The following is a 72,089-nucleotide window of genomic DNA, read 5'->3' as shown; positions in this document are numbered from 1 at the left end:
AACATGAAATTAAAATGGGTTTAATTATTAAACTAACTTGTAAGTAAATAAGATGGTACTGGTGTTCCAACAACTACAGTTGCATGACACATTGCACTAACAACCTAGTCTTATAAAACAACCACTCCTTATGCCCATGAACTTGTACGCCAGGAAATGAGAGATTACAATTGAAACAACTTGTCTTAGATCCATGACGTCGGGGCCTTCAGCTGGAAGTCCTGCAGCTGATGGCTAGAATGGCCTAAAGACTGTTATGTACATGTCTGGGGGTTAATAAGGGCCATGGACTGGGGGCCTTTGTTCCTTACCAGGTGGACATCTCCATGGGGTCTGTCCTTGCAGACCTCTTCACAGATAGGGACTAGGTTCTAAGAGAAAATAACCTGAGAGAGAAAGCCAGGAAATAGTCTTGCCTTTTATGACCCAGGGTTGGCAGTCAGAAAGTGTTTTTCCATAGCAATTTATTAATCAGAATCACATCACTAAAACCATCCCAAATTCAAAGAGAAAGAAAATTGTACCCCACCTCTTATCAGGAGGAATGTCAAAGTCCTGAGACCACTTATGGAAAATATACCACCAGTGGGACTATTTGCCATAGCTAAAAGAGCGAATCATTGATACACATACTATTGGACAGAATGGTAGCATTCATGTGCCTATGAACATTCTTATTTACTCTGTAAAGCAAACTTAGGTATACTACATCAATTATTAAAGCATTTTTACTTTTTGTTTTTTGATTTTTTAAAATCCCTCAAAATATGCTAGCTAAAAAATATTGGCTAAGTAACCATATCCTGGGTTCCAAGGTAATAAAATTATATTTCTCTTTAAATATAATGTCACAATGCCTTTTAGACATTTAAGTCAGCTTTCTTCTTCGAGTTCACAAGAATTTTTTGAATGTGCATAAAGACCTTGGACTACAAAAGCCACCTGGGGGACAACTGTTCCTGGGTAGGCAAGACTTAATGTAAATCATCGTGATATTTTTAAGTTTTATCTATTAAAATACCAAGCAGAAGAAAAGTGTGATTTAATACCTCTGCTAGGCCTAAAGACAGGCAGGGTGCACTATTTGGCTTCAAAATGTTTGGGATTTTCCAGGGATCTTTCCGCTATTGATTTCTAATTTAATTCCATTGTGTACAGAGAGCACACTTTGAATGCTCTGAATACATTTAAAATATTTTGAAACTTGTCTCACGGTGTAGAATATGATAAATGTTCTGCATGCACCTGAGGAGACTTTGCAGTCTGATATTTGGGGAGTAGAGTACTCTGTGTCAATTAAGGCACATTGGTCGATTGCTTTGTTCAGGATTTTTATATTCTCACTTAATTTCAGTTTACTTATTCTATTCTTGAGACAGCAGTATTGAAATCTGACAATAACTGAGAGCTTATCTGTTTATCCTTTAAATGTTGTCAGTTTTTACTTCATGTACTTAAAAGCACTGCTATTTACGATTGTGATAGTCTGATGAACTGACTCTCTCTTTATGAAATGATCTCCTTTATATCTGATTACATTCTTTGCTACAGCAACTTGGTGTGATGATACTGTAGGTGCTCCAACTACGTTTTGACTAAAGTTAGCATTTATACCTATTTTCATGAACTTAAAACCTGTTTGCATCTTTATTTAGAGTAAATCTTTTGTAGGTAGTATATGAATAGGTCCTTTTTAAACTCCAATCTGATAATGTCTAAATTTTAATCAGGTGTTAGAATCTTTCACATTTTATGTGAATATCATGATTTATTGTGATGACCTATATGGTTAGTTTTGAGTCTTCCTCTTTGTTTTCTGTTTTGTTTTCTTTGCCTTCTTTTGCATTAACTGATTTTTTTGTGTGTGTTTATGTTTATCTCCTCCTCTCTTGGCTTACTAGCTATACCTTTCCTTTTTATGATTTTAGTGGTAACATTACAGTTTGTGTTATATCTGTTTAACCCATTTAAGTTGGCCTTCGAGTAATATTATTTCCCGTACAGTGTAACAATCATACAATACAGAGATCCAAAATGGCTGCATAGCCATGCTTAAGCTGCTCTGGGATATGAAAAGAACAAAGCAAGGACTACAGTTCCAGGGGTCTGACTGATGGAAATGTTCAGGGAACAAGTGAAAAAAAAAAAATGAAGATCCCATGGGACAAGAGGAGAGAAGACAGAGACACAACTGCAACTGTAAGCTGCCATCATAATATGCCAAGGTAGAAAGAAATCGTCACGTGTCCCACCACTCACAGTTTTAGCTGAGAGGGAATTCCACAGTTACCCACGGACTTTTACTTCAGCCTAGAAAGCCGTCTGGGGTCTGAGTAACTGCCAGGCTTGGTGCAGGGAAGCCAAGGGCTTCCTTCGCCTTCCCCAGTCCCACAGAGCACCATACTCAGCAGCAAAAGTAAAGCACCACCTAAGAGTAATTGTGTGTTAATTAAAGAGTTCAACCAATAGTATTGAGTAGAACAAAACAAACAAACAAAAAATATTAAACGGGATAAAGTATTAAGTTGTTCCTTAACAGTCAACACAAGGGCTGATCAAGGGCTGTCATTGTTTCTCATAGTGTCCATTTCACTTCAACAGGTTTCCTTTTTGGTGCTCGGTTAGTCATCACTGATCAGAAAGAACATATGATATTTGTCCCTTTGGGACTGGCTTATTTCACTCAGCATGATGTTTTCCAGATTCCTCCACTTTGTTGCAAATGACTGGATTTCATTGTTTTTTTTTACTGCTGTATAGTGTTCTATAGAGTACATATCCCATAATTTCTTTATCCAATCTACTGTTGATGGGCATTTAAGGTTGATTCCAGGTCTTAGCTATTGTGAATTGAGCTGCAATGAACATTGAGGTGCAGACAAGTCTTTTATTTGCCAATTTAATTTCCTTTGGGTAAATTCCAAGGAGTGGAATGGCTGGGTTGTATGGTAGGGTTATATTCAGGTTTCTGAGGAATCTCCAAACTGACTTCCATAGTGGCTTGACCAGTTTGCATTCCCACCAACAGTGGGTTAGTGTTCCTTTTTCCCCACATCCTCACCAGCATCTGTTGGTAGATTTCTGTATGTGAGCCATTCTAACCGGGATGAGGTGAAACCTCACTGTGGTTTTGATTTGCATTTCCCTGATTGCTAGTGACCCTGAACATTTTTTTCATGTGTCTGTTGGCCATTTGGACTTCCTCTTTTGAAAAATGTCTATTGAGGTCCTTGGCCCACCTCTTAAGTGGGTTGTTTGTTAGGTGTTTAAATTTAACTAAAAAGTGATCCCTGTTAAATGTAAGAGTGGGAATAAGAGAGGGAGGAGATGTACAGTTTGGCACATGCTCAATCGGACTTGCCCCAAACAGTAAAGTTAGATACATGCCTGGGGACTCCAATTCAATCCCATCAAGGTGGCATGTACCAATGCCATCTTACTAGTCAAAGTGATCAGTTTCAGTTCATAATTGATCATAATGATTAACAATCAAAGGGATCACATAAGCAAAACTAGTGTCTACTAATATTAACTGATAGAATTAAAAAGGAGAGAACAATCTTTACTTAATATATACTAAATTGGGCCGGCGCCGCAGCTCACTAGGCTAATCCTCCGCCTTGCGGCGCTGGCACACCGGGTTCTAGTCCCGGTCAGGGCGCTGGATTCTGTCCCGGTTGCCCCTCTTCCAGGCCAGCTCTCTGCTGTGGCCAGGGAGTGCAGTGGAGGATGGCCCAAGTACTTGGGCCCTGCACCCCATGGGAGACCAGGATAAGTACCTGGCTCCTGCCATTGGATCAGCACACCGCGCTGGCCGCAGCGCGCCAACCACGGCGGCCATTGGAGGGTGAACCAACGGCAAAGGAAGACCTTTCTCTCTGTCTCTCTCTCTCTCACTGTCCACTCTGCCTGTCAAAAAAAAATTAAAAAAAATAAAATTAAAAATATATACTAAATTGATCTTCTGTATATAAAGAGAATTAAAAATGAATCTTGATGTGAATGGAATGGAAGAGGGAGCGTGTGGGGAGCAACTCGGACTATACTGTTACTGGAATTAAGACTTATTCTATGCATCTGCTCTCCCACAATGTGGCGCTGGGAGAGGAGCGTACAGCTTCTACCCAGCTGCCTCTCACCAACTTGACAAGCTGCAAGAGCCGCTCCTGATTGGAGGAGAGCGGCGCGCTCGGCGTGTGGGTAGCAGAGCACGGATTGGTGGAGAGGACTATATAGGAGGAGAGAGATGGCATGGTGGCGTGGGTTGGTTGGAGAGTGCGTTGGAGAGTTCGTGGGGAAGTTCGTTACTTCGTTCTTTCTCATTTCTCTCTACTCATTCTTGCTTTGGGAGTTTGCTGTTTACTTATTCTTTCTTTACTATAGAAAGGACTTGTAAAAAAAAGGGAACAACAAGCATCCAGTCCGGTGCGGCTCCTCTGCGTGCGGAGGAGCAGCAGAGCGGGAGATGGGAGGGTTGTGGGTGGGAGGGAAATTATGGGGAGGGGGATGCCACTGTAATCCAGAAACTGTACTTTGGAAATTTATATTTATTAAATAAAAGTTAAAAAGAAGAAGTCAAGCACCAGACATCTGTTCTCCAACCAGCATCATAGTCAGAGTCAGGGCAACACGTGGGATAAAGGACAGATGCCCTACATCCTGTAACTGTGATAATTTTGGGAAATTGGCCACAGAGCTATGTTCAGGCACTCTACATGATTGATGGGAATTCCCCTTATCTTCTGAGGGTTAATACCCAAAGAAGCCTGTTAAAAAAAATCTGCTCCCACCCTGGGAGATCTAGGTAATTACCCAATTATACCCTGCAACACCAGGACTGTAACAATTCATTCTAAGTTTTTCAGTGCCACTGGAATCCACCTGGTGCATATATAGAAGAAGCTACCTGCATTCCTCTTCTCTGGACTCATATTCTCTAGAGTAAAACATCTTGTATGCCTTGTCGTCACCTTGTGGGACCATACAGGGTCCAGTTCATATCTCCATGTACTAGGTCTAGGACTGTTGCTGTTCTAAGTCACAGCACCAGCTGCACTCTCCTAGTAGGACCCCAGGAAGGGTCCATCTTTAACCCACATAGTCCTAGAGCCACAGCAACTGGTGTCACTTGCTCTGGCATCACTCTGGGTTGCCAGTAGGACAGGGGGGGAGCCTCTACTGACCCCCTCAGCACCAAGAACAAGGCCCTGGGTAACAGATTCACCAGGAAGACTGACACTGAACTCTCTGTGGACCAAAGATACACACCCAAGGAAACTCTTATTCATCTCAAAACCAAACTTCTATCCCTACAAACTGTAGCAGACTAGTCCACTGTGTTAATTATAGACACAGCTGACATTGATTAAGACAAAAGAAATCACTCAGAGATATTCCTGGATTTACCTAGAACCAAAGCCAAAGCAACAAGGCAAGTGATACCCTGCATTTCAGCTAAACCACAAATTCTTTTACAATAAAATCTACCCAATAAAGAAGAAGGGACAGATGCACTAGATGGGCAGATGTAGAGACATAGGAGACATGAAGAAGCAAGGTAGCAAGATGACTCTGAAAGAACAAAATACTCCTCCAGAATTGAACCCTGAACTCAAGAAAATCTATACAATTAAAGATATAGAATTCAAACTAATGATTATAAGGAAACTCAATGAGATGCAAGAGAATATGGGTAGATTAAAGAAATGAGGAAATCAATGAGTGACATGAATGAAAATATTACTAGGGAGATAAAACTCCAAGAAGAACCAAATAAAAATTTTGGAGGTGAAATATTTAATCAGTAAAATAAACAATAGGACTGAAAGTGTTGATAGCAGAATAGTCCAAGTGCAGGAGAGATTTTCTGACCTTGAGGACAAGAATATTTAAATAGCCCAATTAGACAAAAATAAAGAAAAAAGAACTACAAATAATGAAGAAAGTCTATGCAAAATATGAGATACATACAACCAAATATTCATATTATAGGCATTCCAAAAGGAGAAGAAAAGGAAAAAGGTATTGATAACCTGCTAAATGAAATAATAATTGAAAATTTCCCAGGTCTTCAATGAGACATGGACATCCAGATACAAGAAGTTCAAAGAACCCCAAGCAGACTCAATCAAAAAAGATCTTCTCCAGGGCATATTGTCATCAAATTTTGAGACGTTAAAGACAACAAGAGAATCAGAAAGACAGTAAGTGTCAAGTTACATTTAAAGGAAAACCAATCAGATTAACATCAGGCTTCTCAGTGGAAACCCTATAGGCCAAGAGAGAGTGGGATAATACATTCAAAGTCTTAAAAGAAGCAAACATCCTATCAAGAATTTTAAATCCAGCAAGTCTATCCTTTAAAAGTGAAGGGGAAATAAAGTGTTTTTCAGATTAGCAAATCCTGAGAGAATCCACAACCACCAGATCATCCTTACAAGAAATTCTGAAGGGCATCCTGCATTGGAAGTAAACATTATGAAAATACAACACACCACCAAATTCACTAACAAAGCAGGTAGAATCATTATTCAGTCAACAAAATGACAGGTCTTAGTTCTTATCTATCAATGCTAACCTTGAGTATAAATGGATTAAATTCACCAACCAAAAGACTTAGGTTGCTGAATGGATTAAAAAAACACAATCCCACTATATGCTGCCTATAAGAAACTCACTTTACAAAGATTACACACAGTCTGAAAGTGAAGGACTGGAAAAAGATATACCAGGCAAATGGAAAGCAATCAGGTGTAGCTATCCTGGTATCAAATAAAACAGACTTTAAATCAAAAACTGCAAAAAAAGAGATAAAGAAAGAAGTTATATTTTTGATAAAAGGTTCAATTCAGCAAGAAGACATAATAATCATAAATATGTATGCACCCAATATAAGACCACCCACATATATACAGAAAATACTGTTAGATCAATACAATAGTGGGTGACTTCAACACCCTACTCTCATCAACATACAGACGACACATACAAAAATCAATACACATACATCAAAGTTGAAACACACTATCAAGCAAATAGACATAACAGATCTTTACAGGACATTTCACCCAATAGCTACAGAATACACGTTCTTCTCATCAGCACACAGAACATTTTCTAGGTTAGACCAATATTAGGCCACAAATCAAGTCTCAATAAATTGGAAGATTGAAATCATACCATGTATCTTCTCAGACCATAAAGGAATAAAACTAGAAATCTACATTAAGAACAATAGAAGACTCCTAAATACTCTTAAATACTTGAAAATTAAATAACATGCTACCAGATGATCAATGGGTCACTGAAGAAATTTAAAAGGAAATCAAAAACTTTCTTGAAACAAATGAAAATGAAAACACAACATACCAAAAGCTGCAGGATGTAGCAAAAGTGGTATTGAATGGGAAGTTTATGGCATTACATGCTTACATTAAAAAAAGAAAAATGCCTCAAAGATCTAATGATGCATCTTGATGACTTACCAAAACAACAAACTAAACCCAAAATCAGGAGTCAAGAAATAAAGCAGAAATAAATAAAATTGGAATTTAAAAAACAATACAAAGATCAACAACAAAAAGTTGTTTTCTGAGAAAATAAGCAAAATAGATAAGCCTCTAGGCAAAGAAAAAAGAGAAAACTCAAATAAAATTAGAGATGAAAAAGGAGACATTACAATTAATACGACTAAAATACAAAGATCATAAAAAACTACCACAAAGAACTATATGCTAATAAACTGGAAAATCTCAGAAAAATGGATAAATTCCTGGATTCAAATAATCTACCACAATTAACTCAAGAAGATACAGACAATCTAAACAGACCGATAATAGGCAATGAGATTGAAGCAGTAATCAAGTCTTCCATCAAGGGAAAGTTGGAAAGCTTCATGTCTTTACTACTGAATTTTACAAAAGTTTTCAAGGAGGAAGTAACTTCAATTCTCTTCAAACTATTCCAAAATATTGAACAGGATGGAATATTCTGCCACACTCTTTTTATGAGGCCAGCATTACTTTGATACCAAAACCAAAGACACAACAAAAGAAAAACCACAGACCTAGATCCTTAATGATCATAGATGAACAGTTTCTCAACAAGATACTGGCAAATCGAATCTGAAACCACATCAAAAAGATCATACATCAAAATCAAGTGTGATTTATCCCAGAAAAGCAAGGATAGTCCAACATTCACAAATCAATAAATGCCATAAATCACATTAATAGAAAGAAGAACAAAAATCAAACAGCCATCTCAATAGAGATGCAAAGAAAGCATTTGATAAGATTCAACAACCCTTCATGATAAAAAAAAAAAATCCTCTACAAATTAAGTATAGAAGGAACATCCCTCAAATTTATAAAGGAAGAAAAGAAAGAGGGAGAAGGAAAGAAGGTGAGAGGGAGAGAAGGGGAGGGGCAAGGGAGGGAACACAGGAGGAAGAGAATATCATTATGTTCTTAGAAGTATATCTACACCAGTCATGAGTTTCCCTGGTGCATAGGGAGATTACTGATGCCATAAACAGGAGTGTCAATTTGTAAAGTCAACAACAGGAGTCACTGTGCACTTACTCCTCATGTAGGATCTCTGTCCTTAATGTGCTGTACATTGAGACTTAATGCTATAACTAGTACTCAAACAGTATATTTCACTTTGTGTTTCTATGGGGGTGCAAACTGTTGAAATCTTTACTTAATGTATACTAAACTGATCTTCTGTAAAAAAAAGAAGAAGAAGAAGAAGAAGAAGAAGAAGGAGGAGGAGGAGGAGGAGGAGGAGGAGGAGGAGGAGGAGGAGGAGGAGGAGGAGGAGGAGGAGGAGGAGGAGGAAGAAGAAGAAGAAGGAGGAAGAAGAAGAAGGAGGAGGAAGAAGAAGAAGGAGGAGGAGGAGGAGGAGGAAGAGGAAGAGGAAGAAGAAGAAGAAGAAGAAGAAGAAGAAGAAGAAGAAGAAGAAGAAGAAGAAGAAGAAGAAGAAGGAAGAAGGAAGAAGGAAGAAGGAAGAAGGAAGAAGGAAGAAGGAAGAAGGAAGAAGGAAGAAGGAAGAAGAAGAAGAAGAAGAAGAAGAAATTATCAATTCCCAACTTGACTCTCACTGGGATTAAACATGACAATAGGTCTGATCTGATTTCATCATCATTTAAAAAATCATCTATTATTTTTCACTTTATGTTTCTGTGTGGGAGCAAACTGTTGAGATCTTTACTTAATGTATGCTGAGCTGATCTTCTGTATATAAAGAGAATCGAAAATGGGTCCTCATGTGAATGGAAGGGGAGAGGGAGTAGGAGGGGGGAGGGTTGTGGGTGGGAGGGACGTTATTGGGGGGGAAGCCATTGTAGTCCATAAGCCGTACTTTGGAAATTTATATTCATTAAATAAAAGTTAAAAAAAAAGAAAAAAAGAAGTATATCTACAAATCACATGGACTCTGCAAAAAATTAATTAAAATTTAAAATTATTTTAAAAGAATCACACAACAGCAATAACATATCTCCATCAGTCTCTGTTACTGCCATATTCTTATTTTTATATGTTGCAAACACCACACTATATTATTATTTTAAATTATCAATAATCTTTTAAATAGATTTAAATAGTAAAAAAAAATTGTATTTACCCATGCATTTCCTTTGCTTAGACCAAGAGCTTTTCAATGTCATGGCTATTGATACTTTTGCATTGAGTCAGGGAAGGAGAGCAATACGCATTAAAGGATGCTTGGTAGCATTCATAGTCTCTTCTCACTAGTGGTCATTCCATACCCTCCCCAAGCTGTGAAAGCTCAAAATACCTCTAGAGATTTCCAGAAGCTGGAGGTAAAGTGACCTGATTGAAAACCAATGGTGTGTATCTGTATTGTCAACTCATTTCTTTTCCTTCTTCTTGATAGATTCCCATTAATATTTCATGTAGTAAGGGTTTTCAAGCGATGGGCTAGCATTGTGATATAGCAGGTTAAGCTATCACCTGTGCCACCAGCATCACATATGGGCACTGCCTCAAGTCCCAGCTGTTCCACTTCCAATCCAGCTTTCTGCTAATGTGCCTGGGAAAGCAGAGGAAGGTGGTTCACATATTTGGGCTCCTATACCTAAGTGGGAGACCTGGATGAAACTCCTGACTTCTGGCTTTGGCCTTAGCCCAGCCTCGGCTATTGTGGCTTTTTGTGGAGTGAAACAGCAAATGGAAAATCTGTTTCTCTTTCTCTAACTCTGCCTTTCAAAGAAATCAATCTTTTAAAAAAATTTGCAAATGACATAGTCTTTCAGCTTTTGTATTTCTGAAAGAAAAACTCATTACTTCACTTTTGTTTTTGAGAGATACTTTCACTGGGTGAAGAACTATAGATTACACTTTTGTCCTTTAAGGACTCTAAAAATGTGATTCCTTTGCCTCCTTGCTTGCATTGCTTTGGGCAAAAAAATCTACCGTCATCTTTGTCTTTGTTCCATTGCATATAATATGTGTTTTTTCTGTGGCTTCTTGAAAGATTTTTATCATTGGTTTTGAAAAAAAAATGATTATTATGTGTCATAATGTAATTTTTCTTTTTTAAAAAAGATTGGTTTCTTTATTTGAAATCAGAGTTACAGCAAGACAGGGAGAATCACTCAGAGAGGAAGGTCGTCCATCATCCACTGGTTCACTCTCCAGAGGGCCTCAAGGGCCAGGGCTGGGCCAGGCAGAGATCATGGTGCCCAAGGGCTTGAGCCATCTTGCCCTGCTTTTCCCAGGCCATTAGCAGGGAGCTGGATTGAGAGTGGAGCAGCCAGAACACAAACCAGTGCCCATATGGGATGTCAGTATCATAGGTGGCACTTTTACCCACTATGCCACAGTGCTGGCTCCTGTAATTTTCTTTATGTTTCTGTGCTTAGTGTGCATCCATGCTGGGTTGAGTCTCAATCTACAGTCAAGTGTTCAGCAAATATCAAGTTCCTTTTGTTATTTCTAACTCAAGCTAAGTCTAAATTGATGCCCACCATCTCCAATACACTGTGAAGAATTCAGTAAGTCATTGTTTTCTCCTCCCTCACTGGACTGGGGAAGTTTCCTGGACCTCACACAGGTAGGGAGGCTCTTCCAATCATAGGTTAGTGAGTTGCCCAGGTTGCAACAATGATATTCAATGTTCTTATTCATATTCTATGTTTTCTCAGCTGTGCTTGGCACATGGGCATCCTTAGGCAGCCAGAGCATGGTATGTGAGGTTTAGGAGAGAACATCTCTAACTCTTGAACGTTCTCCTATGTCCCTAGGTCTCTTATTGTCTCCTGGAGCACTGTCATGGAATCATCTTTATTTCTATCCTAAGAAATACCTCTCCTTCACTACTCTCCTCCCTTCTTCTCTCTTCCAGATATCTAGAATAGTCTATTCAGTAGAAAATCTCCCGATTTCCATCCTGAAAAAAAACCACAAAGCCAAGAAATAGCAATAGTGTTGCCACCAACTTAAAAAGAAGACAAAGTGAAAAGTTTAGGTAACAAAATGCAGAGCACATCAAACGGCAAATTGCCATATTTATAACATGAGGTGATAAATGGTAATAATATATATGAAAAAGTGCTGTAGGCAGTTAGGAGTAACCTACAAAGGAATAATAATGAACTGGATCTTAAAAGATAAAGAAGAGTGTGCAAGGCCCAAAAGAAGGCAGCCTAGGAAGAGAGACACTTGTGCAAAGACCCAAATTTGTGGAGTGTCCCAAGAGCAATGAAAAAAAAAAAGGAGAGAGTTATGTGAAGGTATGTGCAGAGGTACTTGGGGAAGGATAAGGGAGTAAAAAGAGGAAGCTGGAAAACTTAGTTAATAACTAATCATGAAGGTCTTTATATGCTAAAAAAAAAAAAAAGCTCAGATGTGATATTGTAGGAAGCAGTCAGCAGTGGCCTCTCAAGTATGTGAATGACATAATTAGCTCTATTTTTACTATGTGGTTATCAAAAATCTGGGATGAAGTTATTATAGCAAAAAGAAAAGTATTCACTTCCTATTGCTGCAGAAAATGTTACTGCTTAAATCAACACACACCTACCATCCCCCAGTTTCTCTGGCTCAGGGTATCTCACAAGCCCAGAGTCAAGATGTCAGCTAAGGCTATGGTCTTACCTGAGGTGTGGCTGGAGGAGGACCCACTCCAAGGTCAGAAGTCTGTTGACAAAGTTCAGTTCCTAGAAGGCTGTTGGACTATGGGCCTCATATCCTTGATGACTGCCAGCCACAAGTTACCCTTAGTTCTTTGCCATATGCCCCTGTCCACTGAACAGCTCATAATATGGCAGCTCATTTCCTTAAAACCAGTGAAGAAAGAGTCAGCTAGGAACATGGAGGTTACAATATCATGCAACATGATCATGGAAATGAAATCTCAACACCATTACTATATTGAATGAGTCAAAAATAAGTCACAGGTCTCCCACACCCACCACCCCAAAGTCAAGTGGAGGAATTACAAAAAGGGATAAATATTAGGAGGAAGAGATTATTGGCCACCATCTTAAGAGTCCGTCTAACTACCAAAGGAGAAGCAACTCTTCACTGGCAGCTGCATTCTAGGCTTGGAGTGAGAGATCATAACTGCTGATCTAGCTAGGTCAATAAGTAGACATTCTAATTTTCATAACACTGCACCTGTGTCTCCAAACAGGCTGTCACCTATTGAGTATGGGCTCACTTCCAAGGAGGAAAATTAGCAATTCCCCAAATTAAGGAAGGGTTCACTTACATGATTAAGGATAAATATTTCTGAGCTTACATAAAAATCCATGCATTTATTAGAAAAGAAGGAAGTATTTGCCAAGCTTGACTATTTTAAATCCAAAATACAAATGCAAAGGGATCACATTCTTATAGAACTCATATACATTACAGCTGACAACACAGCATTGTCTTTAAGCTGACAAGTAATTATCACTGAAAATAGACATGAAATAGATCTGGTTTGGGACTTTCTCTGAAGTTTGCTTTTTGTCGTAGGACCTAATTCTAAACTTCAACCACATTTCCTAATCTGAAGCTTTTCCTCTGAGGCCTTGTGGAAACTGGCATGAAGGTTAGAAACACTGGAAGAAAAACCAGTGGGCTGTGTTTCCAGACTTACCTGTTACAGAATCTCCCTTTGTGAGATCTTGGACTTACTTATCCATTCTAGGCCTCAGTTTCCTCATCAAAAATTGATGACATTAGACTAAACACTCTCTTTCAGCTCCAACAGTCTATGAATACGCACTTTCCTTACCATTCAATCATCTTGAATTATGCTCAATTGTTTTAGACTAAATTTGAAAGGCCTTTGGGGGCTTGTAATTTGCAATCAGTTACTTTAGGATGAGTGTCAAGAGAACAGCCCTGAGTATGAGATATAAACTGACTGCAAAGTGGATCTGTGGAGCCCATGAGGGATGATATACTGACTGCAGAACAGGAGGCCAAACTCCAGCTGCAGCTGAGTGACTGGGCTTTCAGTGTCCTGTTTTACACACATGTTCAACTTGTGCATTTTCTGAGAGACTTCCTAACCAGGGGTCCTGGCACATTTCCAGACTGTGTAATTCACGTTCACAGTTGCTTTTTCTATGCAACTTCCAAATTTCAGCTAAGAGGAGGACACAACTCACTCCTGTCCTAGGCTAGCAAGGTCAAGCTATATGCTCCCTCTTCACCCATGGGCAGAAAGAATACTTCCTGTCCATATACATGCTTTGGTAAATGTTTCTCAGTATGATTCATTCAATAAAGGTTAATTGAGCAGGTTCTCAGGATAGAGGCATTTATCAATAAGTGTGCATACACATACATCAGTACATACTCCAACAGTTCCTTTAAAGGAAAAGCAGCAAATGCTCCAGAAGTAGGTAATTGGGAGATGGAATCTAGCCTAGGAAAGACATCACTGTGGAAGGGATGTGTAAGTAGGAAACTAAAGGATGCTCAGTAACTAAGCAGAAAAAAGATGGAAGAAAGCAACATCCCTGATAGATAAATCAAAGGAAGGATGGTCCAAGAGGAGCCTTGGGAAATGTCACAGCCAGATTATGCATGTGCTTCGAACCATGGGAGTTACGGAAGAGTTTCCTGCTAAAAAGTAGTATCTGCTTTGCATTGTTAAAAGTTCACTCTGGCTAGAATTGGAAGAGGGCAGTAGGAGATCAGTTAGGTGGACATTCAATCGGCTAGGCAAGAGATAGAGTAGCTTAAATAAGGGTGAGGGGAAAAAAGGAGTAAGAGAGAAATCAACAGATCTAAGAGATATTTAGAAGTTTAGATAATGGTAGATTCAGCAAGGGATGCTAAGAAGAAGCAGAGCTCCTAAAAGTCTACCTTCCAACAAGTGGGTAGATGGCAGGGAGTTTCACTAAACCAGAGAACTCTAGAAGAGAGTTAGGCTTCAAAGATAAGATTATGAGTGTAGGTTAAGCCACACTGAATATTCAGCTGCCTTTGCAAAATCACATAGAAGTGACAAGGTATCAGGTGCGTACATGTGTAAGTATGTATGTGTGTGTATGTATGCATGTACGTATGTGTGTATACACACACACACACTCTGGAGCTCAGGAGGTACTTCTATATCAAGGTTAAGCACATGGAAACCCTTGACCCATTGATGAAGACTAAAAGACTAAGACGTGACAGACACCACTCAAGGAAAGAATACAGCATGAGAAGAGAAAAAGAGTAGAACCAAGCCTCAAGGTTCAGATAAAGAAAGATGATCCTTTAAGGGAGTGTGGGAGGACTACACAGAGATTTCAAAATCAAGAGGGAAGAGATGCAGTTTTTCAGAGGTAATGGTCAACATTTATGAGAAATTCACTCTGTAGAGATTTGAAGAGTGTTCATTGTATTGAGTGGCATGAAGCCATGAGTGACTTTAGTTATTTGAGTAGTGATGGGGATTGAATGTATACAGGAATAGGCTAAGGAGTAAGTAAATTATTAGAAGAAGGCAGGCCTGGTTAAGCTTTAAGTGGATGGGAGTGATTGGACAGGAAGTAGTAGGTACAGTTGAGTGAGGGTGGTTTTATGATGGATGAGACTTTCTGCATCATTAAATGCTGAGGAAGAAAATGAGTCAAAGATCAAATATAAATACAGAGAAGAAAGATTTTGTTAGGAAAAATGCTGAAAAGCAGTCATGGAGGGATTCAAATAGCAAAGGAGGCTACTACAAACAGGAGGAAGCAAAACTCAATTCCAACAGGAGTTTAAGAGGAAAGCACAGATGTCAATGGGTTTGAAAATGCTATAGAAAAATGGAAGGGAGGAGTGTAAGAGAGCTCCTTTCAAATGCCCTTTTTTTTTTCTTTTGGAATAGCAGTGAATTCATGTACTTATATATCATCATGTACAGGACTGAATTCATACACAGATCCAGAGAGTAGAAGTGTTAACGGAAGTGAATTCTTACATGAGATTTCTTCTTGTGAGTACAGGAATTACATGTTTGCATTCTCACCATCTAGAAACAAAGTGAAAAAAAATGTAGTCAATCTGTTTATGAAATATCAGATAAGTTTTTAATGACTTGCTTCACTGACTTCAATCATTTTGGCTTGGGCCTAGGTGGTGTTTGTTTTATGTTTACTAAAATAATCTAGTTGATCCACATGGAGACGAATTCATATCACATTTTCTAAGGCACTAAATTTCAATATGTTATCAAGATTTCTTTCTTTGCTGACTACCCCATTGAAGATATGGCTTCCTGGATCTCATTAAGAGTTTCAGCAATGTCATGCTACATTTCACCTATGACTAGAACATTTTACTACTATTTCCACTATTTCAGCAATAATTCATATTCTAGTCATTTCAAGGAAGCTGTCTCTCAAAATTTAACCATACTTTTCCAAGAGTTTCAGAAATCTAAGCATAACCAAAACATCGCAGGTGGTCTAGAGGTTAGTCTTCAAGTCTACACAAATCCTCTGAATCCCACACTCACTACTACATCATCTAATAGCTCTGGGGCTTACTGATCCCCTCATATTTCCCTGGTCTGTGTTCCTGTTTCTGTCTATGGCATATCAAACACCCTTTAGCATAGGGCTCTTTCTTGGCTCTGGTCTCTGAAATTACATTTATTTTTAAGTTTTTCTTTGATTCCAAAGACTTATTAAGGCACTAATGAAGAGAGAGACTTGATAGATGTCAACGGAGTTTCCAGTGAAGGGTTGCCAAGGATCAGCTTGATTACAGGGGCTTGTCTATGAAAATAACAGTGAAGGTTTGAGCTCTATAATTAAATCTCTAGGTGCCTGAGCTCATATGAGAAAGATAAGATGAACCCAGTATAGGTTTAGGGCTAATAGCAAGCCAAGACCAAAAGCATAATAACTCATAATTTAAGAGAATATTTAATTAAGAAGCAAATGTTGAAAGGCTATCGCTGCTAAGGTGAAGGGTAGCCTTGTATTACCTGAAATATTGCAATGCTTTGCCCATACCTTCCAGAAAACTTTCCTTTTCCACTTTGAATCGAAATGGCACTTAAGATTTTTTTTCCTATTGTTCCCAATGATTCAAACGTATCTGTTCCAAGATCCCTAGACTAACTTTTTCAAGAGATTCACCAGTTTCTTTACCAATAATCCCATGCATGATCATTATCCTGCTATTCTTACTATCTCCCTTCAGAGACAGTTATCACCTTCCCAAGTAAGATAGGGGGTATGCAGGGCAACAGAGCAAGTAGAAGATTTCCCTCAGAGTGAAAACTGTAGTGCAGCATACTTAGCTGCTGTTTTAACACCAGCATCCAATCCAACTTGCTAGTTCAAGTCTCAACTATTCTCCTTCTAATCCAGCTTCCTGCTAGTACACCTAGAAAAACAATTGATGATGGCCCAAGTACTTGGATCCCTGCCACCCACATAAGAGATCTGGATAGATTTCCAGGCTCCTGACTTATCCTGGCACTACAATGATGCTGCAAGCATTTGGGAAGTAGACTAGCAGACGAAAGATCTTTCTCTCCTTCTCTTTCCTTATCCTCTGCTATCCCCTCATTCTACCTTTCCAATAAGTAATTTACATTAATTTTCTTTTTTAAAAAGCAGCCAGTCCCCAGATATACCATGTGGGAAAGGAAATTCTCAAGAACAAGTCAACACAGGAAGGCTATTGAGTCAGGGGAAATTAGAGACCAAAAGATGCAAAGCTAGGAATCCAAATTAGCAATGATTAAGGGATCAATTCAACAGGAAAATATAACAATTATCAATGTATATGCACCTAATTACAGGGCACTGGTTTATTTAAAAGATTTGTTGGCCAGCGCCGCGGCTCACTAGGCTAATCCTCCGCCTTGTGGCGCGGCACACCGGGTTCTAGTCCAGGTCAGGGTGCTGGATTCTGTTCCGGTTGCCCCCTTCCAGGCCAGCTCTCTGCTATGGCCAGGGAGTGCAGTGGAGGATGGCCCAAGTGCTTGGGCCCTGCACCCCATGGGAGACCAGGATAAGTACCTGGCTCCTGCCATCGGATCAGCGCGGTGCGCCGGCCAGAGCGCACTGGCCACAGCGGCCATTGGAGGGTGAACCAACGGCAAAGGAAGACCTTTCTTTCTGTCTCTCTCCCTCACTGTCCACTCTGCCTGTCAAAAAAAAAATTAAAAATAAAAAAAATAAATAAAAGATTTGTTAAGGGACTTAAAGGGAGATTTAGACCCCAATACAATAGTACTGGGGGACTTCAATATTCCACTCTCAGAAATAGACAGATCAACAGGACAGAAGATCAACAAGGAGACAGTAAATTTTATTCATTTTTAAGCAAAGACTCTCTCTAGAGAAAAGGGCCACAAGACCCCCAGTGATTTAGCTTAAAAAGGCTGAGCCTTTGTGTGGGTGTGGGGTGCAGAGGAACCTCACCCAGACTGGGCCCACAGAGGCTACTTGGCCAATGCCTAAGCAAAAAGACAAACACACAGGGTTCTAAAGGCAAGTAGGCAAGAGAACAAGCAAGAACACTTGCTAGACTTTCCTGCTTAGAAAGGAAAAGACATGCTGTATTTGCTATCGACATCTTTCCTCTTCCAACTTCTGAAAATCCCCTGCTTCTTCTATCCAGTCCCTTACTTTTTATTCTGCTCCAGAACAATGTTTTAAAAAATTTATTTGAAAGGCAGAGATACAGCGAGAGGGAGGGAGATTCACACAGAGAAATCTTCCATTCACTAGTTTACTCCCCAGATGGCTGCAATGACTAGGGCTGGGCCAGGCCAAAGTCAAGAGCTTCTTCTGGGTCTCCAACGTGGGTGCAGGGAACCAAGTACTTGGGCCTTCTTTCTCTGCTTTTCCAGGTGCATTAGCAGGGAGCTGGATAGGAAGTGGAACAGCAGGGGCTCACACCCATATGGAATGCGAGCACTGCAGGTAGAGGCTTTATCTGCTACACCACAATGCAAACCCCTCCAGAATAATTCTGAATGAGTGGTTGTTAGTAGCACCAAGGTAGACTAATAAACAAAAATAAATTTCTAACAAGCCTTTGGCCAATGAATAAAGAAAAATGATATTTCAAAAACAAGATGGGGAGCAAAAGAAGACTGGGTTAACTTATATTACTAATGCTAACTTCAGAATGTTGTGGAAAGAGAGTTAAGGCATTTTAAGAATCAAGAGACATCATTAAGGTCTATACTGTAATTTTGCCTAATTAGACCCCATTAATTAATGCTGTGAACATTCTAGAGAAATAATAAGACAAAATGCTGGCATGCAAAGCCCATGGATGTAGTATATCTTCTGCTCATAACGATTATGTTTGTTTTTATTATTGAAGATGCGATAAAAGGAATTTGTGTTTTCCCCTTTGTATAAGGAAATAATAAATACTTGGTACTCTGAGTTTCCATATGTAGAGACACTGGAAATGTGATTATCTGTATTGTTTTAACTGTCTTAAGTGACTAGAAGGGCAACTTAAAGATTTTACAACACAATACAGACTCATTACTGAGTGGAAATACAGTACTTGTGTTCTGTTAACCTGTTGTTCAAGACATAATGTCTACCATTTTGAAAGCACTACTGTGGGTCAGACATATAACAATCGCTTTAAAGAAATGTTGCTTCTACAAAATTACCACCAGCAAAACCACTGGGGGGATAGGGTGATTCTCTACTGATTTAAAGGAGAAAGAGAATGGTAAGAAAGGACAGGAAGAGTAGAATGACTCCTTTCTAGATGAGTCCTTACGTTCATATTTGTGCATTAAGGCCTGCTACCCACAATAATGAATATTCAGCAACTGGTTGAGGCTGATTATGGTTTTGATGATGATGACAATGATGATGACAAATAGAACCTTCTTCCTAATCCTCAAGTGTTTTATCAACAGGAAATATTATCTCCAATTCATAGGCAAGGGAAAAAAGAGAGGATTTAAAATTTAAAGTTTTCATAGCAATCTCTTTGTGTACATTATTGATAATCTGAAGGAAGAAGTGAGTAACGGTAATATAACCTGGAAATTTTCCAATATCCGTGTGAGAATTTTGTGGATCAGATCTGGGGTGGTGTCAGAGTTAAAGAAGATGAAATGGTAAGAAGAGAAGTGGAGATTCATTTGAGTAGGCAATAGAGAAGCTCCCAGCAAAGGGAGGGGCTGATAGAAGGAAGGAAGGTGCTGAAACTCACAGTATAATGGTATTTATAAGAGCTAAATGGTCTGGTTTCTACAGGTGGATGGAGCTGAAGTGGACTGGTCCCTATCGTTGCTGGGCAAACAGGCTATCTATACTTTTCTTAAATTTTTTTTATCTTGGTGGAATGATTTGTGGTTATGTGAAACTGAGTCTCCTGGGCCCCTCCAGGTTGAGCATAACATCCTGTTTTACACAACTAGTACAAGGAGGCAGAGGACTGTGAGATGGAGTCTGAACTAAGATGGAGCTGGTCTTGTTCCTCTTTGCTTCCTAGTTCTGGGATCCTTCTCAGAATCAGGTTAACATCCGGGAATTTCCTTTGTAAAATCAATACTCCCTCCTGTACCCCTTCCTGTCATGGGGCTCACTGCATGTCATGGTTGGCAGGTACACATTCCAACTGTAGTTCAGCATCAGTTTTCAGCTGAACACAGGTATTGCTGGATTTTCCACATGCTAATTGCACTATCTCATCAGACTGTCATATAAAGTTATTGGAACTGAGTATTAACCTGTCATATGTAAAGAAATTGAGCTTCCCATTGAAGTCTATAGTACAATCCATATTCTTTGCCAGCACCTGCTGGTGATGTGTAGGCAGCCCAGCTCAATGAATGGGCTTCTCATCCAGAAGAGGGGCTGCTACCTATGCAGTTTGTGGGGAGGGCACTGGAGGAGGACAATGGTAGCAGACAGAGTCCAGGGAAAGGACAGTGCGAACACTGCGCTCCTGCTAATGCTAGTTCACCCCAAAGGCCCACTCTCCTGAAAGTACTGCCCTGTACACATCAAGATCTCAAAAACTCTAAACCATTAGTTTATTCATAGCAATTATTTTCATTCTCATCAATTGGAAAGCATTTATTTTTTTTTTAATGTTTCCTTTTTTTTTAACTTTTATTTAATGAATATAAATTTCCAAAGTACGACTCATGGATTACAATGGCTTCCCCCCCCCCCCGATACCGTCCCTCCCACCCACAACCCTCCCCTTTCCCACTCCCTCTCCCCTTCCATTCACATCAAGATTCATTTTCGATTATCTTAATATACAGAAGATCAGCTTAGTATACCTTAAGTAAGGATTTCAACAGTTTGCTCCCACACAGAAACATAAAGTGAAAAATAATAGATGATTTTTTTTTAAATGATGATGAAATCAGATCAGACCTATTGTCATGTTTAATCCCAGTGAGAGTCAAGTTGGGAATTGATAATTTCTTTCTTTCTTTTTTTTTTTTTTACAGAAGATCAGTTTAGTGTACATTAAGTAAAGATTTCAATCGTTTGCACCCCCATAGAAACACAAAGTGAAATATACTGTTTGAGTACTCGTTATAGCATTAAGCCTCAATGTACAGCACATTAAGGACAGAGATCCTACATGAGGAATAAGTGCACAGTGACTCCTGTTGTTGACTTTACAAATTGACACTCCTGTTTATGGCATCAGTAATCTCCCTATGCTCCAGTCATGAGTTTCCAAGGCTATGGAAGCCCCTTGAGTTCTCTGACTCTTATCTTGTTTAGACACGGTCATAGTCAAAGTGGAGGTTCTCTCCTCCCTTCAGAGAAAGGCACCTCCCTCTTTGAAGACCTGTTCTTTCCACTGGGATCTCACTCGCAGAGATCTTTTTGCCAGAGTGTCTTGGCTTTCCATGCCTGAAATACTCTCATGGGCTTTTCAGCCAGATCCGAGTGCCTTTAGGGCTGATTCTGAGGCCAGAGTGCTATTTAGGACATCCGCCATTCTATGAGTCTGCTGAGTATCTCACTTCCCATGTTGGATCACTCTCCCCTTTATTTATTCTATCGGTTAGTGTTAGCAGGTACTAGACTTGTTTATGTGCTCCCTTTGACTCTTAGTCCTTTCATTATGATCAATTGTGAACTGAAATTGATCACTTGGAATAGTGAGATGGCATTGGCACATGCCACCTTGATGGGATTGAACTGGAGGAAAGCATTTCTATAACCATGTATTTCTACCTTTGTAACAAAGAAGAACCAGAAAACTTGCTCTGCCTGCCAGGATAGGCTTCAGAATGACTGTCTTGGTCCCAAGAATGCTTACGTGACAAAGTTCTTCTGCTCTGGATATCTTCAGAACATCCCTAGGAAGTGCATGACTGGGCATTGTTAATCCCAGGTGACAGATATGAAACACCAGCACACACCTAACATCACATAGGGAGTCATAAGTTATCCAAGGAATATTGCTTGACTTTCTGTCAGCCAAATTTCTGATCCATAAACAGAATACTAGACTAAGTCTAGTAATATCATTTAAATTGAATTTTAATGGGAAATGTTAAATTTAAATACTCAACACAGTGAAATTATATTTCTCAAGTTCATTAAAATTAGTAAATTAAATCAACAAAATATGGAGTGACTACCATGTGGAAGGCACAGTGGTATGTGCTGAGAATGTACAGTTATCAGTGAGAATTCCTCTTCACTAAGAAAGCAAAAAGAAAAAGCACATGTAAAAAGGTAACTTTTTCCAAAAGTACAACAAGATCTCTTCAAACTACATGGATGGTATTGTATAATATTTAGGCTATAAGTAAGCAAACTCCTTGTGAATTTTGATAGTAAATATTTTTTACTCTGCAAGCCAACTCTGTAGCTACTATTCAACTCTGCAGTTGTAACTTTGTTGTTAATTCAAAAAACTGCCATACACAACTTGTAATGGGTGTGGCTGGATTTAACCTAAGGGCCAGAGTTACCTGACCCTTGATCTAGACAATAACTTAGAACTATCTCTTCAATATTCCCGATTATTAAGATATTCCTTTTTTAATTGTTTTAATTTATGAGTAGACAGTGAGCACATCTAGTTATAAAATACAAGAAGGTCAAAGGTTGTTCAGTGAAAAGTAAAACGTCTCTCCTCTCCTCTCTTACCACTAAGCCTCAGCTTCCTGAACCCTGCCCTCTCACTTCTCAAATGCATTACTCTTAGTTTCTTGCAGATCCTCCCAGGGATATTCTCAAACTACATAATTCATGGCAGCTCTCACAAACCTAACCCTGATTTAACCTCATGGTAGTTATGTGAGCAGGAAGATTATCTCTTACTATTCCCAATTTGAAACTGAGGAAACAGAGAAACTCAGAAAAAAGCCAACTTAGGAACCCAACAGCTGGTGCTGAAATCCAGCGTTTGGCCTGCGAAAATCACGTGTCTCACAGAATGTGGATGAATTCTGGATTTTTTTAAAAAGGAGAATAATTGAACAATGCCTAAGGGTAAATACAGCCTTCATCACAAAAGCTGCTATCGCACTTCACTTGGCTAGGATGAGCTCTTTCCTGTTCTAGTCACAAATGAAATATTAGAGGTAAGATTCCCAGGCTATGGTGGGGGGGCAGGGCAGTTGACCGATATTTTGCATTCCAGGTGCTGTATCATGCGCTACAGAATGTTAGTAAACCTCAGAGTCTTACACAAAGATTATAAACTCTCTCCCCTTCCTTCATTTCCCCCCAATCAAAAACTAGTGCACTCATTGCTTCTTGGCCTTTTGGCTAAGATCAAGGTAAAAACTCATGCACTCAATATGTCTCCTTAATACCTTTTATTGCATTTCCACCTCAGTGAGCTGTGTATTTGGCACACAAACATACAAGTATGCTTTCCCCATGTTCCTCTCCATATCTAAACCCTGTATATTCTCTGAAGGTGTTTTTCAGACTGACCTCATTTCAATAAGATCCTGTGATAATGCCAGAAAAATTCATTCTTTTCCTCAAAACTTCTGTTGTCTGAATTTGGTGTTTTTAATCTCATTGTCTGTATTATTGTATGTTTCTCAAGAACAAAAAAAATAGTTATTTTATATTTAATAGTTTACTATCTGCCTCCCACCTTCAGACCATAAGCAATTCACCTGGTAGGGGTGTGATAAATACGTGATGAATAAATGAATGGACGGATGAGATAACCAAAGCTTCAGCTGGAAACATGCACTTTCTCCCATGGCTCTCTCTCAGGTCACTGCTAAGGACACTGCCCTTCACCTTCAGCACCAAGAGCAGATATGCCTTCCCTGCATGTGGGTCAGCTTTACTTTGAGCACCACTGTGAACCGTGTAGTTTCTAAACATGTGTTTTAATGGACAATGCTCTTTCAGCCTTAAGTCTCACTGAACTCCACTCTACATAAAGCACACTCAAAGTGCCTCTGGCCGAGCAGGAGGGTGGAGAGAGACAGAAGCATCACCTTTGGCCTGGTCTCAACTGCGTACCAGTCCCTGACTACCTAACAAGGAAGCCAAGGGCTTCATGGGACAAGATTTGATGACTGACACTCTGCACTGGCCATGGGAATTTTGGGCTCACTTCTAGAAAACACTGGTTAAACTCATTATTGGCTTTATTTAAACTTCCTTACTATTTTATCTTTGCCCCATTTTCCTTAATTATTACTTCTTATTTTAGAAAGACACAGAAAAGGTAGGTGGATGGGTGTATGGATGGAATGGGTTCTAGAGCTATGATATTGACAAGATACATAAGCAATTGTGAAAAATTGTCAATAACCAACATTTACACATAAACCCAGTAGACAGCTTTCATAAAGCATACTGCCATATCTTCATTTTGGAGTCACGCTGAAATTCTTTGCACAATTCTGAGCATGGCAAAATATAGTACAAACCACCCCTGCATAAGTGCATATGGGAATTAGAAAAGTGTCAAAAATTTTCCTCTTAATAACTATTACTAGAAAGCTAAAATAGTCACACTGCTATATGACAGATTTTGGTCAAAAATGTTTATACTGGGAAATTAGTCTACTTGATGCTAAAAATCAAATATGTGTTCTAGTGAAATGATAACCAAACCGGTAGTGGATCTTCCTACTCATTTCTTCTCATACAGTATTATTTCTGAGCAAATATATCCTTAATAAGCTTCCTTAATTTTCATATTAGAATTAGTTGCATTGGTTTTATATGCCTGGGGCTACTATAGTTGCTTATACTGTTAGTTTGCTGAGATCTTGGCACCTAAGACTTACTTTCTCAAACTCACTTGCTGATGACTATATAAAGTTCAGGATCAATGGTTTTCAATGGCTCTTACAAAAGCAAATAGAACTACCGATTCAAGACTGGTAATGGAATGGCACACTTGCCTGTGGATCTCATAGCAATTTACCAAGCATCATTATATGATCTTATAATGTGGAGGGCAACTGATTGTGTCTGCAGTTTCTCCTGGAGATGCAAAATCCAGGGCCCATTTCTCCGACTGTGTTATGCCCCACGAAGCTGATGATAACCCTGGGAACTCTTCGGAAACCAGCGGGGAGGCTGGTGGAAGCTCTGCTCTGCAGGGGGTTAGAGGTTAAGGCTTCCTTTCAGTTGCCCCACCAGGAATCACACAGCAGATTGGTTTCCTTTGAGACATTAGCATCTTGCAGTTGAACTAACAGGTACTTTTTAAAGTCCAACCAGTGTTTCACACTTTAGAGCTTTCACCCGGATTCTGTCCATTCGGAAACTCCACTCTGCCAAAGCCAGGTGGAGATTTGGGGGAAGCAGGGTGGGTGTTTCTTCCCAATTTAGGAAAACAAAGACTTGAGATTCTGTCTCCTCCCAATCACTGAGGCAAAAACTTACATTTTCCACATTCCCCTTTTGGATTGCCTTTCTGTTTAATAAAGATATTTCCTTTCTGAATATAAAAGCAAGTACCAGCACAGAAATGTTGAGAAATGCATGAAAGTCTAAAATTTGGAATATTTAAATCATGAATTATTCTGCCATGCAGAATCAGCTAATATTCTTTAAATATTTCCTACTAGTCTTTTTTTCCAGACAGCTTGCATAAAAACCACGTTAACACATATGTAACACAATAGAATCCAAGTTGGATGCATTGTATGTACTGTTTTGGCTTTCTGCATGTAATAATGCATCCTAAACTGATTTACAGGTAAATGAATAGTCTTTACTGTGTGATCTCTCAAAGTTTCACAGTGGTTCATGTTGAATTATGATGCAATTTATTAACTCATTTTGCCTCTGACATGTGGGTCAACTCCAAGTTTTGACTACACTCAACAATGCTGTAAAATAGCAGTGAATCAAGGTTGTTATATGCATATGTCTCTGTTCTCTTAGGATCTAATGGAGTTAGTAGATAAAAGATTGTTCATACATCTCTTCTAACCACATCTTTCTAAGACTGCAACAAGATCTACTCTGACTGTAGAGCATTGGCTCTAAAGGGTTGTTTTGTGATTTTTCCCCCCAACTCAAGTTTGTTTTTAAGGCTAATTTTAGCATGGTTTTCTTAAATAGAAATATTGCCTAGGGGTAGTATGAGATATTTAGAACACAGTATGAGATGAATTCCACCAAGCCCATAACCCAACTAAGTCCTTCAATGGGGTTTTGGGGGTGGGAGAATGGTGACCCATGCTTTCTTGCCCCTCCCAAGCAAAAGAGCTCCAAGCCCTGAACTTGCCCATGATCCCCTACATTCAAGAAACAACTAAACGCAAATTCATATTTCTGCATATTAAGAACCAAGTCAGATGAATAATCTCTATACATCTAATGAGCTGTTTTTCCCTTCCTAACAAAGAGGAGAATTTTCTTATTTCTCAACCTGTGTAAATGGTTCAAATTTTCTATTTTTCTCAAACTGTCAAGAAATGGATTCATTATTCTTTGCACATATACTTCTACAATTTTCTGTGAAAGTCAATATTTATTGCACTTTTTTCTGCATTTCTTAATGGAACATGTGTGTGATTATTGAATAAACATGAATGTATTGAGTTTTGCAACACTTCTACTCCCGTAATTTGTTAGGATTTTTTTCGCTCTTCTAACTCAAAACAGATTTATTTTTCTAATAAGATTTTGCAAGTTCTTCGTCCACAGTATCCTCTAGATTTATTTCATTTTCAAAATATAAACTGCTGCACCTGGGCAGCAATTTTTTTGATCACCTCAAATGGTTTATAATGGTTTCTAGCATAGAGCAATGGCACGCATACTCACCAGATGTACTTCAGTTCATGCATTACATTTTAGTTCAATATTTTTTGGTCTGCTTATTCCATCTCAGTCTCCCTGACCACATTCTTGGGCTTTATTTCATCCTCATTTGCACATCACGCAAGAGAGAATTTCAGCTGAATAAAGAATCCTTTCTTTCACATGGAGATGGAAGATCCAATAAATTTTTGTTGAGAAAGTTTATTATTGTTAATGTAATTATTATTTAGCATGGATGAAGCATTCCTTTGATACTCTCACTTTTAAAGAACCTGTAGGTAGCCCTATCTTCTTTCCTAAAGCATTCTGTCAGTATTCCTCACTAATTCTCTTTACATGAATTCAGTAGCCCAATAATTACGAATTCACAGACCACTAAGAAAAATTTCAATGTTAAATTTTAAAAATGTTATGATGGTGAGCCTAGCATACTTATACTCTATTCTAATAAGCTCAAGATATTTCATAACAAAATTTCCCTCAATACTTGACATAGCATAACTACGTGAATCTGAGTGAATATTTAAAAATACTCAATGTGAATTCTTTTTATTATAATTCAAACCACTGTGACTGTTGTTTTAGTAGTCTCTATTGTGATCCAATCTTGAAATTTACTCAATTTTAATATTTCAAAGACTCATTAAGATGACTACGATATCTGTGGAATATTTGATATCAATAGTAATACCTTCCTCCAATAAAAACAGATTTTTACAAAAAAAGCTTTTATATTCTTTATTCCTCTAAACTAAGCACATGTCTGAATTCATTGTTTCCAACCATAGCCTTTCCCTTGAGACCAGAATAACAATTCACATGATTACGACCCTCTTGACACTAGTACTTGAGTGATCAATAATTCAAAAATAACTATCTAAGAAAGTCTCTGATGTACTTTTCAAATCAATCTCCCATTTTTTCCCATCTCAGCAAATTACATAGCCAGCTGCTCAAAGTCCAACTCAACTGTCCCCCTTTACACTGACTTCTGCAGTTTTCTCCTATGGATCCTTAGCCCCTTTGGCTCTGCATTGGAGGGTCCTTAACACAGCTCTCCCTTCATAATTAAATGTGAAGCTTTTACTTCCCCAGGATACACTATGTTCCTTGAAAGCAGAAACTTAGTCATTCCCACATCCTTCAAATTCCACAGACAAGTCCACAGTAGGAGCTCAATAAATATTTTATGAATTAAACTGACTAGAACTGAACCAGACTCTGAGAAAGATGACTTAGGAACTAAACTCTATGTCTTCAATCAGGGGCTTTTAACTCTCAATTGATTGTGAAACACATAGCTATCTAACTTGATGGTGATGAGGAGTGAAATTCTGTGAGTTGAGAAATTTTCTCTGCTTTTGCTCTATTGCAAAGAGAGATGTGGTCAGGATTCAATGACCTTGTGTTTTCTGTGTTTCTGTCTTAAATCACCAGCTGTTTGTTTAGCCTTTATCCCTATGTTTGGCAGAAGTTAGGTTGCTTCTCTCACACATGTTTTTCCTTCAGAGTGTTGATATTGGGCTCTACCCTATATGCTAACAAAATACCAGATTCCTTGGGTCATCAGTTTAATGCAGCTGTGGTTGGTTGAGGTTCATGAAAGTCACCACTTGTCATCTGTTTATATTCCTGTCCTAGTGAGTTTCAGGCTTTTTTTTTTTTAAGAGAGTCAGAAACTGTATCCCTAGACCCATAATATTTCCCTCCCACACTTACACACATAGTTTTTGACCTTCTTGTAAACTGTCATGAGAATGGAAAATTATGTGGGGCACAGCATACTGTGGGTGTTCAGCCAAGACTCTGTAGCAAGTTAATGGAGAGCTCAGGAGGAAATAGGCTTACATATTTTCTTCCTGAATTAAATCTGCTCTTTTTCCCAATACAGTCAAGGGAAAAACCTCTAATATAGCAGAGTGGGGCATTGTCTTCTTAGACAAGGTTGAATGGAGAGAATATGTATCAAGAGGCCACAGTAGAGCCTTAAGTATACTAGAAGGTAAAGCAGTTATATCTGGGCTTTTCTGGAACGAGAAAAAATAGGGGCAAGCCTAGCTGAATCAAGGTAACAATACAACACAGGTGTACAAAATGCAATGGCTTGGGGCTAGGCTATCTAAGCTAGATTACTGCCTACAGACATCTCAGCTTTGGCCTAAGTCTCCAGCTACCTAACAGACACCTACTTTATGGGGTGAAGGGAGTATATCATGATCACTTTGTACCTGCTGTGGAATAAGAAATGTCTAAAGCTGGTCAGAAAAAGGTCTTCATCTCTATTTCCTCCTTCTCCTTTCCAACTTCCCTACTCCTTGGGTATTGGCTTTTTGCAGAGAAGAGCACAAATTAGCACAAAGGAAATCTGAGATGCATGCAATGGGCTAATAAACCAAATAAAGTTTTAGATCCACATGGTCACTAAGCTTGCAGCAGGAGAAGGAAAAGGAAAGAAATTGGCTCAAGACTACCTGACAGCAACTACTAATCAGTTTGACTTGGTTCAGTTTAATTCAATTGTCCCAGTGAGAGGAGATGGGAAGGGTAAGAGCAGTCAGGGCTGAATGGGTAGCTCATTACACTTTAGAGTATGATATGGCTATTAAAGCCTTCATGAGATGCTGGTAAGAAATAGACAGAAACCATATGCAGATTTGTATTAACTGTGCTACGAAGCAAAAGCACAATGTGACAGGAAAAGGCAGTACCACCAGAGTCCACGTGTTGCCTCCACTAATGGAGTATCCCCTAGGGGACTCTGACTTGGGGGTCAGTAAGGGTATACCCCCGAATCCTTGTTATATCCCAACAGGCCAGGACGTGGGATCGTGCTTGTTGGTTTTAAACGCTGTGTGTAAATTAAGCGTTAGAAGGGACTGCACAGCTTACTGCCCGTGATCACACCGCCAGTCAGCTACTCTGGCTTCCCTGCAGTGGATGCTGAAATGTGTTTCCAGGACTTCATGTCAACAAAGATCTGTCTGATGTTTGGGAATTTGCCTCACTTCAAACAAAACAATGAAACCCCATTGAGAAGGTTTCACCCCAAAGCCTCCCTCCCCGGGTCTGCTAGAGGGGACAGGAGGGAACTTCCTCTCTTAAGACACATCAGCCTACATTGTGGGTAGAGGGGACCTTCTCAGTGTGTGTGTACTGTGTATGTGTGCACATGTGTGCTTGAATGTGTGAGAAAGTGTTTGTGTTTATTTAAAGAACTATCTGCTGGGTTGCAAGATTCCCTGAAAAATAAGTCAACAAGAAATAATGAGTAATAATGAAATGTGTTGATATAGGACCTTGCCATCTACCCTGCTGAGCTCTGAGAATTTAAAAGCTTGTTTTTCTAAGAATAGTTCGTAGGGTGGTTGATCAGTCCTTAAGACACGAAATATCAAGGCAAATTCTAGGTGCTGAAATATTATGATAATTTTATAACCAAAGGATTTAATATCATTCTCCTTTATATAGAATAAAACAGCTATGCTCCACTAAGTTCCTCCAGGTTTCTCCAGGAAGTATTAGAAAGAACAGCAGGATTGTCCCACATGTTCCCCTAGGACTACCTTCTCATTCAAGTGTCTCCTGGAAATCGAAACTGAAGTAAAATGTCTGCTCACCCTGGGGAAGACAAAGGAATGTCTTAGATATGAGCAAAGCAATATAACCTTAGATGCAGGCTACATTGCCTCATACAAGATATTGGAAGACAAGCAAGACTACTCCTGGGGGTTCAAAGTCAGATGCGATGAAAGTGACATAAAGTTTGCTGCCAGGTTTAGTTCCCTTAAAACATCAAAATGTTATTAGGAGGAGACAGGTGTGGCTAAGTGGGTGACATTCATGTGGCTTCCGTAATTACAACGTTCAGACCAAGAGAGCGACATGTGCCCCCACTCTGGCTGGCTACTGCACCTGGAGCTGGATTCGGTTCTGGGGGCTTTAATGGGAGAGAGATGAGCCAATAAGTCTCCAGCATCAGAAACCAGAGTGGGAAGTGATTCAGGAATTATTTCATGGGAAGGACAGTTGAGGGAGCTGTAACTGTAAACCTGGAGAAAAGGCAAATAGGGAAGGGGGAAAGCATGAAAGCCAAACTAAACAATTTTTGAAAGTTTTTTGCATCATATTCCTTACATTTCCCAACTATGCTATGAGTCCTCAGCCTATGAACCTGCTTCTACTTAGCATGCTCTTCCCTCCCTCCTGCCTATTGATCCCCCAATACAACTCAGGGCCACCTTCTCCAGAAAGCCCGCCAAGGGTGCTTGCTCACTTCCTCTCTCCTTGGCAAAAGCACACAATCCTTCCTTTCTGCTCTCTGTCATTATCCCTAAAACCACCTTCACGGCTGGCACCACAGCTCACTAGGCTAATCCTCCGCCTTGCGGTGCTGGCACACCGGGTTCTAGTCCTGGTTGGGGCGCCTAATTCTGTCCCAGTTGCCCCTCTTCCAGGCCAGCTCTGTGCTGTGGCCAGGGAGTGCAGTGGAGGATGGTCCAAGTGCTTGGGCCCTGCACCCCATGGGAGACCAGGATAAGTACCTGGCTCCTGCCATTGGATCAGTGCGGTGTGTCAGCTGCAGTGCGCTGGCCGCGGCGGCCATTGGAGGGTGAACCAACGGCAAAGGAAGACCTTTCTCTCTCTCTCTCTCTCTCTCACTGTCCACTCTGCCTGTCAAAAAATAAAAAAGATAAAAATAAAAATAAAAAACCACCTTCACGTTGTAATGGGACTTTATGTTCTGAAGTCTCTCTTCCCTCTTCCACTGACCTGTGGACCATGGGTTCTACATTTCTTTCATCAATATCTTGACACCTTTTCTTTGCTATCTGCTATATCATAAATGCTGCTAAGGATTAGAAATACAAAGATAAAAGACAGCTTTTGTCCCTGCAGAACATAAATTGCAAAGGCAATTCACTGGGAAAAGGACAGCCTTCTCAACAAATGCTGTGGAATCACTGAATGTCTATATGCAAAAAAGAAAAAAAAACCTTTAGGTAACACATTAAACTACATATACAAATTTTCTCAAAATACGTCCTTGAGCTAGAAGTAAAAGTTAAAACCTTAAAACTTATAGATGAAAAAGTTGGAAAAAACCTTTGTGACTTTTGGGTTGGTAAAGGTTTCTTAGACACAACATTAAAAATCATGATCCATAAAATAAATTAATATATTAGGCTTCATCCAAATTAGAAATGTTTGCTCTTTAAATGATAAGGCTAAGAAAATGAAAAAAAATGAACACCACACCAGGGGAAAATATTTGTGGTACATATATTTGATAAAAAATCTATATCCAGAATATATCAAGAACTCTTAGAATTCAATAGTAAAAAAAACAATTTTTTAAATGGGGAAAATATTTGAACAGATGCCTTATCAAACAAGATATCTAATGGCAAATAAGCACTTGAAAAAAATATTCAACAGGAGTCACTGTGCACTTAACTCCCCATGTAGGATCTCTGTCCTTATTGTGTTATACTATGTGAATTAACGGTATAACTAGTACTCAAACAGTACTTTATACTTCATGTTTCTGTGTGGGTGCAAACTGTTGAAATCTTTACTTAGTATATACTAAATTGATTTTCTGTATATAAAGATAATTGAAAATGAATCTTGATGTGAATGGATGGGAGAGGGAGCAGGAGATAGGATGGTTGCAGGTAGGAGGGAGGTTATAGGGGAAAATGCCGCTATAATCCGAAAGTTGTACTTTGGAAATTTATATTTATTAAATAAAATTTAAAAAAAAAAGAAAAAATGTTCAATGTAACTTGTCTCAGAAAAATGTAAACTCACAATGAGATGCAACTACATACTTATTAGAAACTAAAAAACTAACTCCACCAAATATCAGCAAGAATGGCACACAACCAGAACAATCGTACCCCTCTAGTAAGAATGCAAAATAGTAGCACTGCTTTGGAAAACAAATTGGAATTATCCTGATTGTGGTGATGATTTCACAGATGGACACAAAATTTATCAAAATATATATTTTATATATATATGTGCATATATATTCAGGTTATTATCCATTACCCCTAAAAAAGCAAGCTCTATTATTTATCAGTTATACTTAGAAAGCATAGTGAGTGGTAATAACTTTTTCTAAGTACTTGATTCTCATTGTGGTTGGGTCATGGCAGAAGCCCAAGATGTGCTGATGCAACAAAGCATGTCAGTAGCCTACTAGGTTAATTCTGTTACTTTAAAATGAGTAGGCCAAGAAAGTAGGTATCAGTTTAGTGCATTCATTAGAGCTGTCCAATAACGGAATAAGCTTTTAAATTAAGAAAGTGATTAGCAGTGTGATTAAACTGTGATTATGGGGGCTTCTTGGTATTCATGTGTCCCATACCAGAGAGCCTGGGTTCAAGTCCTGGCCCCACTCTCCATTCCAGCTTCCTGCTAATGTGTACTCTGGGAGGCAGTCAGTGGTAGCTTAAATACTTGGATCCCTATCACCCCTGTGGGAAACCCATATTGAGTTTCTGGCTCCTGGCTTCCTAGCAAGCATTTGAGGAGTGAACCAGTGGACAGATCTCTGACTCTCTGCCTTCCAATTTTTTTAAAAAAAATTTAATAAAAGTGTGATTACAGAGTAAAGAAAGTTTCAAATACTTGTTTTGTTACTGTATGACTTTGAACTTACCACTTAATTTCCCTAATTCTGTTTCCTAATTTCTAAAACAGAGATAAATGTGACATCTATGCTATAGAGATGTTATGAATAACAAAGAGACAAAGCATGCAAAATATATTATTGAACTTGCTCAGGGTGTAAGGCTGTCAGGTACCTGTGTAAATACGGCAATTCTGAACATTTCATTCAAGGTAGACACTTACTGACAAACACTTGCCAGAGTCACCCTGATGGGGAGGTCACGACGCCCAGGGGAGACCCAGGTACACTCAAGGGCAAGCCTTCTCATTACTGTTCAGCCCTCCCTCCATCTCTCTACACACCCTGGTTTGTTTTGTTGCACATTACTAGTATCTGCTCCCTGCCAGTATTCCAACATGAAGGTATCCTATACTCCAAACTCAGATCCTTACAAAGCCTGTAAGCTCCTCCTCATATTCAGAGTGATAAAGTCAAAAAGCTTAATCCCTTTGCCTGTACGGATTTTGAATTGTAGAATGTTCCTAACAGATGAGTACATCCCAGAGTCATTTGTGTAGAAATTCTTTCCCCATAAAACTATTTTATAATATTTCTCATTACAAAGTAAGGGCAGCAAACATACTTAAAGAGGATTTTAAGGAGCCTGTTTGGATGACATCCTTATCTCTATAATGAGTTCTCAGTTATCAATGTTTTCCTAAAGTCTTGATTCATGAGAATCAATTCAGGAACTACAGAACTGCCTCTGTGAAGTCTCTGATTGGCCAGACAAGCTGTGAAAAATGTGTAATAGACACGGTTCCCTTGTGTTCCCTCTGTTTCATAGGCCAGGAAAAGGAGCAGTTTCTGTGTTCAAGGCCACACAGGAGGAGAACACAAGATGAGTCAAAGGAACACAGGAGTTCCTGATTGCCAATCCTGTGGACGATGTCCTAGGGCCCAGCAGTTCTAACATCTTGGCCAGTTAGCTCTTTGTTCACTTGATCCTGTATAAAATCAAGCACTGCCTTATTCCAGGCCCAGGTCTTTTGTTTCTTTTGACTGAGGATCTTAAAAACACAGACGCACTGTGTTTACTCATTGGGTGGACATGGGTTTATTTTTCTATTTTTGAATCAGCAGGTCCCCTCTCTAATGATGTGCAATCACAAATCTGGCCGACTGTTTCATTCCACATGCTAAAGAAGACTACAGGAAGTATTTCCATTCTCAACAGCATAGAATTCATGATTTGCATGCACCTTTTGAGTCAAAAATCAAACATGTGCCCTGGATTGGCCCGAGTTTAATTAAAATGATGAGAATGTGTGATAGGCATTTGGTCTAAGGCAAAAAGGATGCACAGTATTGAAATTTGGAACAAACATTTTTTAAAAAAAAATGAGAAATGCATGGTTAGCAGTGATAAGAAATGCCAAGACTATGTATTACATGGGATCACGGGTTGAAAATAGAAAATATTCTAAAAATTCTGGCTCTATGTGAAACTGTTGTAGGAACGTTTGGATAGGATTACATGCTTTATGGATAATGTCCCTGTAACTAACACTGTAGATGTTTATAATCTTTTCTATAGTCTTTTTGTGACTCACCATGTATAGCTGATAGACTGCTCATCAGTGCTGGCAGATTTTCTCATTTAATCATGCAGGGAAGAAGGAAGAGGGTTTTTTTATTTCTGAAGGTTAAGCTCTGAAAAATTGGTGATCACCCAAGAACACCAATGAAACAAAGTCAAAATGCCCAAGCACAGAAAGTGGGTAACTAATCATCTGAATTGAGGAATATTAAAATTGACTATTTTTACCTCCCAAAAGTTTGAATGTGGCTGATATTAAAGAATATTTCCTGTTACATTAAAAGATCAATTTAAATAAATACACATATGCCATTAGCTAAATAGATTTGCAGGTACACATTGCTTGGGGTCTTGAAGACAGTTAAATTAAGTAAAAAAAAAATTAAACTAGGCATATCTCATTTTATAGGATGCTTTAAAACTTCATGCTTTACTAACTAAATATCAAAATTCCTAAGGAATATGGAATTATTTACATGGAGAATTACCAATTATGAAGACATATCATCTTAGTTTTTGAGGTAGATTATACTAATATCATATAACTTAAAACATTGTATAAAATAATGAATAGAGTTGCTCCCATAGATGAGTAGTCTAATAGTTGGCCTAGCTGGGTTAAAATAATTTAAATTTTGCCAATATCCCTGAAGACATTCCCAAATTTCACTTAAAAAGAAGTTGGTGGTTAATTGGTCTCTTTTATCATCCCTTTGGAGCCTGCTGTGGGCTGTCTAGGATTTGTTGTTCCCAAACTCATGCAGTTGTTTAAATTCTGATGTCTTAATGCTAATGGTTGATTGATTAAGGGTGGAGATTTTTGCCTTAATGATGGAATCTGAGAAATGGGACCAATGGTCTTTGAGTTATTTGGGGGCATGCCCATGGAGGGAGGGTCTTGGGAGAGGTTTATTATCTCAGTTCCAGTTTAGCTTAGATGCTCCCTCTTCTTCCTAACTCATGATGTGATCATTGCCACTGTACCTGCCATGACAAGCCACCTTTTCTTTCCCAAGAAACTTCTCTCATGTATGTTAGTTAAAGTAACAAAAGGACACTAAAACAGGACCCAAATTCCCAACTTGAATGTCATTGTGGAAGTCCAAAGTGTAATTTTGAATCTATGTACTTCAACTCAAAGAGGAAGAGTGGAAAATAGATTGGAAAAATGGCAAGTGGGTTGAATCCTCCTTCCTTGGGGAAAAATAGAGAGCTTTTACAGATGGAACTAGTGTGACTTTTCCACGCAGATTGTGAAAGCAATCCGTGTTCTCCCTATATCTTCAATAACGATCTTTGGTTTCCAAAAGAGCTCCTACCTAAGTTTCGATACTTGGTTTTAAACAATGCCAGACATTGTTTCTGCATCCTCAGGGATACAGAAAGACTTTTCAATTAAACTGGATCTTTTCCTTCTATTTACTCTAACTGCTTAAAAAATATAATCTTGAATTACAGAAATTGCAAAGTTTCCAGTTCTACGTTGCTGGCATGGCTCCATCTTTGGTGACAGTACTGAGGAAGAAATAAATCACAATGATCATCAAGCATCCTCAATGTTAATATGAGGTATAATTGGCTCAAAACTCCACCTCAACGCAAAGGTACACAAAGGAGTTCTAGTTCAACAGGGGCATGAACATCTGCTCCAAACATCTCTCTTGGGTAGAGTCAGCCTCATCTAGGCAACTTTCTGTTCATCAGACAAATATGTCTTATGGAAAGAACGTGTGGCCAAAGATCTCACAGAATAAAAACTCACACTTGTCAAGACAGAGTTTTCATAAGAATAAATGTAAGTAGAAAAATGTAAGATAATCTATAAGCCTTGTGACTTAAGGATATCTTTGCTTTGAGATTCTTTTTTTTTTTTTTTTTTTTTTTTTTTTGACAAGCAGAGTGAACAGTGAGAGAGAGAGAGAGAGAGACAGAAAGAAAGGTCTTCCTTTGCCATTGGTTCACCCTCCAATGGCCGCTGAGGCTGGCACACTTAGGCCGGTGCACCACGCTGATCCGATGGTAGGAGACAGGTACTTATCCTGGTGTCCCATGGGGTGCAGGGCCCAAGTACTCGGGCCATCCTCCACTGCACTCCCTGGCCACAGCAGAGAGCTGGCCTGGAAAGGGGGCAACCGGGACAGAAACCGGCGCCCCGACCAGGACTAGAACCCGGTGTGCCGGCGCCGCAAGGCGGAGGATTAGCCTAGTGAGCCGCGGCGCCGGCCTGAGACTCATTTTTAAATGTTTCTCTTCCTCTCTTTCTCTCCCCGCCCCCATATACATACACACTCAAAATAATAGAATAATAACTATGACATCTAATTTCAATACCAATATTATGTATCTTTTGGTACATTTCAAGACTATCACTAATGGGGCTGGTGAGGTGGCATAGTGGGCTGAGCTTCTGCCCGTGGTACCAGCATCCCATATGGGCACTGGTTCTAGTTCCGGCTGCTCCTTTTCTGATCCAGCTCTCTGCTATGGCCTGGGAGAGCAACAGAAAATGATCCAAGTACTTGGGCCCCTGCACCTACATAGGAGACTCAGAAGAGGCTCTTGGCTCCTGGTTTCAGACTGGTACAGTTTCAGCCATTGCAACCATTTGGGGAGTGAACCAACAGATGGAAGACCTTTCTTTCTGTCTCTCCCTCTCTAAGTCTACCTCTCAAATAAATAAAATCTCTTAAAAAATTAAAGACTATCACTGAAATCCCCAATTAATGAATGGTATTATTAGGATAATAATTTTATAGGAAGAAAAAAGTTCAGTTTATTCATTCATTTGTAAGTATTTGTCGAACACCAACTATGAACCAGGCACTGTCCTAGGCAAGATATTTCAAATTACAAAAATGGTGACTGTTAAAGTAACAGCACAGTAGCCATCCAGATCACTCCTGGGGGCTCCCAAGCAGGGTACAGGGTGACAGAGAAGGCTGAAGAGCTCGACAGGCAAGCTCAAGTAGCACTGGCAGGGGGCAATGGCACCACACAGCTTATAATTTACTTGGCTACCCAGTTTTGAAATTAAGAAGTAACTCATTAAAGTTTTTTACTTTTTTGAATTCCCATTTTCATTTTTATATATTAAAATTAATATTTACATGGTACTATTTCAAGTGTTCATGATTAAAATTTGCATACTATGCAATCATGCTGGTTTGTTAGTTGGTTGTCTTCCAAATGTAACTGGATAACCATACAACTTCTTTAATTAGAGAACATACTCTGATACTTGTATGTATGTTTTGATAGAAGAATCAAAGAACTAAGTGCTGGAGCACTCTGCAGCCAAAATTCCTAAAGGTTAGTGACCTATTAGAGTATGGAAACTCACACTACCCTCTTGAATGATGCTTTCTTCTATGAAACAAAAGGTTTAAAAAGTTTCAGTCTTCTGTAAAACCATTCAACAAAAATTACCCTGTTTCCCAGCATTTTATTTATTACGGACCCAGATGACATCGGTAAGAACTTTGATCATGTGGAAAGAACCAGGTTACCACAAAGAATTAGTTTAACTTTAATATAATCTTAATACTGATAAGCACACACTATGCATTAGGCATTTTTGACTTCTTAACAAGAGCTCTCAACCTCCTTCCCTCCTGCTCTCTCTCCATCTGGGGTCTCCCAGTATCCCCCAAACTAGCTCAGGCAGGGGTGTGATTGCTATATCTCTGTTTTTCTTCTTACAGAGAATTCTGCCTTAAAGAAAATTTAGGAGCTTCTAATTCTGGTATTCCATATCAGTGCCAGTTCAAGTCCTCGGATGCTCTCCTTCCAATCCAGGTTCTTGCTAAAGGCAATAAATGATGATTTATGTATCTGGGCCCCTGATATCCAAGTGGGAGACCTGAGTGGAGTTCCAGGCTTCTGCCTTAAGCCTGGCCCAGCGCTGACTGTTGTGGTCATTTGTATCTCTTTGTCATTTTGTCTTTAAAATAAATCTTTTTAAAAAATGAAATTTAAAGACATTTGTACTATCTTCCATTCTAAGAACTGAAACAGGTGATTTCATGCATGATCCTGTTTTATGTCCTCACCTGTTTTTGTGTTACACAGTTGTTGTGGTTTTCCCTCAAGGAATATCACCTTACGGCATGGAAGGGTTTTTTATAATGTAGAGGGGAAGGAGAAAAGGGCATGGGACAGGAAGAAAAAAAATCTCACCATACCAGGTTTAGGGATCCTACTAATTAATAATCTGTAAGAAAACGGAGTTCATCAAGGTGAAATCAAAATGGAAATATTAAGGCTTGTAACTCTCAGCTATAAACTGTCTTACTGTAAAGCAAGACAAGTTTTGGATTTTTTCTTCTTGAAATTCTTAGGAAGGTAAGTTAAAGCTTCACTTGTACTAGGTTAGGGTGAAGAAGCAAGCTCGGAAGTCTTCACCAATGACTGACAAATGCTCCACCTTGTTCCCTGCAATCCCATTCATGAGCCTATACTGTCCCTTTAAGAAAAGCATATTGAAAGAGTAAGGTACAGATAATATAGATCTCTGGAGGTTGAATGCAGATGTCTTAATACAAATTAAATGGAAAGAGATATAAAAGCAAAAATATTTCATTGAAAAGTATGCACTCACAAGTTTTTGGACTAAATATTATTTTTGGAATGGATGTAAATTCTTTCAGAGAAGAATCCTAGAACTTATAAGGACTACCTTTCACCTACAGAACAAGTTTGGTAGAAAATCTGGAGCACTTGTTCACACCTACTCCTTTGATTTCAGAAACTTCCTTTTCTTGGGTAGAACTTGCAGCCAAGAAGCAAACTCCAGCGGGAGGCATAATTCTCTCCCTTGATCTTCCCAACTCCTCCTCCCCTTCCTTCCTTTTCTCCTGAGCATCATTTCTCGTAATTGCTGAAACCATCAGGGTCAGAGAGGGCAGAGGACACTCAGAACCACGCAGTGCTCCCTTCTGCCTTAGGACATTATGAGTCTGGTACTGAAACTCTGAGCCTTTTAGAGGAGACGTTATTTACATCAGGATGCTTATGGACCTCAGTTCCTGTTCCAACTTGCTACCTTCCCCATATAGAACTCTTCTCTCCCTCCCAGTTTTGGAAGCTCAGGAACTGGCCTCCTTTTTGCCCTATCCTCTTCCCTTTTTTAAATTTTTTTTATTTATTCAAAAGACAGAGAGAGGGAGAAACAGAGAGCCAAAGCCAGAAGCCTAGAACTTCATCTAGGTGTCCCCAGGTGGATCAGAAGTGGAGGAAGCGGAGTTGCCAGGACTCCACAACATCACTGCTGGTGGCTTAACCCACTGTCCCACAATGCTGGCCCCAGCCTCACCCTCCACTTTTCACCCTTCCCCTTCTCTGCCTAGTCCTTGGCTTGCAGTACTCCGAGTTGGAGGCCAGGTTCAGGCATCTCCACTGAGAACACCTAAGTTTCTCATTATAAAAGGCTATGCTCTAGCCTCTACTCTTACATCAATGGCTTTACTCCTGACCTGTGTGTATTGATGGTGCTCTCCCCCACTTAATGTTGTATGATTGTTCAAAATTTCTCTACAGAAAAACCCCTCTACCCACAAAAGATGAGTGGCCTTTCTTCCAGTCTTGGTTGAGATCAGCTTTAAAACCACATCCATCAAACAGTCTTCACAAGGGTTCAGAGACCTCCCACCCATTTCCTCTCCTCTATGAAATCCTCTCATTACTTGGTTAATGCCACTACTAGGACCATTGGTTGTTATTCTCACCCTGCCTTTTATACTACCGTGTCTGTTTAAATGTTTACAGGAGTTGATAATGGAATGAACCAAGGCCTTCACCAGCCAGGCAGTCAACCAAATGCTGCTACAGGGATATACTCGGCTCCCCACCCAGGAGACAGTGACTTGAGACATCGCCCCATGCCAGCAGGAAGTAGCTCTAAAGACAGATCATTGTCCCTCTACCCCTCTGGACTTTGGGGCCTAATGTAATCCCATACAATTCCTGCTTTATAAAAACAAAAGGGGAGAATGTTAGTAAAATGGCACAGTCTCATCTGTGGACGCCATCCTAGCCTCCAGCCCCCGCCACCACTGCTGGAAGCCAGGTGACCCTATGGCCCAACCACCTGTGTCAGCTCAACCCCCACCCTAATAGGATTCGCTGCTCCTACTTCCCTGCCCACCCCACAACAAGGTTTTAAGATGACCTGTTCTTGAACATGTGACTCTCTATCCCTCTCAATCTTTCACTCTCTCTCTGTCTGTTGAGCTCTCTCTTACACTTTTCTCCCTCTTTTCCTTCTCCACCCCTTCCCTCCAGTCTGTCGGGTTTCCCCCAACAAATCCTTTCCCTTAAAAAAAAAAAAAAGGCTATGCTCTAGGTGGATAATAAAGTACAATGGATACCACCTGCCTCCTCCTGTCAATTTCCAAATCCAAATTTTCTCTGACATAAATTGACTCCAAAGCTTGTCCATGCATGAGCATGGATACGGTGCTCAGTTAACAGCACTGCCTGCTTCAGTTTGGTTAAGGAGCCTTTTCAGATTGGTAGACCAGATCAAAAACAAGGTGCTGGCAGTCAGAGGACAGGGGCTGTCACACCCCAGCCCACCAGGGAGAAAGCTCCGGGTTTTTCATCTGTGTTTTACAGAATGCCAAATGTGCTCTTGGCTCTTGTGATGATACTAATTATGCTTTCCAAATTACAGGCTGGGCAGACATATTAATCAGATCCTGAGGTGCGTTTGTCAATAGGTCTACAACTCTGGGCACTGGGCATAGCAGAAGAGCCCAAAGGGCACTGCCAAATACACAGCAAACTTTGTGGGTCTGCTTGGCTACTTGGAATCAGGCTTCAGTTGATCTTCCCATCTAGCTGTAAATGGCTAAATTTCAAAAAGTAGTAATGGGGTAGGCATTGTGGTGCCATGGGTTAAGCCACCCTTTGGAATGCCCACATCTCCTATCAGCGTCTGCTTCCAGACCCAGCTACTTTACTCCATGCTTATGATTCAGCTTCCTGCTAATGTGCCTGGGAGGCAGGGGATGAAGGTTCTGGTACTTGGATTCCTGCCGCCCAAATGAGAGACCTGGACAGAGTTCCTGACTCTTGGCTTCAGCCTGGTGCAGTCCCAGAGCTATTATGGACCTTTAGGGAATGAACTAGTGGATGAAAGATCTTTCTTGCTCACTCTTTCAAAGAAAAATAAACATTAAAATTATGATTATTAAACATCAGGATTCTCCATCTGCTCAAAAAATATAGCTCCCTCACCCATTAGTTCCGATGCCTAAAACTCTATGGCTTCTTTTCTCATTTATTGTTTTCTTTTCAAACAGCTCAAGGATATTTGTATTTCAAGGAGGGGTGACAGTCATCTGTGTGCAGTATTTTCAGATCTTATACGGAAAGCAGGGTTGAATAAGAAGAAAGAGAATGTGACTCTGTAGGAAACAGGGATGGGGAGGAGAATGGGAATAAAAAAGGAAGCAAAGAGATGGCGAGGAGTGGAGAGCTGCCTGGATGAGGAGGCTGCACACGTACCGGAGCCCCGCCTCCCCACGTCTCCAAACAGACCCAGGACAGCCTCCTTTGCCTCCCATTCCAAACATTCAATTCTGAAGAGGATTCTTCTGGAAAAGAAAAAAAAAAAAACTTATCCTCAGAAACGTAAGATTCTGTTGGGCTATTTTAAAGTTTTACAAGAAATCACTTAAGTTACCTCCACATTTTATTTGTAAGGTGGTATCAAGATTCTCTTGGAAATCGGTTGCCATGAAGAGCCCCAACGGGCCCATCTGAAAAGTAGGTATGTCCACAGGAAGTAGCCACAGCTGAGTGCATGCATGCACACACACACACACACCCTAGAACTGTCCCGGGGATTCGAAAATATCTTCTCAGTGACTCTTAGGATAGAAAGATAGAAAAGTTTGAGGTGCAAATATCTGATTTCATTTCTTTTTTAAAGATTTATTTATTTGAAAGGCAGAGTTACAGAAAGAGGAAGAGACAGAGACAGAGATAGAGAGAAATCTTCCATTTGCTGGGTCACTCCCCAAATGGCCGCAATAGCCAGAGCTGGGAGCAATCCTCTGGGTTTCTCAAATGGGTGCAGGGGCCCAAGCACTTGGGCCATCCTCCACTGCTTTCCTGGGCACATCAGCAGGGAGTTGGATCGGAAATGGAGCAGCCAGAACTCCAACCAGCACCTATATCAGATGCTGGCCCAGCAGACAGCAGCTTTCCCCGGCATGCCACAGCACCAGCCCCTGAGATATCTGATTTTAAACCTTGAGGGTCCAGTGTTGTTGATCAGCAGCTTAAGTCACCTCTTGTGATGCCACCATCCCATAGTAGAGCACTAGATCGAGTCCTGGCTGCTCCACTTCCTTACCAGATCCCTCGGACCCTTGCCACACATGGGGGAGACAGGATGGAATTCTAGGCTCCTGACTTTAGCCTAGCTATTGCAGCCATTGGGAGTGAACCAGTGCTAGGAAGAGCTTTCTCTCTGTGGCCCTCCTCATTCTCTCTGTGACATTTTCAGGTGAATAAATTAAAAAAAAAAGTTTTAGAGTCACTTAGAAGACTGCTCCTTCCAGTAAAGTCTTTTTCAAGAAGAAAATACCTAAACAAACGGTCCTGGGCTTCAGTTTGGTGCTAACCGCCAGAGACTTCCAAGACTGCAGCCTCGTGTTTGAGGTCTCCAAGAAGCATCTCCAGGTGTGAGGGGGCAACACCCTGGGTCCTGCATTCATTCCAAAATCAGAACCAAACATGCAAATTCCTTTTCTCAAATCTTATCTCAGACACCACATACAAATTTCAGGATGGTCAACAAAGTACTACAAATCACAGGTGGAGCTATCACTCCGTCACTACTAAATCGCAGGTTTGGGGATGTACAAGTGCTATGAGAAGCCACGCTAGCCACAGCCTCCTGGTTCCCATGGGAAGGATCAGCTTCCCAGCAGCAGGAGAGGCTGTGCGAGGCAACGCTGCAATATTCCTCCTCATTCCCACTAATGCAAAGCAGCGAGACCTGAGCCCTTCTGTTTGACGCTGCACACTGATTTGGAAGCAAATATTTTTCCAACAACATCACCAAATTGAAAGCATTTTGAAAAAGTTGAAGCTCTCACAGAATATTGTTTAAAAAAAAAAAAAAAACCATGGGGGATGTTGTCAGTGACATAAGCCATCCCCTTCAGTTGAGCTTCAGAACACAAATGCAACTTGTCAGACGGCTCTGAAGGTCCGAGCTTTGCACGGAGCATGAGGACATCTGATTTTTAAAGAGGTATGGGAGTGAGTGAGGATGAGAAACCATACCTTTCTCCATTATGCTCTTTTTACTTATCAATAAAAACAATGATATATGTCAGTTTTTGAAACTTGTGGAGCACATTTCCTTGTGAAACAGGCACCCGGGCTCACTCAGCAATGTGAAGTGCCCATCAGACACGCACTAGGCACAGAGGGGTTACTGCAGACGATGGGTGAGAGATGCTGTCCTAGCTATCAAGTTATCCGAGAAACCAAGGCCACAGTTTAAGGAACAACGGCTTCTAGTAAGGGAAAAAATATTATGCAAATGTCAGGATGACAAGACATCACTCTCTTACAAAAAATGAAGTGCTTAGCACATCTTTCTCTTTTGTTTCTGATCTATTTGGGAATCAGAGCTTCTGAGGGTCATCCTATAAGTCTTCATCATATCATTTGTGAATATTTAAGGAAAATGTGTAAAATAAATAATACCTGCCTCCACACTGTGCTTTTCTGCCTCGAGTTAGCTGATTAAACACTCCGTCACACAAAACCCCTCAGTCTGCCACATTCATTTTTCTCCCATCTTTATTTGTACTTTTATTTTCCTGTGAAAATTTTCAAATAAATACAGAAGTAGAACAAATATAGAATGCAGCCCCATAAGCACTCTCCCCAGTTCCAGTGATCATCAATGCTGGTCAGTCCTGTTTAACCCCAATCTCCACATGTCCCCTCCCCCATTAATACCCAGGCTGGATTATTTTGAACTTAATACCAAGCCTTGCATCATGGCTTCTATCAATATTTCAGTGTTGTCACATTGATTTTTAAATTTCCTTTCCATTTAATAAGTCTTTGATATTTTTAGGTATTAACCAGGCTATTTTACATCCTACAACATAGGCAATTTGTATTCTGTCTACATACATAAGTGGTAGAGTTAGCCTATTTTAAACAATTTATCACTGAAATAGTCTATAGGCATCATCATTTTTAATCATCACAGAGCTTTTGCACAGCTATGTATCTGACTTTGCAAGCTCACACTTTGTCAGTCACTTCCACACTATTATTTTCAGCATGTTAGTACTTGCCATTTATTTATTTAGAATATTTTTATATTATAATGAGTTTCTCACATTCTTATTTCCTTTCCTGCTCCCAGGCAGTTATTGATCTGTGAAAGTCTCCTCATTCCAGGGAACAATTCATCTGTCTTAGAGGAGAAACTGTGTCCTGGAGATGGGTCTTTTTCCCATGTGACATTAAACGGACAAAAACATCAAGTTCAAGGATATCATCAGAAAAGGCAGCCAAATGCCTTGGAGAGTATCACAGGGAGGGGCGGGGTGACAGAGAATGGCATGAACTCCTTGTGAGGGGATAAAAAGTGTAAATTACATCACAAGGTTAAATAGGCAAGATGAACTGAAAAGCCGGCTTCCCTATTCTAGGTAAACAATGTATTCCCGAGGCTCACTTCTGTTAGAAAAACGAAGTCTGGTGCACAGGTGATTAAATCGGAGCACGGAAGGGGGAGATAGTCCGCGGTGCCGCTGAAAAGTGTCTCCTTGCTGCTCAAAGCAGAAGTTTTGAGACATTCAACGACAGGTCAAAATAACATTCTGTGTTCCACACACCATATTCTGATGCAAGCAAATGGCTATGGATATATATTTTTTAATTTCAAAGCCTTTTGATTAAAGTGCACCAGAAGGGCAGTGACAGAGCGGCTGCTCCTGCTCTTCTACAGCAGGTTTCAATGGCCGCCGAACACTCTCTAAATCTATTTACTTAAAGGCTGGAATGAAACAAACATGACAGATGGTTTTTTAAAAAAATCAAAGGGGAAGTTCTTGGAACACATCCTTCAAAATAAAATTTTGTTTCTTTTTTTTTTTAGTGGGGGGGGAGCAGCTGAAATGATTTTTCAGAACATCTGATGAGCGATTTTAATACTTCAACTCTCTCCTCCATAAGCGAGCCCATTCATTTGGAGACTTCTGTTCTTTTGTTTTATTTCTGTGAATGCCTTTCTTTGACAAGACATAAAGTCTGAAAACGACAATATGTTAAATGAATGGACCCATAATATATTTGGCTACACAAGGGCTGCTAGAGTATACTTTGGATTTTGACAGGATAATAGAATGCTTAATGGAAGAAATAGAGAGGAATGTGAATGAGTCTTCATGTTTGCTGTTGCTCATGTACAAGGGGCCGAGCAATTTCCCTTCAGCTGCTGCAAGGACAGAGACAAGGAGGCTACTCCACTCTCCTGAAGTCAGGAGAGCTGGAGGGATAGGGAAATGCCAGGACAGGGCTTGAGGACAGGGCAGGAATGGGCCTGTGCAAAGCTGGCTTTCTCCCACCCACTCTCATAGCACTTGCTTAATACTGCCAGCATGGTCTCCCTCACAAAGCTGAAATCTAACTGTAGGAACACATGAAATCAGCAATTGACGTTTGCACAGTCTGTAAAAACTAAGGACAGGCCTTGGCTTGGTTCTGCTACTGACCAATTTGAAGGAGAGGCAGGAGTCAAACAGGACTCCCAGGTTTCTGGGGTGGGTCGTGGAGGTGGTGTCTCCAGTCCATGGAAGATAGGAGGAAGTCAACTCGAGATGTTAACATATCCACTGTCAAAGGCATAGCTGAAGACTCACAACTTCTCTTGATCTCATAGCTACAAACTGGAGGACACGGATCCTCCCAGGAAAGCAGCTTGAGAATAGTTTAAATAGCATCCCCACCTGAGGAGCTGCTTTTCAATATACTCAGAGTTCAGTTACAGAAGAGGAGAAGGTTCTACAGATCTGCCGTACGACAACATGTGTGCACGTAACAATACTGCATCAATCATTTAAAGATTTGCTGAGGGGAGATGTCACGCCACAAAGAAAACAGCACTATCCAAGCCCTACCAGCTCTACCAAGCCCTACCATGGTCGCACATTTTGCTAACACTGATCTAAAAGACTGCCCAAGAAGCTTTGTAACAGTCTCCCGGGTTGCCAGCATAGATAACAATTGCAAGGGCCAAAAAATGAATACCAAATACTGGCCAGCTAGTAATGACAGCTCTGGAAGTTACAAGAATCCGCAATCTCTCGCATCAAAGTGGTAAGAAGATGCCCAGAGATGAGGAGCAGCGTTGAGCTCCGACTGACTGCTCCATGCCAGGCCCTGTTCACAGGACTTCCAGCAGGCACCATCACATGAGAAAGGAGAATCCCGGAACAGATCAACACAGCTCAACCCTGAGCACAGTTCTTGGCCCAAAATCAGTGTTTCATAAATATTTTGTGAATGAATGTAAAATCCAAATTTTACAGAACTACCTATTATAAATTTTATTTACTTAGCTGACAGCAAGTTAATGACATATTTACAAAGCTTATAACAAAGCCATTTGGTCTGGCAATGTCACCTAACACTACAAATGAACTTGTGCTTTGACCAAGAAATTCCATTTCACGTCTGCCCAAAGAAATCCTTCATGGAGCACAAAGAGGGTGGCCTTGGCGATTTTGTAGTCATGACAATGACTGAATCAATGAGACAAGGGTACTGTGGGGGGGTACTATACAGCCCTGAAAAAGAAAGGGGCTAGACTATAACAATATAACCAGATGAATTGGTAGGTCTCCAAATTCCACATGCCTGTTGTTTTGTTAAGTTTTTTTTTCATTCCCTTTAGCAAAAGAATGCCTTCTGTTATGAAATTCACACAGAAGTAAACAAGGGAAGCCAGGACAGTAGGAAATGACCTTAACTTTGACCAAAGCAAACGTATATGGTAGGTGTTTAAAATTTATGATGGAAACTCAATTTAAAAGAATATGGAATTAGGCCCTTCACATCCATGCTTACTGGGTCATTAAATGTTTAATTATATGTATATCATTAAGTTAATGGTGCAAACATATCAGGAAATCAACAGTGGAGTGATCTTGAACTACAGATGTATTAGGGTTCTTCGGAGAAACAGAAGCACAGGATGTGAACACACACACACAGAACAAGATTTAAGGAATTGGATCACATATTATTAAGGAGGTTGACAAGTCCCAGGTGCTGCATTTGTCAAACTAGAGACCTGGAGGCCAAGGCAGGAGTTCCAGTACGAGTCTGCAAATCTGAGAACCAGGAGGGAATAGAGGACACTCCAGCCTGGAGTGCAAGCTTCAGACCCAGTGAGAACTGCTGTTCCAGTGTGAGTGTGCAAACAAGGAAAACAGAGTTTCTGCCTGGAGGGGTCAGGCAGGAGCTCAGCTTTTTTGTTCTAATCAAGCCTTCACCTGATTGGACAAGGCCCATCCTCATCAAAGAGGGCAATCTGCTTACCTCAGTTAGCATGTCAATTGCTAACCTCATTCAGAAGTGTCCTCACACATTCAAAACGTCTGGACAGAGAGCTGTGTGCCCTGTGACAGAGTCAAATTGATGCATAAAATTAACCACCACAACAGGGGAGACTGAAATTCCATTTGTTGTAAGGGTATAAGAAACTCTAGGAGATCAACAGCCTATATAACTTAGGGTAAAGCGTAAGTATTATTTATCCTGGGGCTGCCATTGTGGCATAGCGAACAAAGTTGCCACCATCCCATATGGGCACTGGTTGGTTTCCCGGCTCCTCTACTTCCAATCCAGGTACCCGATAATGGCTTGGAAAACAGCAGAGGATGGCAGAAGCACTTAGGCCCCTGCCACCCACAGGGGCGACCTGGGAAGTGCTCCTGGCTCTTGAATTCAAGCTGGCACGGCCCTGGCCCTTGAGGCCATCAAAAGAGTAAACCAGCAGTGAAGATTGGTCTGTCCCTGTCTCTCTTTCAAGTAAACAAATAAATCTTTAAAAAAAGAAAAAAAATAAGTATTATTTATCCAGAAATTCCTTCTCTTGAAAGCCACCTTCTTCGGAATATGAAGAATACACATCAAGGGAAGACTGGGCAATAAGACACTGGAGTTGGCCTCATCCACACACTAAATCCCAAATTGAGATGAAAGCAAGGCAGATTGATTTGTTTTCAAGACGCTGATCAGTGAGTGGTTCTTAGCTTACAAACTAATCATGAGATCTCTCCATACATTTGTGTTTTCTCTCAGTCCACACTTTAATGGCCATTATCGTTCATTCTTGTCTTTTGAGTTGCTTTTCCTGAGAGAGGAGACCAAATGACTCCCTCAGGTTGCACCCTGACCACTGACCAAGGTTGGGTCTCCAAGCATCCACAGTTGCTGGGATGGTTCAGGTTTTCTCACTGCAGGTCTAGTATCCCAGGAAACCCTTTAGTCTAGCCAGTCCAAGATGGCTGCATACCCAGTCTGGGGTTCCATGCATGGCTCAGTCCCTGACCACTCTTCTTAAGGTCAGCCTCTCACTCAGCGTGGACATTCCTTCAATTGCTTTAATACACAAGCTCCACCCCCCACCCAGTTCAAAGCCTTGCCTTCATTGATATTCTTCCTAAAATGCTTTTTCTACCTATTTCTCTCCTCTCCTAGCTATCTCCCACTCATATTTTGTACCTCTCATTCATTTCTCCTACCTCTGTTTAACAACCACTTCCCCAGGAATAAGTTCTATGGACTAGGCTTGATGTCAAATAGCCCTAAATCTCTGTAATACTCACCACAATAATTCTAATAGCTGTGTAATACTTACCACAATAACAGCCAATCCATTGTGAATGGCCAGCACCCAGCATTGAGCCTGGCTCACGGCAAGTGCTAAGTAATAATGTGTTGAAATACTGAATGAACAACCATAATATAACAATAGTCACAATTTATGGAAAGCTTGCTGCAGGCCTGTTTCAAGAATTATAAAAGTATTAACTCATTTAATCCTTGCAATAGCCTCATGAAGTATAAAACACTATTCTCATATGTTGCAACTAAGAAGACAGGGCAAAGAGAATTCTTGAAAAAAAATGAAAATAGAGCAAAGCCTTCTAATCAGTCCATCTGGGATGAGACCCTATAAAATCGGCCTCTCTAACATTGGGCGCTAGCCAACAGAGCTGATCAGACCTCTGTCCTCCTAGAATATATCACCTCCTTTAGCAAACTGAAACACAAGGAAAATATTCATTCTTTCTGAGCAAGCTGTTGCCACCATAATTGTAGACTGGAACTTTCTAGAAAAAATAATACTGGCACTGATCCAGTACTTGGCTAAAAAGAATGAGACATAATCTGATAACATCACAAAATTGTACAGGGGAGCACCTGAGCTCTGGGTCCCGGAGAATGCTATGACTTCAGAGTGGGGACCACCTGGGAGACCACTCCCAGAGAAAAACTGGTAACTCAGCTCTCCACTGGAAACCACACAGGGGACTGCTCACGGCCATGGGCACATTCTGGTTCTTGGGAAGAGTCTTCTCCATTGAAAAATACATCTTTCCTCCAGCACTGGCATTATAAGAATTGTTCTCCAGCTAAGAGAAAACAGTCTGATGATTTTGACTCACCTAATTCAGACAGAGTTATACTCATAGAAACACACGACATTAAGGGATGTGCAAGAAACAACAAGAAAAAGAAGCCAGATTGGACTCAGAAGATGTAGCAGAGGAAAACAAGGCACACAGAACATACTGGTGAAATCATAAGGAAATCTGATATTTAATTCAAAAGCGGGGTTAAATATAAAGTATGGCCACAGAGACTTTGTAGTAGCAAAATGAGGCTTTTCTTGTGCCATATTTTCTAAGCTTTGTAACCTGGGCTGATAGCCACAGATCCTTAAAATCATGGTATACACTGCATCCTTCCACTGGAAATTGATACGCCAAACAATTTCTCCTTGAGGAGCGATTAGGTCATTAGGTTTCTCATTATAGTAATTAGTGTAAAATTGAGAAAATCATCAAGATAATTTGAAGATTTCTTTAAGCACTTTTGGCTACTAGCTACATACAGCAAATAAAAATTGTTTTAAATGGAAATTTCTGAATATCTGTCCTTTTTCTTTGTTGTTACTTGGTATAATTAGACATAAAAGACAAAAGGGTCTGGAAGGTAAGATTCAGATTATGAACTGTAAGGCCTTTTCCTCTCTTCCAAAGATTTTTTTTCCCATAGACTTTGTGCATTAAAGTAACTCTCTCTTATTGGTAATTTAAAAAATCTGTCTGGCTATCTATAAAGCAATACTTCCCAATTTTTTATATGTCATACCTTGATAGGGTATCAAATACCTCAAAGAGCTACCCCAAAATTCTCAAAACTACCTTAATTTGCCTTTATTTCAGGTATTTTCCTTCCATCTACTTAGCACTGCAGTGGTGGGAGTCTATGCCTTGTCAGGCAGGGTCAGAGAATCACATGGGTGGTGTCAGAGTGTGATCTTTCAAGACTGGCAGTCACAATGCCCAGAATCCGCTCTAGCTAACTCACAGATTGAAATTAATTGGATGCCAGGTCTTTCACATGCTGTCCTTTCCATAGAAAGCTTTGCACTCATTTAATTGGCTGTTTTCAAAAAAATATTTATTGAGCAACTTCTGTGTATAAGACCCATACTTGGGGCCAGTGCCATGGCTCACTAGGCTAATCCTCTACCCGCGGCGCCGGCACACCAGGTTCTAGTCCCAGTTGGGGCACCGGATTCTGTCCTGGTTGCCCCTCTTCCAGGCCAGCTCTCTGCTGTGGCCAGGGAGTGCAGTCGAGGATGGCCCAAGTGCTTGAGCCCTGCACCCCATGGGAGACCAGGATACGCACCTGGCTCCTGCCTTCGGACCTGCATGGTGCGCTGGCCGTGGTGGCCATTGGAGGGTGAACCAACTGCAAAGGAAGAACTTTCTTTTTGTCTCTCTCTCTCTCTCTCTCTCACTGTCCACTCTGTCAAAAAAATAAAAATAAAAATAAAAATAAAAATAAAAATAAAAATAAAAATAAAAAACCATACTTGGCACTTTGGGGTAGGGTTGAGGGAGGGAATCAGAAGACAAAATAAGACATGGATCCTGACCCCAGCAGGAGATATTAGTCTAATATGTAAACATAATGCAGACAGAGCACAAGTGTGCTATGGTATTTATGGAAAGGAAAGATGGCCTGCAGTAAAAGCAGGTTTAGGATCAAATCCAGAATTTCTTAGTAAACATAGGCTTGAACAAAATCTTAAAACATAAGTGGAGAGGCCAGCATTGTGATGCAGCATGTTTAGCTGCCACATGCAATGGCTACATTCCATATCAGACTACTGATTTGTGTCCTAGCTGTTCCACATCCAATCCAACTTCTTGCTGCTGTACCTTGGAGGACAGTGGATGATGGCCCATGTGCTTGGGCCCCTGTCACCCTTGTGGGAGACCAGGATGGAGTTCCTGGCATCTGGCTTCAGTCTAACCCCAGACTCACTCTCTCTCCCTCTTCCCTTTCAAATAGACAAAGCAAAATCTTTTTAAAGATTAAATATGAAAAATATAAGTGGAAATTTGGTAAGCAAAGATAAGAAGAGAATGGAAAGAAAAGGGAATTCCTTAAAGAACAGTCCACATGAATAAATGCTCCTATGAGGAAAAGCAGGGATGCATCCAAGATGCCAGAAAATTCCAACTCACAAGTCTTTTATCAACTGTCCATCACTTTGAAACCCACAACTCTCTTAACACTCTTCAAAATGTTATCTTGTGCCTTAGTTATGAGACTAGCTACTTATTTGATCCCATCTGGGTGTCTACAATGAAATCAGAAGGCTCTAGAAAGACCCCAGTCAACTCTCTTCTGATTAGTGTTCCCCTGGGCTTTTCTTCACAAAATAAAGCCAAGTGCACTTAAGTTTCCAGCATCTTCTTCATGTTCTTTTGAAAATGCAGAGTAAATATTATGTTGGCTCCTTTCTGCAGTCAATTAATGTATCCTTCTTGCCAATGTCATAAATATAACTTTTTTCAGCTGATGCTTCTCTTATTCCATACATATGCTATTGATAATTACTTGTTTTTGAGTTCTTAACCACTTTTGCATGGAAATATATCTGAGGTTTAAATGTTAGGACTATTACATTACTAAATGTCTTATTTTATAAGTGAAGAGGCCATCACAATCCCTATCCTGTGTACTGAAATAGTACTCACCATAGGAATCCATTTACCATACTGAAATCCTAAAAGAACCAGGCATTCTTGTAAGAAAGATACTACAACAGCCTCTTTGCCCTCTCTGTAATCAATTTCCTGCAGCTTCTGTGTCATGGCAGCTTAGGAGAGTCTCTGGTTTTATTTTTTTATGCTTTGATAAAACAATGATGACTCAATTAAAAACACTCAATCTTGAAAATTAATTGGAGAGAGGTCCTACTCAGGTCTTCAGTAAATAATTATGGCAGTCTTCTATGACACTATGAGGGGTGATAGGAGTAAGGAAGGCTAGAACAGTGGGATAAACCACTGCAGAGACATAAGGTTCCCATATTCAAACATGCATGCTTCTATCTCCATCTCCCTCTTACTGCGCTGAGAGCCAAACTGTCTGTCTTTGTATAGCTCAATCATGGACTTTCTGTTAGCTCTCCCCACCAAGAGGAGTTGCATTTTTAAGTGTGAATATTGCTTCTCTTTAAGATGTATTTATTTATTCTGAAAGTCAGAGTTACAGAGAAACAGATAGACAGACACAGGCAGAGGCAGATCTTCCATCTGCTGATTTATTCCCCAGATGGTTCCAATAACCAGCACTGGGCGAAGCTGAAACCAGGAGCCAGGAGCTTCCTCCAGGTCTCCCAATAAGGTAGCAAGGGCCCAAGCACCTGGGCCATCTCCCACTGCTCTTCCCAAGCCATCAGCAGGGAGCTGGATCATAAGTGGAGTAGCCGGGACTCAAACAGGCACCCATAAGAAATGATAGCATCCCAAGCAGAAACTTCACACACTAAACCACAATGTCAGCCCTGTATACTGCTTCTTTAGAGTGTGGAGATTTAGAGTTTAGTGGACCATTACGCCATACCTTGTGAGTATTGTTTGGGAGCATTACTGAAGCTTCCTCTGCTGAGATCTGCCCATACAGCCCTGGACCGGACAGCAGGGTAGTTTGGAATTCCACATGCCATCACCATGGAGTTCTTGTTCCAACCGTCAGGCATACCTGCTTGCTTTATGAAATACGCTGCAGTTACAGCTAAAACAAATTACCCATAAAAAAAAAACAGGAATAATAATTAGTTTCTACTCTACCCAGAATTTTCAATAAACCAGTATGCCCATTTCTTAAACCTAAACTGTGTCAGGATGTATCTCAGATTCCTGGTGACTACCGGGTTTTCATGGGGAGACATTTTGCCTATTTACCTAGTCTCATCTTTTTAACAATAGTGCTCAGCTTCATGAGTAAGGAAAGGCCAATGGATGAAGCCATGGGAAATAAACTCAAGCCTCTTTAATTCAGATTTATTGCAAGGTCTAAACGAGCTTTCAAATGAAGCCTGAATTATAAAACTTTGAAGGCATTATTAACAGCAAATTACATTCTTTTTAGCTGTAATAAATTTTTACCAAGCAAATGTCCTCTGACAATAAATACATGTTTGCATCACGTTTAATTTTCCAAATTAGTTGTTCAAATGTAAGATGGTCAAGTGTGGATGATTATTACATCATTACTCTTAAATAGGCTTACGCCTGTGGTCAAACCAGTTGCCAATGTTCATTTGCTTATTAACACCCTTTATGTTCGTCAGGCAAAGCTGACTAGCCGTCCAGTCCCTGCCTAAGTTACTAACATTGATTTGATGGCAGTGATGTGTTTGTCTTAATAGCAGGTTTGGTTTGGCTCAGAAAGACATTTCAGTGAAGTCCTGAACCACATGTGCTTTCTTGTCCTATCCCCAAAGAGCATGAGAGTTATCAGAACCCAGTTCTCTCTGACAGAAACTGAATCTAAGTCATATGTATGTCATTTTAAATTTTCTAACATCCACATTGGAAAAAGTAAACAGAAACAGCTAAAATTGACTTTAATATTTATTTAACCCAACCCATCCAAAACATGATCATTTTAACATATAATCATATTTATATCCTTCTTGCTTTACTGAGACTTTAAAATCTACTTGGCACGTGTCACTTTGGCCAGATCTTAGTTTGGACTAGCCACAGATCAAGTGCTCAGTAATCACTAGTGGCAAGTGGCCACTGAATGGGACAGTCCAGTTCGAAGCTACTACCGTGCTTACCACAGCTTTTCCTTGAAACTACTTACGTATGCATTTCTAGCTTTTAACTTAAATGTCTAGAACCACTGTTCAAAGAAACAAAACAAAGAAAACAAAAAGGGAAGGAAGAAGATGACATTGACCTGAATTTCTTAACGTGGTTTAGAAAGAGCTACATGGCAAGGTCTTCACCCCCATCCCCGCCTCCCGTTGAGCACGACATTGCAAACAGAAATTCCTGTAGTTCCCCGAATGGTCCATGCTCTTCAGCATCAGTCTAGACCCTGGCTTTTCTCCTGAGCAGCTCTTTCCACTCCTCTCTGCCTTCTCACCAATTGTTCCTCTCATTCAGCCTAGAAACTCTCCAGAACTGCCTGGGTGATGTGTGCTGCTGAATCTACCACATGGCTTTTAGATATTTGAGGGTTTCACATTTATGACTTTCTAAACTATCTTCCAGTCAAGGCTTTGAAGCCCCAAAATGGTAAGAACCAAAGCTCTTACCATCATTGCCTTCCAGTTCTAAGTACATTGCTTGGCTCATTAGAAGGGCTTACTAGGAGCTGTCATCGTGAGGATTAAGTCACCAGCTGTGATGTCAGCATCCAATATGAGCACTGGTTCAAGTCCTGGCTACTTTGTTTCCTATCTAGCTCCGTGTTAACATGCCTAGGAAAGTAGTGGAAGATGGCTCAAGTGATTGGGTCCCTGCTACTCATGTGAGAGATCTGGATGAAGTTCCAGGCTTCAGCTTCAGCTTCTGGCCGCTTCAGGCAGCCCTGACTACTGCAGCATTTGGGGAGTAAGCCAGCAGATGGAAGACCTGTTTCTTCCCCTCTCTTTCTGTACTCTGCCTTTCAAATAACTCTTTTCTAAAAGTGCATACTAAAATCACCTCAATGAAAAACGATGCATTCATTGTGGAGAAACAAACACTGGAATTGAAGATCACCTCTCCTACTCTAAACCTTCATTGTGTGTGTGTCTGGCGGGGGGGGGGGGGGTGACAAGTTGATGTCACATCATGCTAGAAGTGATCTGTGGACCCAAACATCTCCTAACCTACACTTTTACTTGAGTCCCTTGATTTACATTTTACGGTGTTATTGAACGGTCCTGTGTGATTCCACAGTCTCCAGGTCCTACTAGCTAAGCAACTGGTTCATTCTAAAGACAGACAAGAGGATGTTAACCTCTTATTTAAGTCTAAGGATTCTTACACTCTGTGGGAGTCCTTAGAGAGCAAGGATTGATGTATGTTCAACCCACATTGCTTTCTGGGGATATTTAAAATGTAATTCAAGAGGCCTGCATTGTGGTACAGCAGGTTAAACTGCTGCCTGTGACCACAGCATCCCATATCAGGACCCTGGTTCTAGTCACAGGTGCTGTCTCTGATCCTCCTCCCTGATAATGTACCTGGAAAGGCAGCAGAAGATGGTCCAAGTACATGAGCCCCTACCACACACGTAGGAGATCAGGACGGAGTTCCTGGCTCCCAACTTCAGCCTAGACTAGATCTCGCTGTTGTGGACATTTGGGGAGTGAAACAGCAGATGGGAGCACTCTCTCACTTGCACTCCCGCCGCCACTTTCAAATAATAAATATTTTTAAAAGCTAAGATAAATACAATGTAATGTAATGAAAAGTAAGGCATCAAATTTGGGTTTCTTTTTTTGTGGTTTGAGGCCTCTACTTTCTAATCCATACTTGCCTCATGCCACCACAATTCTTCACATTCTGTACCACATCAAAACAAATCACTCACTTTTCTATTTCTCAAGCGCATCCCAAGATTCCTTGTTTCGATTCCTTTGTCCTCACGTTTCCACTTCCTAGAAGTATTTTCTTCAATACTGTCAAATCCTTCATCTCATTCAACACCAGCCAAGCAAGGCATCTTCTAAGAAATTTTTCTCTGATATCTAAAACCTATTCCTCTCTCTCCCAAATTCCCTGGAGTACTCTGTCATAATACAGCCCAAATTCCATTCAGATTTGTGTTAGGTACTTGCCTTCACTCTGCTATTTCCCACGCTGGACTCTTAATTCCTTAGATTTTTGCACTGTTACATTATCTTCAGATATCACCTACCACAAGGTTTTACCCACAATAGCTGCTCAATAAACATTTGCTGAAGGAAAAGATGCATGCACATGTTTCTCTTTAAACCAGAAAACAGTACTATGTACTAGAAAAGTCTTCAAAAAGATTTTCCCAGCAGTAACTAGAGCCTAGTTCTAAACCTAAACTTCAAGTGAACACAGCTTTAAAAAGTATCTGACCACACTCCCAGAATTCAGACAGCCATGTTTTCCAAAAGATGGAAAACTACCTTAATGGGCTCCATAATGAAGAGGTGGTTACGTTTCCCCCTACAATTGGGTGGCTGTGGGCCCTTGGATCAGACACAAAGTCCCTTTGAAACTCGGCTTCCATATTTGCCAAACCAAAGAAATCGGTGAACTGATGTCCTCTGTGCCTTTCAGATTGAAAAATAACTTTTTAAGATCCCTTTTTTGCATATATTAAAATAGGAAGGGTAGACATAATTCATTTTATCAGCCTAGATACAATGCCCTGAGTGGATAAAGAACCATCATCCAAATTCACCACCAGTTTCAGACATTCACAGAACCTTAAGCATGAAATATAGGAATAAACCTTGTTTCTTGTAGTGTATATCGAAGCAATATTCATTTTCTTATAGGAGCATGATGTCAAGATTCTGAATGTCAAAGAGATTCTGGATTGGTTGTCAGTCGGCTTATCTTACACCATTCTTCTTGAGAGACACCTCCCCAATGCATTGAGAAAATTTGTCCTTTTTTGAACCTCTTCCTCACTCCAACATTGTCAAAAGCCAAAATGCAGTTAGATGGGTAGCACATTCAAAAACGCATTGCCAAAAAGTTTGAACCAAAATTTAAGTTTTCATTTACTTAGGTCTTTGAGGGGTGGGGCGGGAAGAAGTGCTATAGGACGGCTGTTTTTGTTTAAGTGAATGTAATTTGAATGTCCCGTTTGTGAGTGAATGGTATTTAATATTCAGTATACACCTTCTGCAAACAATATGCAAGGCAGAGCCCTTGCTCTTTTTGAACTCAGAGAGAATTCAAGGAGGAAGGGAGGAGATAAGATCTACATTATGTAAATAAAATGATCTCTAATGAAAACATTTTCCTTGAGGCATGAACAAGTGTACTAACTACCAATTTTGTGATGTTGAAATCAATCAATTTCCAGCCCTAAAACCCACTGGTATAATAGCTTGGGAAGACTTCTTGGTTTAAGATTTAAGAATTCCTCTGCCCTTCTCTATACCCTACAAGGCTGACTGCAAGCTGAGCCCATAAGCCCCCTTCCCAAGGAGCTCTAGACAATTGTGTGGGTGTCTAGACATAAGCCAGGCCCCTTCTCATTCTGATCATTTACTGCATTTTTTTTATCAAAAGGGATAGCAAGAGCCTTTCTTCCTTCTTTCTCAGCACAATCCCTGCTGGTCAAATATTGCCTGTGTGTGGACCTTGTAAAAGCCTCTGGGAATTATCATTATTATCAGTCATGATGTTAATGGGCTGTCATCGTTGGCCGAAGTTGACTTATTCTAGATGCTTTGTTTACTCAGCTAACAAAAAGGCAGCTTGGAATTAAAAAAGGAAACGTGCCAAGCAATTAATCCATAACTTCGTTGGAATGCTTTGGGGATTTTCTAACATTTCTTTTATTGAATTTTTGTTTAAGTGCAGTATCCTTTTTTCCTCTGAAATTTCATTCTGGAGTTTTTTATTACATGCCATTTCTGCAGGAGGCACATTGAGCCACTGGGACCTTCTGGGTAAATACCACGTGTTTTAAAATATTTATCAATAATGAGGCTACTTGCTCACACATTCCCTGAAAATGCCAGGCTGTGAAACCAATTCATTGCACAGGTTTTAAAAAGATATCAAAATGCTCATACCAAAGATTGATGTTACAAGGCTTTTTTCTTTTAAATAACATGTCAAAAATTAACAATAATTTTGAAGTAGGGAAGAATAAAATACAGTTAAATCTATAGTCTACAAATACAGAAATTCCTTAAATGTTACCAGTCCAACAGTCATATTTTTTCCAAAGAAAAGTAGAAGTCATCTTTTAAGCATATATCCTAATTACACTTCTTAATTTTCTTAACAGGATGTCAGCTCTATTCTTTGGCTTCTCAACTGATTGCTAAAATAAATGAATCTGGCCTTAACCGGCTGCATCAAAAATATCTCACTGCATGAGTTTTCCAAATATTACATGGATCCTTTTGCTAAGAGTTACATCAAAGGCTTAGTTGTAAAGAATATTCAAGGTGTATTTCCTGGAGAGTATGTGTATATACATATATATATACACATATGTATATATACATATCTATATATCTCTATATATACTCACATAGATACAATGTAAATATATATATATTTTTTATCCATTTATCTGGATACCAAACTAGCAGAAAATTATATATGTGGGTTTTGTTGATTTTCATACTGAAGTAGTTTTTATTTATTTGATCTTTGTTTTATCTTGCTTTATGGGCACTGATAGAATCAAAAAGAAATAATGGGACAATAGAACAAAGGTCACTGCTGTAACATCTTGAATATCTTGACATTGGTGATGAAGACGTTGTTTGCCAGGTCACTCAGCATCCTCTTTCAGGTCTTAGGAATACTGTGCTTCTGATCAGAAGTTGTTTTGTATCTTCTATTTATACATTTATTTGAAAAGCAGAATGCGAGAAAGAAAAAGGGAAAGGCAGAGAGAGAAAGAGATCTTCCATCCACTGGTTCACTCCCTGAATGCCTGTAACAGCCAGGGTTGGACCAGGCCAAAGTCAGGGGCTAGCAGCCAGGAACTGCATCTGGGACTTCTGCACAGGTGACAAGAACACAAGCACGTGGACCATCATCTACTGTTTCCCAGGCACATCAGCATGGAGCTGGATTGGAAACCAGAGTAGCTAGGGCTAGAACCAGGCACTCCAATATGAGATGCAAACCTCTCAAGCAATGGCTTAACCTGCTATGCCACAACACCTGCCACTGTTTTGTATCTTGGAGGGTTTTGTTTGGTTTTAACCTTAGAAACATTTCATTGCTTTAAAGTACTCATCTCCTGTGAATGGAAGGGGAGAGGGAGTGGGAGGGAAGTTATGGGGAGGGGGGAAGCTATTGTAATCCATAAGCTGTACTTTGGAAATTTATGTTCATTAAATAAAATATAAAAAAATAAATAAAGTACTCACCTCCTTCTTCCAATTGATCATTTTCCTTCTTCACATTGAATGTTAGGATTTAAGCAAAAACATGGCTCAAGTCTCAACTCACAAATGGACTAGAAACATGTCGTGGATTTTGTATACTATTTTTAAGGGTATTCCTTTCCCTCGATGGTCTCATTTATTTGTATTTGGTCATCTTGAACATTTTAAATCAATTTCAGGGGCAAGATGAACCAAAAATCAATCACATTGATCCTGTAGCTGATCCAAACCAGACATGCTATTGGTCCAATGATACAGTCAAAATGAGAACAGATAATAAAATAAATGTTCAAGAAGTAGAAAATAAGTAATAGAATGGGCCCTGAGGACTGACTACTATCCCCTACCCCTAATCTGAAGGTTTAAAAGATGTAGCAGCTATGGTCTCCTCCCACACAGCTGATGTCTGAGATCACTCAATTCTAAGTGCATGTCCATGACAAGGTGGGAGTGCAGAATGTTGTGGGATGGAAGGGGACATGCTGAAGGCCTACATCTACAGCCTTGAGTATTAATCTTGCACTTGCCCTTTATGCTGCAGGTTTGTTGGCTCAGAATTAAATGAAACTAAAAGTAACCTCAACCATGGGTCATTTGCTCTGCAGCAGATATGATCAGTGTCCCACTCATCACTCTTTGACACTCACCCTTGGGATACACGAGAAACCATGCCACTAGAGCCCCTGCCCCTCCATCTGAGGGCTTTCTTTCGAACTACACTTGAAGCTGGTCAGGAGTGCTAGATTCATAGCTTTGCAGGAGTCCCTCATGCAGGCTCACACTGGATCCATGTTTCCCAACCAACATGACAATGTAGCACTTTTTAGAGCCCCAAGGACAGGAATCAGCAAAATAAATTGCAGTGGAAACTGGTAACCAAAGTTGAGCCACATTTTGTCTGAAATGGAAAACCCATGCAGTGCCGGTTGCATTGGAAATGGCATAGTCAGAGCTTGCAGCTTATCAGAAAAAGATCCTCCAGGTTGACAACATGTGGTACCCCAATTGCAGAGCTTACTGCTCATACTAAATTGTTACTTAATGTTATGCTCCAAGAGTGTGTGGATTCCAGATTTGTGTTTGACAGACTTCTTCCTTTGTCTCATATTTTTATTGGAAGCAAGATCCAGATATCAATACAGAGATATGGCTGGAGACTGAAGTGTGTTGGGCTACTAAAGCTGATTATGATGATATGGACTCCGATATTTTCCAAACTTACCTATCTGCCAGCCACTTGGACTACAGAGCTATATCCATCAGATCCCACTCTCGGTCAGCTCATATGTCTCAGTTTGTGGAATACAATTTAAATGAATTGGATAAAGAATGTTTCCACTGGAATTGTTGGTTGAGACTTGGTGTTTATGATCCATAATAGTGAAGGAGTATCTTCATTTCTGGAAGGTTTTGATTAAAGGTCACAAAGACTGATGAACCAATGGAATGTTAAGCGATAAAACTAGCCTATATCAGTATTATCTGATATCTAAGAATACAAGAAAAAATACAGAGGAAAAACAATGTATATTTTAAACAAAAAAATGCAGCCTTGTGATGGTGTGCTTTAGCAATCTAGATGTGAGTTTTTCACAACCAGTCTCACTGAATTCATATAATTGGTGCATTTTTCTTCAAGAGGATCTATATATTCATATATCCAGACGTACAGGTATCTATTATTGTTTTTATATGAAGAATATAGGATCTTGGCCGTTTTAAAGACAAACTTGAAATAAAACTTTTCTGGCTGGCGCCGCAGCTCACTAGGCTAATCCTCCGCCTTGCGGCGCTGGCACACCTGGTTCTAGTCCCTGTCGGGGCGCCGGATTCTGTCCCGGTTGTCCCTCTTCCAGGCCCCCCTCTGCTGTGGCCAGGGAGTGCAGCGGAGGATGGCCCAAGTCCTTGGGCCCTGCACCCCTTGGGAGACCAGGAGAAGTACCTGGCTCTTGCCATCGGATCAGCGCGGTGCGCCGGTTGCAGCGCGCCGGCCACGGATGCGGCCATTGGAGGGTGAACCAACAGCAAAGGAAGACCTTTCTCTCTGTCTCTCTCTCTCACTGTCCACTCTGCCTGTCAAAAAAATAAATAAAAAATTTTTAAAAATAAAAAAAATAAAACTTTTCCATCTTGTTGTGGATTAAAAAAAAAAAAAAAAAAAGAGAGTGCTGCACTCTAGGAAAGACCTGCAGTCAAGGATGAAGAGAGATTTGGATGATCAACACACCAGCTTCCTCAACCATCTGATGAACCAAACGATCTTCCAGAGTTCCCCATTGAGACAGAGCCCTGTTGCACACATCTTAGCCTATTCATTAACATATAACTTTGCATAATCAGCTTGCAGAATGACCAATTCACATGCCCAAAATAAAATAGGAGGTTGTTTCTCTCCTGATCCCTTCATCAATAATAGGATCGGTCTTTGTTTTCTTCATTGTGGCAAATCTGTTTTTTAAAATGCTATCTCAAGTTTATGTTTCATATTTTGTCTAAATGGTGGAGATCATTTAAGTGTCAATTTTTATGTAAAATTCCCATTTATCTCCTTTTCCTCATTTTTCTTAAAGGAGAGGTTTTCTTTTAATTAACTCAACAGACTTGACCTTTTTAAAATACTTTTAAGAATAGTCTTAAATTTACAAAACAAAAATCATGAAGTAGTATAAAGAGTTCCCATATTCCCAGCACCTATCTTCTCCTATGAAAGTATCTCACGGTAGTAAAATATTTGTCCCAGTGAATAAACCAAACACAGCCTTCCCTATTTTTTGAATCTAAGCTCCCCTTCCATCCGTCCTACCCTCCCGGTCTCTAATAATCAACATCCTGTGTTCAGATTGTGTTTTTAGCTCCACTTCAATATAACTTTTTTTTTTTTTTCTGACAGGCAGAGTGGACAGTGAGAGAGACAGAGAGAAAGGTCTTCCTTTGCTGTTGGTTCACCCTCCAATGGCCGCCATGGCCGGCACGCTGAGGCCAGCGCACCACGCTGATCCGATGGCAGGAGCGAGGTACTTCTCCTGGTCTCCCATGGGGTGCAGGGCCCAAGCACTTGGGCCATCCTCCACTGCACTCCCGGGCCACAGCAGAGAGCTGGCCTGGAAGAGGGGCAACCGGGACAGAATCCGGCACCCCGACCGGGACTAGAACCCGAGGTGCCGGCACCACAAGGCAGAGGATTAGCCTAGTGAGCCATGGCGCCGGCCCACTTCAATATAACTTTTAAATTTTTTATTTATATAACGTGAAGAAATTTCATGTATTTCATATGTACAGATTTAGGCACATAGTGACACCTCAGTATAATTTAGGGATCCTTTTGACATGTGTGCTTCAAATATATTTCTCATCTTGTTTTTATTTGTAAATGATAATTTTGTTCAGATAAGATTTTATTTCTTAAATTTTAGTTTGGTTTTTTACTTTGACTATATATAGCCTAACCTATAAACCTTTTCTTTTTATGATATCTGTCCCTGGTATCTGTTGTAGAAATGCCATTTTCACCCCAGCATTACAAAAATACAACTTTAGAATATTATTCTGGTTATTTTTATACTGAAAATATTTACTCAATAAAATTTAGGTAAAATATTTGAACCAGAAATTTATTTTATTTTTAACCATTTAAAATTTCAATATTTTAATAATAATTAGTTTCAGTGCCCATACTGAAAGAATTATTTTCCCACTGGCTTGAAATATTACATTTGTTATATAATAACTTTTATAAATTATTTGATCTGTTTTCAGACTAACACTCCCAACCCAACGTTCAACTCACCTTCCTAACATCATCTACTACATTCAAATATCTGAGTTGACTTTTAGAAAACACTAGGTCATCTGAAGAATTTTCACTTACTCATTACATGCTTTTCTTAATACAATAAATCCAGTATTATGTCATCTTAATTTTGATGAGGCACATATAAAGTATTACCCTCAAGTTCAAGTAAAACATATCACATTGTTGCTGATCAAATACTATGGAGTTAGTTCTTCCAAATCTTTTCTTGTTTGCTTTACAACTCTTCCTTGTATCTGCCTTTTTATCTGATTTTTCTTATAGTTTTTCCTTCCCTTGCTTTTTCTACTCTAAACCCACCCATCACTTCCCACATACATCTGCATTCTCTTGACAGCTCCATTCTTATACAAGTTCACCTCTGTCACTCTTCGGTAATCCCAGCAAGCAGCTCTTGTTTAAAGTAAATACTGAAAGGGGCATTTAGGGAAGATGTAGAATTCAGTTCATATATACCAGGACAGAAAGAAGCTTAGGAAATACTTGTTTCTATTCTCTCACTTTACAAATGAGGACTCTGAGTACTTGCTGTAATAAAATCTTGCTCACTCTTATGGAATGGGTGCTAGAAGCCAGGTCTCCTTGCTTTCAGATAAAGAATCAGGTCCACTCCCCTCTGTATCTCTATGGAGAGGTAAGATAATTGGAGTTGGCATCACTGAAATGAGCTTTGCCCAAGCTCTCCATAAGCAAGAACATCATAGTGTCTCTTTATGTTGGGCCTTGAAAGCCAATAAGAATATGAAGCCAACACATTACTATGTTTAAGGAATTATGATTCTTCCATTAGATTCCCTTAACTCTGTCCACTTAGGACTCTCCCTTAACCTCGGGAACAAACAAAAGGGCAAGAGACAGGTAACTGTAGAATATCGTTCTATAACATTAGCAAACATTTACAAACATGCTATGTATCAGTCACACTGCATACATTATCTCATTTAATTATCTCCACAACCCTGTGAAGTTGGGAATTATTGCTTCAAATTAAAAGAAGGAAGTGATAGCTCAGAGAAGTATAGAAAATTGCCCACTGCGGGTAGGGTTAGAAGTATTGTTGTGCTCCTAAATCTGTATATTTGAAACACATGAAGTTTGTTCACTTATATAAATAAAAAAATAAAACTGCCCACAATCCCATGAGGAGACAGTGGCAGAGCTGCCCTTTGCTGCCAGCAAGCAGACTTGTGAATACCTCTAAAGTGTCTCAAAGATGGAGCAGGATGGTTAAGTCTCCAAGTTCACGTCTGCCTGCATGAAGCCAAATCTGAACCTTACTACTTTTATCCAAACAAATATCAGCTTATTTCTCAACCATTCTAAATCCCAGTTTCTCCATCTGTAAAAGGGAATAATAATAACCCTCCTTTATGGAATATCATGAGAATTAAATGAAACTAAGCAAAATACTTACTGTTAAGCAATTGAAAAATAATGGTCATGTAGTGCAGAATGTTTTGGAACACTTGGATGCTAACAATCCAAGACCAACAAGAACCCCTCAACAGCACATCTACCCACTCCTGGTTTTCAAACCTATTCAATAGCACCAGATGGAATTGAAAAGGATCTACCACAGAAACCACACTCCCTTGTGGATTGCTGCAAGAATGAAGAGTGTCAGGCATTTAGTGTAGCTGTGATAACCACAGGAAATATTGTTGGTTTTGATGGCAGATTTGGCATCTTGAAGAAGCGCTCAGATAAACCCCAAGCATAGAGAAGAATTGTCATGCCCTAAGCAAAAATCATTTCCTTGACTTAGTGTCTTTGCAGAGGAAATTTTTAAAAGTGAGAAACCAAATCTCCTGGAAGAGGACTCTGAGTCCTTGTAGCACTATGAAGAGCTCAGAAGGAGTCTTTAGGCCAATCACTACAATTTTCTGATCTGTCTGTTGCTGATTGCCCTAGTAGTTTGAATTTGCATCATTAAGCTCCCCAAGATACATTGTCATCTTAGAATGCAGAGAGAAGAAATCATACATGTGCATTCTAACAATACAATCATGGAAGCAATTTATTTTGAACATTACTTTGGAGTGAGGCCTTTATGCAACCACAGATTTAATAAATACATGGATATGAGACTGCATTTTTCACTTAGGTTCATCAAACACAGAGAGATTTCCCATTATGGAGACAGAGGGTTTGGATTCAGGCTGGAGTTTTCCTTGCAGAGATTAAAAAGACAGATGGCAAGGCGCAGTGCTTTGGGAAAAGGCCTTTATAATCAAGGAATTAGAATTTATTCCTCAATCTGCCACTTAGATTCAGCTTCTATGCATAGGGTCAACTCATATGCTACCAAAAGATTCCATTATTTCAATTTCCTGTCAACCATCAAGCCAACATAACCAATTCTGTGCATCTCAGGGCAGATATACTTCAGGAAATTAAAATACCTACTTCAATAGTATCTAATTTCACTACATAGACGTGCACATATGATATATATATACAGTCAATAAGTGGCACTTCCAGCATAATGATGATAGGTCCTATTGATTTAGTACTTGAGTTTTACATACATTGCTACAATGGTATCATCCAGATGTTGGCTGGCCATTTGTTCTGCTGTGTTAGCCTGAAGGCAATCTGAACAGAAAACCAGCTTTTATACCATTCTCCACAAAACATCCAGTCACATCAAGATTTCTATGGTTCTATTTTTGTACCTTTTTGAGAATCACAAGAACCAGGCAAGAATCACAACCCAAAACATAACCAGTTATAAAATCAGAAAAGTTGACACATTCACTTCCCTGGATTGCCAGAATGTTCTGAGAATTCATTGGTATGGTTAACAGAAGTAATAGGAGATTCCCTGAACATGGATCTTCTCATTTGAAGATCATCATTTGCACTTTTAAAAATACATGCATTCATTAAAAAAAAAAATAGGCCCTAAGGAGAATTCTCATTTGGAATTGAGTGTCATTTTTCAGCTTAATAATCAGCTCATTGAATGCCCACCATATTCCCAGTATCTGTGAGACAAGGGAAAGGAGTGAACCTTGGGCGCTAGTAGGTCAAAATCAGGTTGGGAAGGATATCAAAAATATACCCAAAATATCCAGGGGTTAAACAACAAATAATTTGGGACCCCTGGATGTGTTCAAAATTTGCTTACCAGAACAACAAAAAGTGTAAGTGGTGGAATGCACACTGCAGAAAGCAGTATGTACAGGTCTGACAGGTAGATGCAGTTAGGATTGAGGAAAGAAAGGGAAGAGGAGAGGGCAAGTCCACCTGAACAGGCATCGGGTCAAGTCAATGTGCTATTCCTCTAGAGGCCAGAAGAGTAGAAAACTTGGGAACCTTGGTACAGTCAAGGAAAAAAATAAACCAATAGGTTCATTATTAACTCTTTCCAGCTCTACCAGAACTCTATAGTCAGGATTCTGAATTCCATTTAAATTGGCTTATAGGTATCAGATATGTAATCAAAGGGTTTCTGGTCCATATTCTCTCATAAAGATCCTTCGGTGCTCATTCATACTCTTTGGTAAGTGGTACAGAAGTGTCAAGGACTGTTGAGGAATTTTTCTCTAGATTTAGCTAATGTATCAAGCCTTCCCATGTGACTGTTATCAGAAGAGCTATAGGTTACAAGAACGACCATATCACATGATCACAAAAATCAGTCTGTTGAAAAATATAACTTAGACATTTAATTTCTACCAAACTTCTATAACACTAAATAGCACCTTAAAATGCTGATAGATGTATTTTTCATGCTGTATTAAAAAGTACAAAGAATTGTGGCTTCTTACAACAAGGTCAATTCTCAATTATATTCTCTAAAAAGTAAAAAGGTGTTTAAGGCAATTGTTATGGGTTGAATCATACCCCCACAAAAACATATGTTGAAGCTTTAACCCACAGTACCTCAAAATAAGAACTGAATTGGAAATAGGATCTGCAAAATCAAGTTAATACAATGTCATTAAGGTAAGCCCTAATCCAAAGTGATATATATCCTATAAAAAGGAAAAATTGGTGGACAGAAACTAACACAGGGAAAAACAATGGGAAGACACACAAGAAGATGCTTGGAGCAACACATCTGCACACCCAGGAATGCCTGCTAGGAAAGAGGCCTCCTTTCCTAGTGCCTTTGGAAGGAACAGACATGGCCCAGTCAACATCTTACCTTGAACTTCTGCCCTCCAGAACTGTGAGACAATAAATTTTAGTTGTTCAAAGTCACCGAGCATGGGGTGCTTTGTTACAGCAGCCCTTAGGAAGCAACACACTTGACTGAAACCATTTAAGAGACAGTAAAGTGAAGTGAGTACATTCTAGCACTCTGAGTCTTTCTTCTAGAAAACATCCCAGTGATACTGTTTCTTATACCACTGGGTAAATCCTAATCTCATTATGACTATAAGGAAAATGTCCTTATTTTTACTTAATAAAAACCAGCAGTCTGCTGTAATTCATGATGCTCTGAACATATTTACTATCAGGATGATTTCTAAATAAAATGATCTCGTGGTGCCAGCATTGCGACACAGCAGTTAAGACACCGATTGTGACTCTGTCATCCCCTGTTGGAGTGCCAGTTCAAGTCTGGGCTACTCTGCTTCCTACTGATATTCCTGTAAAGACAGTAGAAGATGTCCCAAGTACTTGGGACACTACCACCAATATGGGAGACATGAATGGAGTTCCTGGCTCCTGATTTAGCCTGGCTCAGACCTGTTTGTGGCCATCTGGGGAGTGAACCAGAAGATGGAGGATATCTCTTTTTTTCCCAGAAACCTTTTATTTAAGGTATACAAACTTCATGTATTCCATGAACACAACTTCAGGAACATAGTGATTCTTCCCACACCACCTGCCCTCATACCCGCATTCCCATCCTTCTACCACATCCATCTCCTATTCCCATTCTTATTTTTTACTAAGAACTATTTTCAATTAACTTTATGCACATAAGATTAACTCTATACTGGACCAGCGCTGTGGTGAAGTAGGTTAATCTTCTGCCTGCAGCACCGGTATCCCATATGGGCACCAGCTCTAGTCCCTGCTGCTTCTCTTCTGATACAGCTCTCTGCTATGGACTGAGAAAGTAATAGAAGATGGCCCAACCTGCACCTGCGTGGGAGACCCAAAAGAAGCTCCTGGCTCCTGGCTTCAGATCAGCAGAGCTCTGGCCATTATGGCCATTTGGGGAGTGAACTAATGGATGGAAGACCTTTCTTTTGTCTCTCCCTCTAACTATCTGTAACTCTACCTCTCAAATAAATAAATAAAATCTTTAAAAAAAAAAAAGATGAACTCTATACTAAGTAAAGAGATTAACAAATAGTATGAGAAAAGAAACTGTTCCTTGGGGCCGGTTCAAGGACTGGCTGCTCCACTTCCAATCCAGCTCTCTGCTATGGCCTGGAATAGCAGTAGAAGATGGCCCAAGTTCTTGGACCAGTGGAAGAAGCTACTGGCTCCTGGCTTCAGATTGGCACAGCTCCGGCCGTTGCGGCCATCTGGGGAGTGAACCAGTGGATGGAAGATCTCTCTCTGTCTCTAACTCTTTCAAATACACAAAATAACTCTTAAAAAAAAAAAAAAAAAAAAAAAAAAAAGGCCGGCACCATGGCTCACTTGGCTAATAATCTGCCTGCAGCACCGGCACCCCGTGTTCTAGTTCAGGTTGCTCCTCTTCCAGTCCAGCTCTCTGATGTGGACTGGGAGGGCAGTGGAGGATGGCCCAAGTGCTTGGGTCCCTGCACCCACATGGGAGACCGGGAGGAAGCACCTGGCTCCTGGCTTCGGATCGGCACAGCGCCAGCCATAGTGGCCATTAGGGGAGTAAACCAACAGAAGGAAGACCTTCCTCTCTCCCTCTCTATTTCTGCCTATCAAAAAAGAAAGAAAGAAAGAAAGAAAGAAAGAAAGAAAGAAAGAAAGAAAGAAAGAAAGAAAGAAAGAAAGAAAGAAAGAAAGAAAGAAAGAAAGAAAGAAAGAAAGAAAGAAAGAAAGAAAGAAAGAAGAAAGAGAAAAGAAAGAGAAAAGAAAGAGAAAAGAAAGAGAAAAGAAAGAGAAGAGAAAAGGAAAGGAAAGGAAAGGAAAGGAAAGGAAAGGAAAGGAAAGGAAAGGAAAGGAAAGGAGAGGAAAGGAGAGGAAAGGAGAGGAAAGGAGAGGAAAGGAGAGGAAAGGAGAGGAAAGGAGAGGAAAGGAGAGGAAAGGAAAGGAAAGGAAAGGAACTATTCCCCAACAGTTGAGAAAAAGCACTGTTCAAAGAAATCGCATATCAAAGTCTCAGTTTCACTTATATAGATTACCTTTTAGGTGCTCTTTTAGTTACTATAAATCAGGGAAAACATATGGTATTTGTTCTTTTGGGATTCACTTATTTCACTAAATATAATGTTTTCCAGTTTCATCCATTTTCTTTCAAATGACAGGATTTCACTTTTTTTTACTGCTGTGTCTGTTCCATGGTGTACATATTCCATAATTTCTTTATCCAGTCCACAGCTAATGGACATTTGTGTTTATTCTGTGTCTCAGCATTGTGAATTGAGCTGCAATAAGCATGGGGGTGCAGATAACTCTTTCATATGCTGATTCCATTTCCCTTGGGTGAATTCCCATGAGTGAGATGGCTGGGTCATATGGTAGGTCTATATTCAGATTTCTGAGGTATCTCCATGTCTTTAACAGTGGCTGTACCAGTTTACATTTCTACCAACAGTGGATTAAGGAATCTTTTCCCCATATCCTTGCCAGCATTTGTTGTTTGTTTATTTCTGTATGAAGGCCATTCTAACAGGGGTGAGGTGAAACCTCATTGTGGTTTTGGTTTGCATTTCCCTGATGGCTAGTGATCCTGAACATTTTTTCAAGTGTCTGTTGACCATTGGAGTTTCCTTTCTTGAAAAATGCCTGTTCAAGTCCTTTAACCATTTCTTAACTGGATTATTTGTTCTGTTGTTGAGTTTCTTGAGCTCTTTATAGATTCTGGATGTTAACCCTTTATCAGTTGTGTAGTTTGCAAATATTTTCTCCCATGATGTAAGTTGCCTCTTCACATTGCTGACTGTTTTCCTTTGTGGTACAGAAGCTCTCAGCTTGATGTAATCCCATTTGCTAATTTTGGCTATGATTATCTATGCTTCTGGGGTCTTTCCCAAGAATTCTTTGTGTATTCCAGTTGTCTTGTAGGATTTCCCCCAATGGTTTCTAATAATTTGATAATATCAGGCCATAGGTTTAGGTCTTTGATTAATTTTGAGTGAGTTTTTGTGGAAGGTGGAAGGTAGGGGTTCTTGACTGATACTTCTGCATGTAGAGATCTAGTTTTCCCAGCACCATTTGTTAAAGGGACTGTCCTTGCTCCAGGGATTGATTTTAGCTCCTTTGTCAAAGATGAGTTGGTTGTAGATGTGTAGGTTGATTTCTGGAATTTCTATTCTGTTCCATTGGTCTATACAACTGTTTTTATACCAGTACCAGGCTCTTTTGATTGTAACTGTCCAGTAGTATGTCTTGAAATATGGTATTATGATGCCTCTGGGTTTGTTTTTAAAGATTGTTTTAACTATTTGGGGTCTCCTGGGTTTCTATATGAGTTTCAGCATAGTTTTGCTATATTTGACAAGAGTCCTTGGTACTATGAGAAGTATCACACTGAATCTATAAAATTGCTTT

The 72,089-nt window shown here is 40.0% G+C and overlaps 1 pseudogene; it reads left to right on the top strand.

The window, feature by feature from the left end:
• Positions 1 to 29,103: 29,103 nt before the first annotated feature.
• Positions 29,104 to 62,079, top strand: LOC127492374 (proteasome subunit alpha type-1 pseudogene; annotated as a pseudogene).
• Positions 62,080 to 72,089: the final 10,010 nt, after the last annotated feature.

This window comes from Oryctolagus cuniculus, chromosome 10 (assembly GCF_051225735.1).
Source record: "Oryctolagus cuniculus isolate XC-2025 breed Fujian yellow rabbit chromosome 10, ASM5122573v1, whole genome shotgun sequence".
Taxonomy (NCBI): Eukaryota; Metazoa; Chordata; class Mammalia; order Lagomorpha; family Leporidae; genus Oryctolagus; species Oryctolagus cuniculus.
The sequence above is the reverse complement of the archived record's forward strand: the minus strand, read 5'-3'. Positions and strand labels throughout refer to the sequence as shown.